This window comes from Acomys minous (genome assembly GCF_964271855.1).
Source record: "Acomys minous genome assembly, chromosome: 4".
NCBI classification, from domain to species: Eukaryota; Metazoa; Chordata; class Mammalia; order Rodentia; family Muridae; genus Acomys; species Acomys minous.
This window is the reverse complement of record NC_140486.1, coordinates 90,881,974-90,954,062: the sequence shown is the minus strand read 5'-3', so window position 1 is coordinate 90,954,062 and position 72,089 is coordinate 90,881,974. Positions and strand designations below refer to the sequence as shown.

At 43.2% G+C, this 72,089-nt stretch overlaps 1 protein-coding gene across 1 annotated transcript; it reads right to left on the bottom strand.

Annotated features, from left to right (window-relative positions):
- Positions 1–53,540: 53,540 nt before the first annotated feature.
- On the bottom strand, positions 53,541–68,146 carry CPO (carboxypeptidase O). The gene is given in 10 exon segments (XM_084779537.1): positions 53,541–53,761; positions 53,763–53,824; positions 54,722–54,799; positions 54,802–54,805; positions 60,106–60,138; positions 60,140–60,246; positions 62,142–62,286; positions 65,064–65,177; positions 67,995–67,999; positions 68,002–68,146. Coding segments are annotated over 10 exon segments (828 nt in total). The 5' UTR covers positions 68,084–68,146; the 3' UTR covers positions 53,541–53,563.
- Positions 68,147–72,089: the final 3,943 nt, after the last annotated feature.

Sequence of the window (72,089 nt, the reverse complement as noted above, 5' to 3'; positions counted from 1 at the left end):
CACTGGAGAAGTTAAGGCAGAGGGTTGAAGATGACACTATGAAGGGCTGAGCAGATAGCTTAGTTGGTCAGGTGTGGGCCGTGCAGCAGCAAGGACTCAGGTCTGAAGTCTTATCAAGCATATACAAATCCCCCGCCTGTTGGTACACATCCTCCTTGCAGTGAGGATGCGGAAACAGAGCAGCCTTGGAGTTTGGGGCTGGCCAGTCTTGCCAAACCAGTGCACCTCAGTCTCGGGGGAAGCAATAGAGGAAGAGAATGGACATTGGCCTTGGGCTTCTACATTCACCCATGTGCACCGTACCACACATGCATGTGCACACACATGGGCACACATACACCATGGAAATTGGGAGGGAAAGGGTAGGAAAAAGAAAGGACGCTATGGGAAAGTGAACCCTAGGGCGAAGAGTTCAAAACTTTGCACACTTGGCAGGTAAATAGCATCAAGTGTATCAACGGGAAGAAAGTGGGGCCACAGACCCAGGCTCCCTCGCTGACAATACGGGGCAGAGGCAGCGAAAGCCTCCTCCAAGTACTTGTTCTAGAGAAACTGTTAGGCAAGCAGTCAAGACTGGGGCTTGGGCCTTTGGCTAGGACACCAGCTGCCAGTGCTGGAAAGCAGGTGGGGACCAGATATAGAAGCACAGTGAGAGAAAGAACAGGTGCATGGGACACGGGAAACCATCCATAGCATTAGATATAAGTTCCACCTTTTGGCTAGGTTAGTGTGGCAAACCCACCAGCGGGCTCATAAGTAGGATGTAGTTATGCTCAAGAAAGAAGGAAACCAAGGCTTAGGGAGCGACATGCCCATCTAGTGCCAGGATCTCCCTCAGCCACTGCTCCAAATAGTTTCTCAGAGCAGAGCCTCTCTGCATCTTTTAAGGACTCTGGTGCCCCAAAACCTGGGCCATGGCTGATCCTGCAAAAGAGATGGAGTAGTTCCAAGTGGTGGGGCAGGAGGGACCCAGGGTGAGGGATTAGGGCAGCTCTAACACTCTGCCCTAGTGTCCCTTGAAGAAGGGCGCCTCAGCTCTTTCTCATAAATAGCAGCTTGTGCTCCCGTCAGGGCCTTTGGTCTGATCTAGTGGAGATCTTGGAATTTTGTCTCAGCCCTCAGTCTTAACCCAGAGCTTTCCCCTGGGGACCTGATAAGTTCTGACACCCGTCTGGAGAGCGCGTGCCTGCTCCAGCACGAGAAACGACCCATCTGCTCGGCAGAGGATTGAGGAGGAGCTCAAGGTAGAAAGAGGAATGGGAGTTGTCTGCCTTCTTCTGTATCACCCCTTCCCGGAAAGATGACACCCATTGGTTGAAGATCTGCTGTGTGCTTCCTGTACGCCACTGCTTCTAACGCTGACGGCTCCGTGGTTTCCTCCTGTTACTGTAGCCAAGTGTTGACAACTCGGCTTAGAACACACAGATTTACTGTCCTACAGTTGTGAGAACTGGGAGGCTACAGCCAAGGAGATGGCAAGGCCACATTCTTTTTAAAGCTCTTGGGGCAGGCCACTTGCATGCCTCTTTCTGGCTGCTTGTGGCTTGCCAGCAATCCTTGACGTGCTGAGGCGTTAGAGTCATTCCTCTAACTTCTATCTTCATGACGTGCGCCTGCATCTCTATGTCATCTTCCACCCATACCTATGGCCTAAATGTTGCTTAGATATTTGCCTGATTTCCCTGTGCCTACTAGCTAAGCCGTCTATCCCTGACCCATATCCACAGACTAATTTCTCCCTCTTATTCTAGATATATGAAAATACGACCTACAGAATGACCTTATCTTATTGTAACTATGTATGTATGTAAAGATTCTATTTCCAAAGCTAGCAGTGGTGGCACACGCCTTTAATCCCAGCACTCAGGAGGCAGAGGCAGGGGGAGTCTCTGAATCTGAGGCCAGTCTGGTTTACAGAGTGAGTTCCAGGACAGCCAGGGCTACACAGAGAAACCCTGTCTCAAAACAAAACAACAAGAAAAGATTCTATCTCTCAATAAGGTCACACTCTGAGGTGCTAGGAGTTTGGACTTTGGGGGGTAGAAGTAGGAATACAACAAACAGTCACTATCCAACAAACACGTTCTCTTCTTCACAGACAAGGAAAACAAGGCTCCAATTCACTGGGCTAGTGAGTGGGAGAGTCCAACCGTCAAAACGAGCCAAACTTAACATTCTGTTCTCTTCCCTTTCCAGTTCCCATCACACACGCTACTTTTTCCACACAGGGAGAAATTTCCTCAGTTTCTTAGATGACAAGTTACCTTTTTAAGAATGCGTGTGTTTGCTTGCTGCATTCGCCATACAGCGACTGGTGCCACTTCCCACTGTGCCTTAAACAAGCCTCCTGTACTTGCCGCTGAGTAAACATGGTGAGAACCCCACACTCTCCAGGGGAGTCCTAGATAAATGTTCTCTGGGCATCTCTAATGGTGAATTTCAGGAGGTCTAGCCTCCTCAGGAAAGGCCTTCATACTGCATGAACGGCAGGTGCCATATGATGTATTTTTACCTCAGGAAGAGTCATTTGCTGTACAAAGAGTTGCACGTGGAGAGATAATTCCATGTTGGCACCTGACACCTCAAAATAAAGTATGTGGCCTGAGGCGGCTCACTTAACCCCTCAACCTCACCATCTGGGTCCTCCAGGAAACGGTGCCCGCTCTCTCAGAGCGTCATGGTCGTGGCCTTTGGAATACCGTAGAAGGGTTTGGCAAGGAGAAATGCCACCCTGACACCAGCTAACTGGAGATAATTGATGTTCATAGAAGAGTGTTCTTCTTAGGGAGTCCAAATTTCTCATGGCTTCTCTCCATTCGTGAGCCCCTGGAACTGGATGGAGGGACCTGGGGGTGTGCCAGAATCACCCCTGCTCTTTTTTTTTTTCAGACAGAATCTGATTCTGCCTGAACATGAGCACTGGGTCAGGGGAGACTTAGAAGTTAACTCGTATCCGTCTTTTGACAGGGAAAGGAATTCCTTATCAACCTACTCTTTGAATCCTTTTCTTTGATAAAATGCAGCACCGATTCTCGGCTTCTCTCCTTTAGTTTTCCTACCCCGTCCAAGTTATTTAATTATATTGTTTTCATTATCCTTTCCTGTCTGGCTTTCAGATATCCATGTAATTATCAGATTAACTCCTGTGTAAAATCCTTGTTTGTGGTTTTCCTTCCAATATGTTCAATATACAGCTAGTGGCAAAGAGCTGACACTAGTACATTAAACAACCCAGAATAGAAGGGATCAGATGTGACTGTCTCCTTGCGCTGTGTTAGGACCCCAGAGTAGAGGGTTAGGGGGTACCTCAAAGGTATGGGACCCTGGGTTAACTCTCTAACACTGGAGAGAGAGAGAGAGAGAGAGAGAGAGAGAGAGAGAGAGAGAGAGAGAGACAGAGACAGAGACAGAGACAGAGACAGAGACAGAGACAGAGACAGAGACAGAGACAGAGACAGAGAGCCCCAAACTGCACAACATTAGATATTGTGTCTGTTGGGTCTCTGCTTGGAAGAGCACCAGCTCACAACATGACCTTTTGTCTTTATTAACAAGCAACATAGTTACAGGTTTAAAATAGAGGAACCTGTAAGGCCATTGCCTATAATGAGTAGGAAAATGACTCGTTACAATTAGCTGAAGTGCCACCTCTGATGCTCTGCCTAAACTTACTACTTGCTGAAGGTTCACGCCCCTCTTAATATCTCTATTACTTTGAAAAGGAGACAGAGAGAGATCTGGGAGCTGTCTGACTTGTGTACGAATGTCTTTAAGCTGCACATTTCCTGGCAATCAGCTATTTGGCCAGAAACATAGTAATGTGATACAGTGTTTAATCCTCACATCATGGCCACTGACTGAGAACAAAGAGGAAACAATTTCACTTACACAAATGCCATTGTTCAATCACTCATCTGCAGCAGGCTTGTTAAAGCCAATAGAATATCCTTGCAGATCGGCACTGCCCTACTGCTGCATATAAATGAACGTCGAGCCAAGAAAAATCTATAAATGGCCTTGTTTTCCTCGATTCCTGTATGCTCGCTGCTGGTGTACTTCTTTGGGAACTTGAAAGCAAAGTTTCTAATCAGGGCACTTTTAAAAAGCTATGGAGAGAATTGTCTGAGGGACACAAGTGTTGTTGTTTGCCAGTGTTCACACCTAGTAGCCATGGGTCATGGAGTGCTGCCATCCCTGAAAGGCTCTGGTTTCTTCTGGTTACCGTCTCAGTAATTCTTCTCTTTGATGTGGCATGGTGTCTGGTGAAAGCAATTTAAAGGAGGCTTATTTTGTCTCATAGTTTTGGAGGTTGGTTCATCACAGTGGGGAGGTGGTAGCAAGAAGTAGCCGTGAACAGTGAGATCTTGAGGCAGCTTGTGACATTGTGGCTAAGAAATGGGTTGACTACAAGTGTCCAAGATTTCCTCCAGTGACTCGCCCACTCCCCAGCAAGGCTCTACCCATGTGACTACCCAAAACATTATTTTGGAGCCATGAGGCTATAGGGGCACTTGACATTAAAACATGTCTCTCGGTTGGTCACTACCATCAGTACCCTCTGGCAGTTCCCTCGATAAGGCTTCACAGATCTTTTCAATTCACCTCCAGTGCGTTTATTTCATTTGCATAGAAAAATGTATACTGTTGTTTTATATGTTTCATAAAATTGTGAAGGCAAAGATATGTGGGACTCATGGCTCAGTGGGTAAGAGCATTTTTCTAGGAAAGCAATACCTGAATTCAAATCCCCAGAGCTCACACAAAACCTGGCATTGGCATGGCTATCCATACCCAGGGCACTGTGGGGAAGAGACAGGGGGTCCTGGAAGGCTGCTGGATAGCTAGAAAGAGTGAGCTTCAGATTCAGTGAAAGATTATCTCAAAAAGGGTGGAGAATGAGGATTCCTAACATTTGCTTTGGCCTACACACACACACACACACACACACACACACACACACACACACACACACACACAGAGAGCACAGAGAGAGAGAGAGAGAGAGAGAGAGAGAGAGAGAGACAGACAGACAGACAGACAGACAGACAGACAGAGACAGAAAGAGACAGAGTGACACAGACAGAGATGAGACAGAGACAGAGGTAGAGAGGGGAAAAAGAGAGCAAGAACTATGTTGGAAATCTCTTTTTTTCTTAAATTTTTATCCACAATCATACTTTTGAGATCTATATATTTTTTCTCAATGAAATTTAGTGTGCTGCTTTTGAGTCTTGCAGACTGTTGCAGTGTGTATATAGCGTTTTAGATTTCCTATGTAGCGCATTGTACACATTCACGACCCTGTGGGTATCTAAGGCTGCCCAGATTTGCTAGTGAATACTTAGATGCTCCTGGTGTTGTGGTACCTTGATAATGTTATAATCATCCTCTTTGAATATGCTTCCTGGTGGATCTGAGAAGTCTCTAGAACATGCTCTCTGGAGAATTACAAGCACATAAGGGTGTATTCATATTTCATTTCACTAATGCTTGGCAGGCTGTTTTCACCAACTTATAATTCACCATCAGAGATCAAGATAAAAAGTTCCCCTTACCTCTGCCAGCAATGTCTGAGTGTTGTCAATTGGGTGGGAGCCTTTTGCAAAAATGGTACCTCATTTTGTAAAACAAAGCAAAACAAACAAACAAAAAACCAGCAACAACAACATCCTGTAATTCTCGGATTACTAATGAGTATGTGTATCCTTTATGTACACGGTAGCTGTTTCAGTTTCCCCATCTGTCAGTTGCTTGTTCATGTCCTTTGCCCATTTTTTATTGTTGTTTGGGTTTCCTGTCCTCTTCTTGCTTGCTTGCAAAGCTCCCTGTGTGATTTAAAGACCAGTTCCACATTGCTTTGCTAAGATCTTTCCCTAATATTCTTCTGGTTTGTCTTTGGATAGGTGGAAGTCTTTTGTCTAGATGTTTCAAACCGCTACTGTTTTATTCAACATTTCCTTAAGTAGTCCTCGTGCAAATCCCTTGTGTGACTTTTCCTCTGCTGGGCTACTTGTATCTCTAGCATCAAAGGAATAAGTTTAGTACATTAAGAAGCGCGGCACAAAGGCAACAGCAACAGCCCGTATTGTTTTGGGAGTCTCTTCTTAGACTGCCTGAAGCAATGTCTACAGTGAGATGCTTCATGCTTGCCGTTGTCTTTCTGTCAGATGGTCTATGGCTCTGGGGAGAACATTGTCATCCCAAGTGCCATAACTTTATTTCATCTATGTCTATATGTATGCCCATATACTTAGATGTGATAGGTATGCTTTTAGGTAAATATAAAATAGTATGTTTCCTTGAGGTTTATCCAAACATTCTTGATGTTATTCATCCCTCCTCGCTCCGCCTCCTCCTGTGCTGACTTCCCTCCCACTTCCAGTTAACTCCCCCTCGCAGTTTCTCTCATTTACTTCTTTATGTCACTAGTATTTTTTTTATTCGCCTAGGGCTCCCTCTTGCTATGGTCCTATTTTCCCTTTCCTGGCTTCTTTGTTTACTCCAGATTGTATACTCACACTGGAAGATTCAGAGCTAGGAACCTCAGATGAGAGAGAACACGTGGTACTTGTCTTTCTGGGTCTGGGTTACCTCACTCAATATAATAGAGGTTGAAGGTAAGTCCTTATTGCTGAAGACATCATGTACTTCAGAACCGGAACCCAGAGCATTTGACCTAGGTCTGACCCAAGAGGCTCCTTCCTGAGGATTGTCTTTCATGATACCAGAAAGTGCTATGCAAGTTCCCAAAGGGAGAAGCTGTCAAAAGAACTACCCAGATATGACGCCTGTGACACACAATAATACCAAGCATGGCAAGGTGCAATAGGGGCGTTCACATCTGGGAAGAAACCAACAGCTGTCTAATTCAGACTTGAGGTCCACTACACATGAAGGGACTCATATCTTAAAATGGAAACCTAGCCAACGACAGAAGGCCAGTGAATTTACAAACCTTACTGGAGCATCTGCAATGACTTCTTTACTAGAATGCCATACTTCCGAACTGCATTCTAAATGCGTATCTTTATGCCCACAGGTAAGTGTAGCTTTCACTCCTCGTCAAAGAAGCTTCTTTTTCCAGCAAACTGAGCATCACGGAAAACCACACTGATTAAGCAGCCATACAGAGGACATACAGAGAATAATGGATTGTGTGTGCCTGGCTCCAATGGATACGTCTAGAACACAACTTCTTGACCTAAGGCTCAGGGAACATTAAAGAAGAGGGGGCTGGAAAGATAGAGCTAGAGGACGGGGAAGTTTGGGGTGAGAATGTGTCCTCAACAAATGACAGGGAAACTACACTCATGATATTGCACTAATATGGCTGCCTTAACAATGACAAATAATAATGATTCAAATAATGACAAAACAAATAAATATGCTAACATGGAAGGTGGAAATCTCAAAAGGTCCCGACCATAGACAAAGAACTACAGGGCAGCCAATGACAACTGAAAGAGGAAGAGTCAGTCTTTCCTGGGGTGAGCCCCCTAATATGTTACACAATAGCAAGTGGTCAGTGCCGAAATCATATACGTATAAGCAACACTAAAAAGACTCAGGCAGGCATATTTATATATTTATGCATATATATGTAGCGATAATAATCAAAGGAAAAAGACATCATAATTTTGAAGGAGTAAGTGGGGACATGGGAAGGATTGGAGGGTGCAAATGGAAAGTGAGAAATAGTGTAATTATATTATAATTAAAAATGTAAAGCATTGAGAAAGGGGGGAAAAAGGTAGCACACACAGCACAAAGCCAGACTAGGTTTCATGACTCTTTATTGCAGAGCTCAACACTCTGACATATTGATCATGTTGCAGTATTACTTAGAGGAGAAACATCATACTGCTACTCACACTGTGGGTTTCACTTATCTTTTTTTAACGTGTTTTTTAAATTTACCTTTATTTTATGTGCATTGGTGTTTTGCCTGCATGCATGTCTATGTGAGAGTGTCAGATCTTGGAGTTACAGACCATTGGGAGATGCCATGTGGGTGCTGGGATTTGAACCTGGGTCTTCTGGAAGAGCAGTCGGTGCCCTTAACCGCTGAGCCATCTCTCCAGCCTCCTCGCTTATCTTTGTTTTAAAAAAGAAATCAAAATCACTATACAATAATGAGTTTCAGCTAAAGAAGGAAAGGTGTTCTTTTCATACTCTTGTTCTCTATAATGAATATGGAAGTGGCTAATTAAAATTATTCACGGTGCCATTCTGACTTTCTGCTTGCATATGGTTCCCTTCTATTTCTACTGTTGTTTGTTATTGTTTTCCTTTTGAATTTAAATGTGAGAGGTTGCTTAATCATACTCCACACTTTATTATTTATTGTCAGTATTTAGTTATATACACCCTTGTAACATTTATGACTGTCTGTGGAGATCTAGTTATATCCCTATGCACACATATGTTATATATCTGTCCTCATGCCATAGTTTTCTGATGGGTAGAAATTCCTCTAGCCCCTTGACTCTGGGCATGGCCACACAACCTGCTCTGGCCAGTGGGACAGTAGCACCCTACCATTAGCATAGTTGGGTCCATCCATTTGAGCGCCTGTAGGCTTCTGGGCTAAGAAGAATGAGGAACATGATACACTCCTGAACCCATCTGTAGCTTGTGACAAAGTCCTCAGTCTAGACCGGGCAACTCCAAGATGGCCTACACATGTGTGAGGAATAGACATTTGGTTTTATAAACCGCTTACAACAGCAATAATTAAGTAATGCTCTTTCATTCCTTCTCTTGCTTTCTTCTTTCTTTCAACTATGCTCCCCACTTTATTTTTTTCTTGGTGTCCCCTTTTCCAGTGGCACTGTCACATTCCTCCAGCCTGGTTAATATGCGTTCTGTCTACCTTTTTAATTGAACAGATTATTGAATATATGAATATTACTCTTTTTCAGATGATTATTATGGTGGTTTGGATATGGAATATTCCCCCCAAAGACTCATGTGTTGAAGGCTTGGTCCCCAGTGTAACAGTGTTTGGAGAGGTTGGATCATGGCTGTTCTAACTTCATCAATAGATTGATCTGTTGATATACTCTTTGCTGAGGGGACCACTGGGAGATGGAGGGAGGTGAGAAGCTAGCTTCCCTGAGGGACATGGGTCACGGAGGGTATGTCCTTCAGAAGTGTAGTCTGTCTTTCCTGCTTTCTCTATTCTTCTCGGCCACTCTGAAGTGAATAGCGTTGCCTCTCCATGCTCTCCCTACCACGACTTCTAGTTCTTCTACAGGCCCTCAACAATGGCGGAAAGCAACTGCAGGCTAAAATCTCTGCCCCACTATCAAGTTATTGATCTCAAGCACTGCGTTGCTGTGACAAAAAGCTAGCCTAGCTGATACAATGATATTGTATTACATATATTCATTTGCAACCTTTTTAAAAATCATGTGTAAATCTAATTATTTTTCCTCTTAAAATTAGCTAAGAACAATTGTATAGCTAAAGAAACCAGTTCTTGGTAAAACATTGGAGAAACAAATTTTGTTTGACTTCTCAGCCTCATCTTCAAAGCAAGAGAGGAGAACCTTGGTCTAGAGGATGCTGAGAGAGAAATATTAATTACAGTCTGAGCTCCATGAATGAATGTGCTTGGCTTTAATTCGTAGCTCTGCCATTTATTGGAACAGCTTAGTCATCTTTGTATTTCCAGGGCCAGCCCAGTTTTTGGTACATAGTTAATTTTCAATAAATGTGTAGTAAATAAAAATTATCTAATGTCTCAAAACCTTAATTTATTTTGCTTAAAGTAAGGATGATAAATTCCAAGCATAATGCTTGGAAGAGTTCATAGTCAATAAATATCAACTGCTTTTCTTCCTTTCCCTTCTTTGGGGGTTTCAGCCACGTGTGACTCAAGCAGATTCCGTGCTGGGCCAGCGTGGGAGCCTGCTTTGACTCGCCGCTTGGATTGCAGTGACCGGAACACAGCAGACAGGATGGTCCTTTCCAGCAGCTGTTCATATGATAATGTCTTGGAGAGTAAATTATGAATGAACCTACATTACAAAATGCAGCCCAGAGTCTGAATCAGGTTAGAAAATACATTAAAGCTTATAAAATATCTAATTTGGAGACAGATTCTGGATCTGGGGAAGGAACTAGCATGGTCTGTTACAGAAATCAAAATTTAGTTCATTCATAATTTCCCAAAGTTTTCTTTCTTTTTTTTTTTAAAGGGGCCACTGAGAGGAAATGTTGATTGGAAATATGACCTTGTCTTCATTTTTGGTGTCAGTTGATAAACATTTCTAATTTTTAAAATGACAGGATTGCCTGGCATGTCCAGCCTGCCATCCAGGGTACAGAACACAAACAAGTAACTTACTGGAGAAGGTTAAACATTGACTCTTTCTTCAAGAGCCTGGGTGACCAACAGAGATTCCATGGCTGTTTATTTTCTCCCCTGGGTGCTTCTTAAAGAAAGACAAAGGAAGAATGGAATCAACGCTGAACTATCTAGTCTCTCGAATCAGCTGGCTGCTCTCCTCAGGCCTTGATCTTAACAATTCTGTTTCTGGGTCATCTTGGCTTCTTTAAAACAGAAGACTAAGAGGAGTCGGCTGCAAGAATCAGGACTGGATTTGACTTAACATATCTAAAGTGAAAAATGTATAAAAGATGGAGGGATGTGTCGTCGGGAGGGAAATAGCGGGGTTGGTGCAGAGCTGTGAAGGAAAAACTAAGAAAAAGAACTCAGGATAATAAAAGAGGTAAATGCCTTAGATTCTTTTTAAAAGAGTTATTATTTATTATGTATAGAGTGTTCTGCCTGTATGTACCCCTGCAGGCCAGAAGAGGGCATCAGATCACATTATAGATGGTTGTGAGCCTCTATGGGGTTGCTGGGAAATTGAACTCAGGAACTCAGTGCTCTTAACCTTTGAGCCATCTCTCCAGCCCCTGGTGTGGAATTTTTCATTTGCTTTATTTGTGTGTGTGAAGATAAATACATAAGGGCCATGACGCAAACCTAAGTACCTAAGGAGTATGACGCAAACCTCCTTCTCTCACGGCTCCCCTGGAAGCAAGCTCCTCTCCAACACACAACAGAGATACTGAGATGTAGGAAGGAGGGAACCATTTTCTCATGAGGTTTAACGTAATTTCTATCCCACCCAGACCAGGGGCAAGAGGTGATTTTTTTCCCCAAACAAATTAACCTTTGCGTTTCTTCGGGGTCAATAATATGTTCTCCTTTTACTGGGGCATTTGAATTATTGATCATCTGGTGTCCTCATTCCCTAGGAGGCAAATTGGAGAAATTAATGTTTTTGAAGTAGTTTAAGAAATCACCTTGTGTATGTCTTTCTACCAATTAGTACCAAAAGTTCTGTTTTCTTAAACTTGACCATTTTGCCACATGAGAGAGTGACCCGAATGACAAGGTACACTTGCTGGGAGCCCTAGAGGCTTTCTAGGAAAGACAGGCTTATAAATGTCACATAGCAAACCAGCTTCAGCATGCTCGTGGACACTCGGAGCACGGCGGCATAGACACAGCACCCAGTAGCAGAGCATCGCATCCTCCTGCAGTTCCTTGTTAGAACCTTTGGAGAGATCCCATTTTCCACCTGGGCAGAGGATCCCATCGGAGTGAGGCAGGCCTTTAAAACTTACTTAAATACCTGGAGTGTTCTGAGGAGGAGATGAGCAAGTTAGCACAGGGGTCTCACAGGAGAACCGTGAAAGCCACCGACGTCATGAGAAGTCAAGTGCGGAAGACTGTGTTGCATTCTTTTCGTTGTTCGTTTTGTTGAGGACAGGGTTGCAGTCTATAGCCCAGGATGGCCTTGGACTGGAGGCAGTCTCTCTCATCAGCTTTCCAAGGACAACCATTACAGGCTTACGTCACCATGCCTGGCTGCTGTGTTGTTATCTTGTTTCTGTTTTGACCAGTGCTAAGGATTGAACCGAGGGCCTCGTGTACACTAGGCCAAGACACGGACCCTGAACTACATTCCTACCCGTTCCTCCCCCACCCCCAATTCTTTAGTAAAACAAACTTTCAGCATCCCCCAACAAAGTGTGTCCACAGTTGTTGAAAATATCTGGTAATGCAGGATGAAAAGTGGGACACTTCAAAACGCTGGGATAAAAATTTCTGTTTCTGTGTTTTGCTCTCTGAGAGCAGATTACACATTTCTTTTTAAAGCCCTAGTTTTCTCATCTATAGAAGGAGGGAAATGTATATTTCAGGCTTTGCGGGGGAAAATGAAATGATGCTGATGTATGCAGAGGCTTGTGAACGTCTCGACACGTCGTGTGAATTTAAGACATTCTAGCTATCAGGAAAGGGAATGAGGGATGGAGAGTAAAGCCTCTGTTGGGGCTGGAGAGATGGCTCAGCGGTTAAGAGCACTGGCTGCTCTTCTGAAGGTTCTGAGTTCAATTCCCAGCAACCACATGGTGGCTCCCAACCATCTATAATGAGATCTGGTGCCCTCTTCTGGCTGGCAGGCCCCCATGCAGGCAGGATGTTGTATACATAATAAATAAATTAAAAAAAAAAAGCCTCTGTTTACCTTTTTTTTTTTAACACCAGGTAGACCACCAGCTTCCTCTTTTTTCCACAGAAAGCAGAGTAGTTCCTTGTTCATCATGCAACCCCAAGCCAGCCCTCCAGCAAAGATGTTTCCTTCTCTGCAAAGCCAAACTCTTTTCATTTCTCTTCCTAGACCCTCATCGTCCCCTGTCCCCCACTCCGTTGTGTACGTAGTCACTTCATAACTTTACTCTGTTGGCTGTCTCATGTTGTATTTCATCCTACACAAGAGAGACACTTTAGGTGATGATGTTTCTCATTCACTGAAGAGGAGGCATTCCTTTTCTCGGGATCACCAATGACTAATAGCCATCACGCTAACTTCAAGTATAGATTATTATTATTATTATTATTATTATTATTATTATTATTATTATTATTATTATTATTGAGCACACAGCACCTTAGCTGTTTGCCCAGCGTGTCCTTGCAAACTGAGGGTCACAACACACACGCACACGTGCACGCGCACGTGCACACGCACACGCACACAAAGTAATTCTCTGCCACAATTCAATAAGACATGGGATCTGCATGATTAAAATGACCTTAGCGTTTGGAATCCTGAAATAATGGCACTCCAAATTAAATTAAAAATGGGTGCAGCGGCTTCCAGTGAATAATTGTTATTACCACGAACCATTCTTCTTGCCTCCCTGCAAAGTCTTTATTGATTCCGTTGCCGCTCGGATGCCGAGGATGTCTACCCTATTGTTGGGGGAGAATTTAAGGCTCTGGTGGAGACTTACAAAATTAATGAATTAATGGGAGAGAGGCAAAGGAGTAAAGAAAGTGAGGACACACACACACACACACACACACACACACACACACACACACACACACACTTCTAAAAGAGGCTGCTGCTGTGATAGACATTTTCTTTGATAAAAGCACAGCAGAATTCTTTGTTCCACATTCTCTTTTTGGGTGGATGTGCTTAGTCAGGATATGAGGCCACTGGCCCTTGGACAACTCCACGTTATTTGCCCCACAGCAATAGTAGTACCATACAGACCATTTTGATAATTAAATTCCCAGAAAACCTGTTCTGAATCACCCAATAATTAACTAAATTTGTATTTGGACACTGCTGCTGCTGCTGAGAATAAAGCAGCATGCAATAAATGCTTTCAGTTTCACCATGGTTTTATTGCCTTCTTGGACCACCAGGGACCTTGTACCTCCCTGGAGGGACACTTTTCAATTTAATTAACCTGTGTTCATTTAACCTAAAGAATAGTAAATAAAAGACAAATACTCCCCTTCCCCCTATTTGTCTCTTATAGAGAATTACTATTACTAATAACAAAATAATTAAAATCCAAAACAAAAGCACATAGCTTGGGGGAGGAGGAGTTTCATCAAGGAGGAAGGGAGAAGGAAGGCCTGAGAGTGGGAAGAGGCCTCGTGCACACTGGACGCGGTGAGCCGCTGCTCTCCTTTGCTTTCAGCGGCAGGCTCAGAGGCCTAGGAGAAGGGAGACCAATGCTACGTGGATAGGATTTCATCAGCCCCAGGAAGGCCCATCCCATGCTCTGTCACCTTCTAACAAGCTCACAAAGCCCTCAGCCAGAACTAGAATCCTTCTTTCTGTTGTTTCACAGAAGGTCTGGACCAGAAAGTCTCCCCAGGCAGGCAAGGAAGGGGACGCTGCCAGCTCCTTAACAAAGAGACACCGTGGACGGATGTCACATCCTTTCCAGAGAGTGGATTTGATGATGAAAATGGAAGGCTTGGGCTCTGAAGAGAGCGAGAAGGGAAACAGAGCCCGGGGATTGTGGTTCCATTCACAGTTTTACCCAGCACTCTTAACTGGTGAAATTCCTCTCTTCATTTTCTGGAACCCAGGTTGCTGATGTAGATGGCATGTTAAGCATTCGGGGTTAATTTGGGCTTTGACACGGTATCTCAAACACTGGAAGAAGACAGGAAGGTTTCCAGATGTGAGAATGAGGATTAGAATTCAGGTCAGCCTGACCACAAACACGCAGGCTCGCTCTCATCCCACCATGACCAGGAGTGTTGGAGTGTGACCCGTGTTTAGGAACGGCCAGTTTCAAAATACAAACTGAGTCACCCATCTGGCATTTTTACTTTGAAATACTTTAAAGGTAGCGGGTCAGAAGAAATGAGCTGATTTTGTGGACGAGATTGGAAAACATGGAGAAATATATAGGAACTAACCCAAGTTTCTCCTACAGATCAGAAGTTAGATTCAGTGGTCTGGATATCTATTATTGTCCAATTTGAACTCCCTTTCTGGGCTCATGTAGGTGCTTTTCTTCACAGAAGAACTCAGCCGCAGCAGTCAGCCGTCACCTGCACTACGTCCCCACCCCAAGCTATGCCCTCATGTAGTCTTTCCCTGGTTAGTGGGCACTTTCTTTCAGCCCCTCACTTAGGACAGTGTTGGAACACAACAGTCCCCAGAGGATCGCTCATCGTCTTGTTGAGTATATCGAGCATGCTATGTCAGAAACCTAGACAGCATGTTTGTGTCTTTCCTCAATGCTGACACTGAAGTTTCTGAACAGTAGGTAGTTCACGACGTACCCTGGTTTTACTGGTGGGAATTTGCCAGAGAGCCCTGTTTTCCTTGAGAGGCCCTGCCTGAGGCAGACACACATGCTCTCGTTTCAGTCTTAGTCATTGGCCTCTCACACAGTGGTGTGTGTGTGTGTGTGTGTGTGTGTGTGTGTGTGTGTGTGTGTGTGTGTGTAAAGAATGCTACACATGGTTAAAGAAGGAGACAGGGGCTTTCAAAGAAGCCTTAGAGGCCAAACATGGAAACAGAAAGAAAAGCTAGGGAGTGTGTGGCATGAGGCAGTGAACCACGGAGAGGGTTACCATGGACGGTCACGTGTTTGAGCAGAGTTCCAGCATGGAGTTCAGCTACAGAAATGAAAGGGAGAGACCTGATTCACACAGACGGTCAGATGGATTAATGGCAAGCCTGGACATGCAAATAAGAAGACAGGCTGACAACAAGCTCCCTGCCTCTTGGTCCTTGATGTACATACTGGGTGGTCAGATACAGGGCAGTAGGGGGTGTCCCCACTGTGGTGTCAGATGTATATCTCTTCCCAGGACTAGGTTGCGGGAAGTGCACCCTTTCCCTGATCTGATATGTCTGGTAAGTTCTCAAGCCTTGTATTGTGGTTTTAGTATGCTTAAGTGCTCTTATAGTCTTACATGTATACAACAGCATGGTCTCTCTGGCTTTCTCTCCCTGCCTGTCTCCCATCCCTTCTTTCTGCCCATCACAGGAACCAGAATCCTGCTTCTCCAAGGCAGGATGTAGACAATAGGACTCTTCTTTTCCCACAGAAAATTAGGGAACCCAGAGAAATTACCATCTTTTTCTTTGTTCAGAGAGCCCTACTCCATACCCAAGAAGAGGGGACACTACACTGAAGGCCATGAAAGAGAGCCCCTGAGGACAGGATTCCTGGATTTCCCTCCCAGCCTGCTACCCTTGCATCATAGTCACTTTGCACACTTGTATTTCCACACATCTGACCATTGAACCTAAGCATAAAATTTGCCAGTTTTCATGGGATCGTTGGATCTTTGTCCCTGAAGGCTCCATTGTCATAAGGCTTTGATTATGTAAGTCTGCTATCTCCTTTTCTTGTTAACCTGTCTTTTTTTATAAAAGTGTCAGTGTGACCCTTGATGTGAGTGATAGTTTGTCAGGCCTTTCTGTCTCTGCAGTAGAAACCCAGAATTACTTTCTTATTTCTCCCCCCCTGGGTCTCCTCTACATAGCTGAGTCTAATCAGCTCTGCTCAGTTGGTGTCTGAGGATTTTTCTCTTCTACCGTTGCTATAATTGCCTAAATGAACAGAACACATTACTTTCCACCCTCCCGTGCTCCCCAGTCATCTTCAAACTGATGTAAGGATAGTTTCCCCAAACCCCAAAGCATTGTACGTAGTGATGCATGAAGCAGGGAGTGAGTGAAAGACAAAACAAACGACCAAATGATCAACAACTTTGAGACAAACTGACTCTCAAGAACAAATATCCAGAGAGCAACAAGGAAGCCAACCAGGAAAAGACAAGCTGTGTGCCCACCTTCACATTTTTTAATACATACCCACAATGGGATCTAAGTCTTAAGTGGGATGCATGGAGAATTTTGTCAAATTGCACACACATGTAGATGGCACCGGAGTCTAGACTGATAGCGTTTCAGTCGTACTGTACATCTCCTTCCGGCCTTTACGTTATGACTGAGGGTCATCAATCCCTTTCTACATTCTTGGTGGGCATCATTCGTGCATCTCCTTTCAATGGAGGCCTGTCTCTTAAATCTATTTTAAAAGTCAGTCATCTTTTAGCTGTGACTTTGTAGAAGGTTTTTTTCTTAAATTACGCATTTGAACTTTGTCAAATAAAATGAATGTGAGTATGTTTTCTGAACTTCGCCTTTCCATTTATTTAATTGTATTTTTTGGAAGAGGAAAATATGAATTTCAGAATTTCCACTTGGAAGTTATTTTTCTGAGTGGTACTTTTGAGTTTCATCTAAAAAATCTTAGCCAGCCCTAAGACTCTGATTCTTTTCTGTTTTCTTCTAGAATCATGTAACTTAAGCCCTGTAATTTGGTTAGAGGCTGTTTTAAAAAAAATTTTTTTTTTAATGTTGAGAGCAAAGTTTACAGTGTTTTGATTTTTTGTGTGTGTGTGGCTGTTCAGCAATATTTGTTTAAAAGATCCCCTTTAATCCCAACACTCAGGAAGCAGAGGCAGGTGGATCTCTGTGAGTTCAAGGCCAGGATGGTTTACAAAGCAAGTCCAGGACAGCCATGGCTACACAGAGAAATCCTGTCCTGGAAAAAAAAATCCTTTCTTTATTAAACTAGAAAAAAAATTAGTTGACAAGATATGTGTCTCTTCCTTGGTTTTATTGTGTGTAGTCCCTCCTCTGTCTGTCCTAATGACAGCTCCGCACTGTTGATTATTGAACCTGTAAAGCAATCTTTGAAAACCAGAAATCCAAGTATCCTAAGTTTCTCAAAATTGTTTTTATCCCAAGACCTTTGAATTTTCTGTCGTTTGATAGGCAGTTGACTTTCACAAAGAAAAGTCAGCTGGGATTCTGACTGATTTTGTGTAGAAATCTGTGGAGAATTATCTTAATAGTAGTGTCTTTTCTCACATGGCATAAACTTGGTGTATTTGTTCAAATCTTTGGAAAAAAATTTATTCATTTTATAATATAATTCTAATTACACTTATTTTGCATTCTTGGTGGGTTTGAACTAGTCACAACTATTTAATTATTTTGTTCTTATTTTCTGCTAGTATATAGAAATATTTATATTGAGAATCTTATACATAATCATGTGCCTATAGGAATAAAATTGCTTTTGATTTTCTTCCTCTCACAGTCTCTGTGCTCATTTTTCTTCCTTATTTTAAGACTTCCAATACAGTTGAAATGTAAGTGGTGCGACCCTGCGTTATTCCGAACACCAGAGCGAAAGCCAGTCACTCACTGCCAATTATTCTAGAAACAGGGGTTTTCTAGGCCTCACTTACGGACACCTGTGTTGCTACAAATGAATGTTGAATTTTAACAAATACTTTCCTACCTCTAACAGCCATATTTATTCTCTCTTTTTTCATAACGTGCTGTTACATTGATTGACTTTCAATAATCCGGGGCTAAACCATGACACAGTTTTTATGTTTCACTGAATTCAACTTGCTAATGTTCTGCTAAGGATTTTTGAGCTATTGACCAGCAATTGCCTTATAACGAAAGTCTTCTGATAGATTTTCATGTCAGAGCCGTGCTGGTGTTTGTGCCCCTTAGCTTCCTTGTCACTGTCATGTTAAATAGGTCTTCATCAGTTTTGGGTTTGTTTACTGTTGCTCCAAGCCAATGATTCTGAAGCTATCTCAAGCCGTCTTAAGTCAAAGTTGGTGTCCCTGTTACCCAGAGCTACCAATATACTAACTCTAAGAATAAACTGATCATTTGCATTTTAAAAAATCATTTATTTTTAAAATTAGCATGCAGGGTATTAAAAATCATTATAGTATCCCCCAACAGTGTGTCTTAGAAATTTTCTTTCTCCCTCTTGTCTTCCCAATTCCCTCCACCCCTACCTCCGGCAGAACCTCCCTTCTACTGTCTGCCCTGCTTTCTTGTCATATGTACCCTTTTTTGCTGCCTCACTTAAATGAGACAACCCAAACTCAGAAAGATAAAAACAGTACACTCCCTCTCGTATATGGATGCTGCTAGTAATACATACATGCATAGCTACAAATGGGTATAAATGTGGACAAAGCCTTAAAGATTAGAAAGGACTAAGTTGTGTTTTAATGGGTTACTATGTGATACCATTAGTTTCCATACATCATCTCAACTTGGAAGACTCCTTTTCCAGAGATAAAAATTATATCCTTTGTTCATCATAAACTATTTAAAATTAATATTTTAATTTTTTCACATAAAATTAGTGAGTGCCATAACAACAGAATTCTGTTTTAACCACATTTTCTGCAGTTGTTTCTATATCTATTATATGTGCCTCGGTAATGAAAGTTAAAAGTTTGTTTCTATTTTCACTGTGTTGCTTACAACAAAGTTAAGAAGTAAAAAGTATATTTTATAATTGATACCATATATAATTTTATATTTTCTCCCTTCTGTCTATAGATATGGATATAGATCTGGGTAGATAACTGCCATTGCATCATTCAGATTGAGAAAAGAATTATTTATCATTCCTTAGAATAGCCATATGTTGAAGTTCCCTCAATTTCATTTGTCTGAAAACATGTATTTCAGCCTCATTTTTTTTAAATGACATTTTCAGAGTGTGGAGACTTAGTGGAAAGCATCATTCAACTTGTTTTGAGCACTTTAAAGATGGCCTCATGTTGCCTTTTTACCCAAGTTGTTTCTGGAGCTAAATACACCATTTTCCCATTTTATATTTCTACATGAGTTTTCTTTCTCTTCTTTCTCTGGCTTTTTAAAAGATTTTTTTTTTCTTATCACTTGTCTCGGTCATTTGCTATGATGTATCTATGTATTTATTTTGATTTGCCCAAAAATTATTCATATTTATGCGCCTACAGTGATATCTTAGACTCATGCATACACTGGTTAGTCGTCCGCCCAAGGTAATTAGCAGATCCATGAACCTCAAAGTTTCATCACTTCTTCATGGTGAATCAATTCAAATTCCTCCCTTCTACTTTGAGCTCTCTAATGTGCTGTTATTAAATTCACATATTGGATCATAAAATACCAGAGTGAGTGCAATCCAGTGCTCAAACAGGGATGCTGCCCACTGGTTGACATCCCTCCCTTGTTTCTGGCAGTCCTGGCTCTGGGCTCAGCTTCTCAGCAAACAGCCTTTTAAAGAACCCACTTATGAACTAGATCACGTGGTGGTGTTTGCCTTTCTTGAGTTTCTCAAGTTTCTTAGACTTATTTATTGACATATTTATCCAAATTGAGGTAGTTTTTGGTATTAACTTTTTGTGCACATTTTTTTTTCTTTCTCATTCTCTTTCCTTTGCTGTTGACTCTCCATTTCCGCATACCTTATGGATGACTCAGTGCCCTCCAGACCATAAATCTCTGCTCATCTTTCTCCTGTTTTCCAGGTTCTTATCTCTTGGACTATCTTTATAAAGTCAATCTCCTACTGTTCTCAGTGTGCTGCTCAGCCTATGTGGTGACAATTTCATTTTTAGTTGCACCTTTCACTTGCAGGATTTCTTTCTTTTTCTTTTCTTTTTTTTTTTTTTTTTACATATTTTAAAATAGATTTTATTAATTTATTCATATTATATCTCAATTGTTATCCCATCCCTTGTATCCTCCCATTCCTCCCTCCCTCCCATTTTCCCCTTACTCCCCTCCCCTATGACTGTGATTTCATTCACTTTTTTTTTTTTTTTTAACAGCTTTCACCTTTCCGCTGATATTTTCCGACAGTGCGGTCATTATGACCATGTTGCCGTTCACGTCTCTGAGCTTATGATAGCTGCTTTCATGGTTGTGTCTCTCTTGTCTAAGCTAATTATCAACTTTGCCCTTTATCCCGAGTCACGTTTCCTTCCTTTTCCCGGTGTCTATTGACTTTCTTTTGCACGGTGGGACCTTGTGAATAATATGGGATGCAGAGACCAGAATTACGTCGTCTTACAAGTGCACTGAATTTCGTTCTGAGAAACGGTTAAGCAACTAGAGATGCTAAGTCCTATCAAGATCATTGACTGATTGGCTGTTGACTGACAGCTAATTGACTTAAGGCAGTGATTTTAGTTTTGCATATTTTAGTTTTGACCTTAATCTTATAGTGTGGCCCTTTTTCTAGGATGAGATTCTCACTCTCTAACTATGGTCCTTTAGGGTGCTCAGATTGATTGTCCAAATACCCTGTGGGTCCTTCCTTCCTTCCTTCCCTCCTTTTTTCTTATCTACTTTAATCTATGTGTACAAGCACCTTACATTTCTTTTTAATTAAAAATGTGTAACATCAACACTCTAAGACTCCACCTACGTAAGTGTGCAGGTGGATGACTTTCCCATGAAAACACACTTGCCTCATCTCCATTCAAGGTAACAAGGCTGTTTGTGACTAGTGTTTCTGGGAACGTTTTCCTGCTGTGTCCCCGGCACTGTCTGTGCCACCACTCCACGGTTTCCATTGGCATACATTACTCTATATACATGGAAATAAGTGCCAGCTGCCACTTGGTCATCTGCTATCTGTGCGTTCTTCCTAGGTGTGCCAAAGCTCCAGCACTTCCCAGCACCACTCAGCCTCCTTCCTGTCCTTTCCACATAGGACCCACCACACCTATGGTTCTCCTGGGCCCTGTTAAATCCTACTGTGAAAAATGGCAGCCTGACCCACTGTAGAACTGATGACCTAAACAGACTTTGGGGCATCGCCTTTTGGAGGTCTTTCATTGCTGACACCCCGCCCAGTGAGTTATAGACACTTTTGCAACTTAGGGCTTTACTCTGGACCCTGTTAGCTGAGCAAGACAACACTTGCATTTGAGACCCCCTTCCTACATCATGGAGGGGGCTCTCACTCATCTAGCTGGGGAGTCCTGTAGTGTTTCCCTCCTCACAGGGACCCGCTCCCTGCCTGCTCACTGCCTGAAAACAGAGGCCGTCTATGTTTTTGGTATGACTATCCTTGACTGTGAAGATAAGCTGGTTCAGTATCGCTTATTCTCTGGAAAGCATACATTTGAAAGCCCTGTGTACCTGCCAGAGGCATTGGATACTGAAGTCTGCCACAGTCTCTCCTTTCCTAATTGCTCCAACATCAATCTTACCTGTGTGTGGGTCCTGAGCTGACTGCCCATGAGACTTGGACTTGGTGGTCTTTCATCTTTTTTTTTCCTACATAGATTTCCACTGATTAAAAAAACTGACTGTTTCAGCTAATGGTCTATACTTTGTATCTCTTTTGTAAACCGGGAAGATATAGTGTAATGGACGTGTGTGGCAATAGTCACTAATTCCTAGGCAGTCCATCTGCTTGGCTTTTGTTGTCTGTCTGGTTCTTGTAGCTACTTGTATCTGTGGCCCCTGTATGTAGGCAAATATTCTCATGCCTAGGTAGCATGCCTGTAATATAAAAATGATTGACATCTTGCTGTTACATTCTCCCCCACTGCCTTATTCTACAACAGAACCCAGTTTCTCCCACGTTCCTTCTGGGGATGCAGGTTTCTCACTGAAGAAAGAGGTAAAGAAACTGAGAGCAGGGCTGGAGAGATGACTCAGCGGTCAAGAGCACTGGCTACTCTTCCAGAGGTCCTGAGTTCAATTCCCAGCAACCACATGGTGGCTCCCAACCATCTATAATGAGATCTGGTGCCCTCTTCTGGCCTGCAGGTGTACATGCAGACAGAGCACTGTATACATAATAATAAATAAATAACCTTTTAAAAAAGTGAAAGAAAGAAAGAAAGATAGAAGGAAAGAGAAAGCGGAGACATGGGTAAGGCTCAGTTCTACTAGTGCCTTCTGCCTCCACGCAGGTGGAAAGTTCTCCAGTAAGTGGTCAGAGGCCAGCCACGCTGTCTGCTGTCATTCTGCTTCCTAGAATAAGATGTGTTTACGCCTTTGAGCCAACACACCTCTCCCTTGCTTAAAAGCTTCTTAGGTATCGCTTTCCTGGAAACTCTATTTGGCTCTGCTCTGGATTTTTATACCCATAGTTTTGCTTGAAAACTCAAAGAAATGGAAAACCATAATTGTTTTGTTTATGTAATAGGGATATTAGCCTTTGTGTTTTGCAATCAAAACTGCCTTTTTTGAGTTTATTGTGCATGCGGACAAATATTTGGGGGGGAATAATGATATCAACTACCATGCTTTGAACATGTGCTATGAAGAAGCCCCCCCCCCTTAAGCATTTTATGTGAACGGAAGTATTCAACTCTGACCATCACCTTATGAAGCAGAATTGCATGTTATCCTCTTGCTACAGATGAAAAAGTGAGGCACACAGGGGTTCAAAACACTGGCCAGGATCAAATGGCAAATAAGCAATGAAGCTGGAATTTCAAATATCTGAACTGAAAAATGCTAAAGCGCTGGCTAGGTTGTGTCCTCTGGATCCCTGGGGCGTAATGAGGAAATAGGCAACATCAAAGTCAGCTATGCTACAGACTGCCCACCCGCTGGCACCCCAGCTTGCAGGATCTAAAAGACGTTCTTACCTGGAGCTGCAGAGCTTATGAGAAAGATCCCCTTAAAGTCTCTCTCTTCTCTCTCTCTCTCTCTCTCTCTCTCTCTCTCTCTCTCTCTCTCTCTCTCCCTCCCTCCCTCCCCCCCCCTCTCTCTCTCAGAGTAGAGTAAAGCATTCAGAATAAGCCACCAAATGTCACACTGGAATGTGCAAAGCACGCGGGAAGTGGGTCTCCATGGCTGTGTTCTTCCTGGCTCTGCAGCTCTCGCTGAGCATCAAGCTCGCATCTGTTAGCCCTAGAAAGCCGGGGCGCACAGAAAACCTTCTTAATGTTCTCTCTGCTCCCCCCCCCAAAAAAAAAGCCATGGAAAGGCTTGGGTGAGAAGACTGGGTAAACCTTGAGAAGTGCTGTCTCTTCTCACTCTAAGGATGAACATTAAGGCTGGAAAGGACCCAAAAGACATTTTTCTTCAGCCCTGTCATCTTATATAGGTAGAACGATGGAAGGGCATAGCTACTACCTGGGTGGCACAGTGACAACCGCACAGTCAGTCTTCAGCCGTACATTCTTCATATGACATGGGGATGCTTTGGCTGGGGAAGACTCGGAAGGTGACCCCCACATGAGCATCTGGGTGCAAAAAAACAGGGTAGAGTGAGGCACGCAGGACGTAGGAGCCGGCAGTGGGGTAGTGGGGATGAGTCAATTGTGAGCCAAAATACCAACCATTAAAATTAGAGCTGACTTTTCCTTCTGTGTCACCCAAACTTTGGTTGACATTTCCAAGCTGTCTTTGGGGACTGGAAGTCAAAGGGGACAAGATCTCACTCTGCTTCGTTGGTTAGTTCTGTAATGACTGGTGGCGGAACGTGGAGAAAATGAAAATATCGGGTTAGCGCTGCATCAGACTTGCTTCCGTAGCATGGCATGAAGCCTAGGGCCGGAGAGGAGTTTATGTACTGTGCCCAACAACAGCAGTGAGGAAAATGGCCAAGCAAAGGTGGATGGACTTCCCAAAGAGTGTAGAGCTTTACGCAGTACAAAGATAAGAGCTAGAACCTGTGTGTGTCTGCCATCAAACCAAGTACGATAGAGCTGAGTTTAGTGGAAATACTAATTTGAGGACAAGTTGTGAGTAGTGGGCAGAGCCGGTTAATTGTATTCATAGGCTCAGTAGCTGTGTGTGTATGGCTGGCCACTTCCCTCAGCTTTAATTTTTCTACCTGAAAAAGAACAACAACAACAACAACAAAATAATAATAATAATAATAATGATAATAATAATAATAATAATAATAATAATAATAATAATAATAATAATAATAATAATAAACTCATGAAATGAGTCCAAAGATTAAATGGCTGATTTCACATTTCACAAAATGATTTGCACATATTAAATGTTTATAAAGTAGATTTTTTCTAATTCCTCATATTAGCAAATATTCAAATTATTCAAGAGAGGCAAAAACAAAAGCCATAAAATTGTGTGATCAACAGAAATTTCTAAGCAAGAGTGCAGTGTGCCTTTGAATCAGGCTTCTTCACGGCATGATTGCCTAGCCCATTTTCAAATGACGTTGCAGATATTCCTCTGGGCATGCCACAGGTATAGGGTGGCTTTTCAAGCTTTCTCAAGCTTCTTTGTTTATCCAGAATTAGAAATCCTTCAGGGAAAGCCTTGTCTCTGCTGCTTTTAGTATGTACATGGGCCTCAAAGAGAAAAGAGTTAACAAGAATTTAAAGATTATCAATGCACCCCTCACTCCCACCCCAGGATATAAACTTTCTGAAATACTTCTATTAGTCCATGCCTTCAGGTTTTGGGAAGGGGAAATAGATAACCATGAGGAAAAAGATAAAGATACAGTTTACAGTTTGCAATCATATGAATGATCATAAGTGAAAAAAATTCAGTGAATTGGAATATCTTGAATTAATTTAACAAGTTCATAATGGGAGAACTTTCTCCCCTTTCCCCACGCCCAGGGTCTCACTACGCAGTTCTAGCTGTCTAGGAGCTTGCTATGTATGTCGGGCTGAACTGGAACGCACAAAAATTCTCCTGCTTCCGGCTCCTGAGTGCTAGGGTTAAAGGTGTGTACCACCATGCCATGCTATGCCTTTTCTGAGAACGCCCCAGCTATTCAAATGGGTAGATTTTTTTGGTATTGCGTTTACAATAGCTAATGGGCCCTGTACAGGTCAGCGATGGGTAGGTGTCCCAATTTGAGTCTCTGCTGGCATATTGGACTTGGGATGACAACCAGTTACTTGGGAATCTTCCTTTGAGAAATGACATAGCGTTAAGGCTACCGTGTGAAAAGAGACTAGGGTGAAGTGAGAGAAAGTTGGTGCCTACAAAGAGGTAGAAACCAATGACCCCCAACCACAGGAAGCCTAGCTGGGACTCTGTGGGTCCTGATTGAGTTTCAGGTCTCTGTTTCCTATCTAAGAGAAAAACATGGCTCCTTCCAACAAATCCTCTTGTTCACACATCTCAGTCTATGTTGCTTATATATATATATAAATAGTTTATATATATATATATATAGTTTTTTTTAATCCCCTTACTGAGATAGTACCTGTAACCACTGAATTAGAGGCTATTGTCCAGCCACTCTTGTTGGAAATATCTGGCTGCAAAGAATGCATTTCAGATGTTGGCAGCACAGGGGCCCAGGGCAACACTAAGCCAGAATACAGTTGTGATGTCTCTGTACTCAAGGTCACCTGGTGTGCAGCTCCAGTTTCCTTTTCACCGATGTGGATTCTGCCTGACTAAATGAGACGCTACTTCACGATGGCTCCACATCCATTTTTCTCCCCACTCCCTGTAGCACCTGCATTGTGGTATTGACTTTTCCGATGGTGTTTATATAAAAATAGAAAGGAAAAAACCTTTTCTACTTCAATAATTTTCCATTTGGGCAAAACTTCTCTTGCCCTGATTTAGGAAATAATCACATTTCTTTCTCTTTTTGTTGAAACCTGCCTCTCCTCTCAGCTTTGTGTCAATGAGGAGATAGGTTTATTTAGCCAGTAATTTCTACTGCAGAAAATCTTGGGCCCAGATTGCCCTGCAAAAGCAATATGTTCTGTTTTATTTTTATATTACATTATATTTATTTTAATTGCATTCTCCATCTGGTCAAAGATGGCATTAGGCACTGTAAATGTAGAAAAGAAACAGAGAGAGAGAGAGAGAGAGAGAGAGAGAGAGAGAGAGAGAGAGACAGACAGACAGACAGACAGACAAACAGACAAACAGACAAACAGACAAACAGACAGAGAGCTAACTATGATAACTGAGATGATTATTTCCAGAAGATCCATCAAGGGGCACAGTAACCTCCATGAGTGGGCGACTCCACAGTTTTCTTACGAAAGAGCTCTGGAAGAATTGTGGGAATGAAGGAGAAGAATTGATTGAATGGCTCCTGGTGTCTTTTGCACAGTCAGGACGGGTTCTAGCATTCACCCCCTTCCTAGGCTAATTCTTAGACTGTGTGTGTGTGTGTGTGTGTGTGTGTGTGTGTGTGTGTGTGTGTGACAGAGAGAGAGAGAGAGAGAGAGAGAGAGAGAGAGAGAGAGAGAGAGAGAGAGAGAGAGAGTCATAAAATGATTCTTAAGCAACTGTTAAGCTATCTTGGGTGCTTTGATTATTTCCAAAGGAGTTCAGAAGGGTATAAATACAGTTTCAACAAAACGTTTTTTAAAATATAAACTATAGAAAGAACACACACACACACACACAGAGAGAGAGAGAGAGAGAGAGAGAGAGAGAGACAGACAGACAGACAGACAGACAGACAGACAGACAGATAGAGACAGAGAGACAGAGACAGAGACAGAGACAGAGGGAGACAGAGAGAGAGGGAGAGGGAGAGCGAGAGCTCATTTTCTTCTCATGGCAAGAGATGTTTCTGCAAAGCCGTGCTGACAATTGTGTCTTCCAAAGGAAGCCAATATGACTGCAGTGGCCAGTGTGCCAGACACCAAATTCTTAAGTCAGATACACCCAGTAGAAGGCAAGGCACAGCCAGGCCAGGGTGCTGTGGGAGCCATTATTATGGATGCTGTGTTGTCTGTTCCTGTTTCAGAATATGAACAAATTACAGGACTCCAGGGGAGGGTTTGCACATGAAAGTTTGCCAAAAACAAGTGGGTGGTGACATTCCCAGACTGAAATCCGTTCCTCCTCCCACTCCCTGTAGTCTATCACTTAGGATAGTTTATGTTTCAAGCAACAAAGCCTTATTTGAAATGGCTACGGCAAATAGTGAAGTTTTTTTTTTCGGTTCACACACAGATGTCTTTGAGCGACTTACGACTTCAGATATGGCTGAAGGCAGAGATCCACCATTTTCCAAGGGGCAACGTGGCTATGAGGGCCTTTTGTCTACTTGAGTTGTCATATCTTTCCTCCAAGGCTGGTCTCAGGCTCGGATTCCAGAAATGGCTTCACAGCTCTGATATCACCAACCCCAGTGAGATGAGAGAGGGGAAGGCAGAGGGAGAGGGGGAGGGAGAATGGGACACGGTCCCAGTCTTTAATAAGACCAAGGAAGCACTTTCCACTAGATGCCCTGGGAGGAGTTTCCCTGCATTTATTGCTCCAAATTGGATTGTGTATTCACTTCAAAGGCAACCCTTATAAGTGTGGAAGCAGGGGCATCTGGAAGTGATAGGACTGAGTCCTGGAGCAGAATGACTTCTGAACTAGGGACTGGAGCTTTCCCCAGCAGGAAATCGAGCATGCTGTTGTCAAGGAAGAAAGAAATGGATAATGGCAGCCAAACCATAGGTCCCCACTGCAAGGTACAGAAGCATGGCAGATACCATCACCTACCCCTGTCTTACGTAGACCTCTCACATCTTCAGCATATTTTACAGAGCAAGGTCAGGACGGATACTGTGGTTTGAATGAAATGGCCTCCACAGACTTTGTGGAGTAGGTGTGGTCTTGTTGGAAGAGGTGTGTCAATGTGGGGGCAGGCTTTGAGGTCTCCTATGTGCAAGATGGACCCAACATGGCTCACAGTCTCCTTCTACTGCCTGCAGACCAGGATGTAGAACTCTCAGCTCCATCTCCAGCACCATGTCTGCCTGCATGCCGGCATGTTTTTCTTCCCTGGGCTTCCTCTCAGCCCTGGCCATAAAACTGGGACACAATATTCCACCCCCTCCCTCCATTCTAAAAACCAATCTGTGATGCAGTTTTTCTCCAGAGCCTCCTGTACCTCGTGCCAACTTGAGGCCACCTAAAACTTTACCTCCTCATTCAGATTTCTCCTTGTTTCCACTTTCTCTCCCTAGACAACTTCCTGAATAAGCATCTTCTCAAACAATCCCCTGCTGATCATCTGCCGTGGCCTCAAGTTTCTACAAACACCCAACTCAAAACAGAGTCCTCCTCCGGGCAGAGCAGAGTAAAACACAAGCTAATAAACAGAGGGAGCAGGCTTTAGGAGCGAGTCACCTTGGTTCAAGGTGGCTTTATGAACCAAAGGGCTATGGAAATTAGCAAGTGCTTGAATTAATGTGGGTTTTCGGTCTTCAGGTCATGACCATTTTCACCAAGGTGATCTAACATAGAGCAGAGGCTGCATGACAAAGGATGCGGGTATCGCAGAGGACTGAGTCCATCTATATACATAGGCTCTTCTCCCTTCATCCCTGTGCCTCTTTCAAGGTGTGTTCTCTGCTTCCTAGGCTTTGGGAGAGGAGAATCCTAAGTCTGGTATTCTTGAACATTATCAATATCCCCCCTTGTCTTCCACTCAGGAGACTAGACTGGACTTCAGCATCCCAACTTTTTGTGCAGAAGAAGGAATTTTGATCGATTCACTTGTGCCACAGAAACTCTGAGCCAATCAACGTTAGGCAAGAAGCAAGCCTTTAGCATTCAGGTAGCACTGCAAAACCACATCCCAAAGACAAAACCTTTTGTTGCTACATAAGAGAGCAGAGGTGGTTTTCCAAAGGCCTTGTGAGTGTTCCACCACAGTAATGAATGCAACAAGCCCAGGGACTATGTGTGAACTCTACCACCCTGAAGGTGGTTGCCACCTCTCCTTTAGCCATCGTGTTTGTTAGTGATGGAGGCAGCATATGGGTCACTTTCTCACACCAACACTTCAAACTGACAGGAGTGACTAATGCGCTAGGGGTCAGAGCAAGGACACTGAAAGACGTTAGTATACTTAGTGCCCTAAGCAATAAGAGAATACGCAATAGGATTAATACAAATTCTTTAACTAGATTAACATTGAATTGGTAATAACAGCTTGAAAGAAACATGACTTGACAGTAGTCAGTTATAAAAACAAAATCTGGGGGATTTCACAAGCTGATTGTTCCATGACTTGGCTCCTAATAAATGTTTTGTTATTCCAGTTGCATTTGTGAGTTTGGTGTCCAGGTCAGAGTAGAAGGTATGGAGTCTGTTGTGGTTTTTTTTCAGTGTTCTGCACTTGTCAAGCCATAGGTAAGTTCAACTACAGAAGCAGTAACTTAAAGGCCATGGGTATGAATGTCTGTTCATGTCATATCTGCTTGTTGCTAGACAATGCTGAAAGATTAAAAAACTACAGACCATGGTTGGGTGTGTTGCCAAGAAATACATTTTTAAAAAATAAAATTAAAAGTGTCTAATGGGAGACTTCTAGAAGCCACAGAGTAGCTGTGTTCTGATATTTGGTAAGTTGTCATGTGAGAGAAGGAATGGGAGTGGCCTTTGCTGCTTAAGGGAGTGAACACTACCTACCAGCTATAGAAGAAAGAGAGACAGAGACAGAGCGCTCCTAGAACTAAGCTGAAAGCCTCCACCGCACTGGCTAGTTTTCACAGTGCTAAAAGGAGCTATGTGGGTTGCTGAGGAAGGAAAAACAACAAGGCCTTTCTCACCCAGCTGTGGACCCTGTGACCTACAACACTGGTGGATCTAGCCTGCGTCCCTGATGCAGCAGGGGCATGGCTGTTTTGATGTAACCAGCCAGCTTATGATTAGCTTTTAGACCTGCTCCACACAAAGACTAGCTACTTGGTGTTATAAACCTTACAGAAGCCTATGGATGGGGATGTCACACTGAAATGAATCTGCTGTCAAAGTGTCTGGTACATATTTCGGTTTACACCTTTAGACCTGCACTTCTCTCCGCTTTGTCCAGAGATGCTTCTACCTACAGCGAGTGACAATTAATACAAAAACTTATCAAAATGGTGAGGAAGAAAACTACTGCTGAGTTCTTAGCCATAAAGGGCACATCTATACCACCCCTTGAAAATCCATGAAACATCATGAAAAAAAAAGCGATGGAAAAATTGTAAAAGCTTTAGGGTGGGGAGAAGTGCTGTGAGACGCTGTCTTCTGGATATGGCAGGGCTGGGGCACTGATGAACATTCAGTAGCTGTGGCTACCTGCACACAAAAATAAGACAGGAGAGTATGGGAACGGACACTGGGGACAAGAGTAGGGTTTGTAGGACTGGGAGCTATTGAGAGGGGGTGGAAGGTGTGAATGTGCTCACAATACATTATAAACATGTATGAAAACTTTTGAAACTTGCTTGAAAAGAAAGTACAACTGGGAGAGAAAGAAAGGAAAAGAAAAAAGAAAGAAAGAGAGAAAGAAATAGATCAGGGAGGCCATGTGTAATAGAATAGACTTGCTCCCTAAGAAATTGGCCTACAGTCTCTGGAAGGGCCAGGAGCACACAAAATATTAGCAACAAAACTAAGTACCATGGGCTGACCATAATAACCTACAGTTTGGGCTCCATGGTAAGGGATGTGCATTCAGTATTTTAAATCCTCGCTGCAATCTTGCAGGACTGGAAATGAATTATTAGCCCTGTTTTACAAAGAGGGTTCCGATGTCTGAGGATGATCTCCTTCTGTATACGTTGAAGCAGCTGAGTTTGAACATGTGCCTGTAACCCAGGAGGAGTAGAGCTAAAGAAATTCTTGCCTTAAAGTGAGATTGGCTTAGATAATTATGAAGAGTCGCTGCTATATAGATTCTATTCATTTGCTGAGTCTCAAGTTCCTGGCCAGAGAAGTCCATGAACTTTGGAGGCTTTGCCAAACAAAGCGCACCAGAATTCTAGGTAGGACACTTTGTCGGGGAGGCTAAAGGAATAGCACACGAGCTATGCCTCTTCTAATGTCAGAACAAAAGAAAGTCGCTGTGTTAGCTGTGTCAGCAAGGCTCAGCGAGCTTAGACTGAGAGATGAGGAATATCCAAATTGGTGTGGCTTAGCTCAACGACTCAAGCAGGCTTGGCCAAGGAGTTGTTCTACCTCACACAGGGACCCTTGCTGACAGAGGGCTCTTCCCCTCATGTGATGGCCGTAGAAAGGTAGAGTTAACTGACCCTTTCTAGCTGGGCTGAGGAACATCTTGCCCACACAGCCAGCTTCGCTCACACAGGTGAGAAGCAGGTCAGCTCGCTAGACTCTCCAGCAGAATGTCATGCAGATTTGGGATCCACTAACACCTTCCGGTTCAGGATTTTGACAGCAGTACATCATCAGGGTTGATGTTTGAGTTGTAAGTTTGACTGCTTATCAAGGATTCCCAGAAGCAGCCAGTTTTGTTGGCACACTCGTGTAATCTCAATATAACGGGGATTGAGGTAGAGAGGAGAGTTGTGAGTTCGAGGCAATCTTGGGCTACCTAGTGAGACTTCTTTCAAAGAAAATTGAAGGAAATTGTGGGATCCATTCTCCTAAACTTGAGGAGATCAATAGATTTGGTGTCATCATATCAACTTTCCAGAAGATAAGTCAAGTTAGTGAGCTTTCTGCTTGTGGGAGGGAGTATCTTAGCTACAGTTCTAAGAATGGAGGGGGCTCTGGGTTCCCTCATTGTTTTATGTGATGTTCGCAGTGTGCATGTGTATGTACGCATGTATTCATGTGTCTGAGGGTTGTATGTCTATGTGTGTATGTCTGTGTGTCTATGTTTGTCTAAGCACTCTGTGTGTGTGCATGTGTCTGAGTACTGTGTGTACATGTATTTGTATCTGTGTATGTCTGAATATTATATGTGGGTGCATATATGTATGTATGAGCCCTTCTGTGTGTGTCTGAAATCTGTGTGGCTGTGTATACATGCATGTGTGTCTATGTGTGAACAAGCACACCCTCTCTCTGTGTATAAGTACTGTGTGTATATGTATTTGTGTTTGAGCACTCTGTGTGTGAGTGCTACATGTGTGTGCATATACATATGTGTGTCTGAGTGCTGTGTGTCTGTGTGTATACTTGTGTCTGATCACTCTGTGTGTAGATATTGTGAAGTGTGAATATACCTCTGTGTATACATGAATGTGTGTCTATGTGTGTCTGAGAACTCTGTGTGGAGGAGGATGTATCTATCTGTGTGTCTGTGCCTGTGTAAAAAGGCATGTGTATCCATGTCTGAGCACTCTGTATGTATGTGTCTATGCCTGTGTGTAAATGTGTATGTGTATATGTTTGATTACTATGTGTCTTAGTGCTTTGTATGTGTTTGTATGTACATGTACATTTGTCTATGTATGTCCGAGCACTCTGTGTCTGAGTGTATACATGTGCATGTGTGCATGTGTGAGTGCTTGTGTATGTGTGTGTGTGTGTGGTGAATTTTGGATTCTCCACACCCATTTTTCCTTTCTAGCAGCAGCCTGATTTCTGTGCTGAGATTACTTCTTCCCAATGGAATGTCTTCTCAGGTGTCCTGACTACAAGCTACACAAGCTACAGGGCCATTGACTCTTTTAATGGAGACCGTACCACCCAGGTACCACCAAGCATACGACTCCAGTGGAATCAATTCCTCCTTTTCCAGATTTTTACCCTCAGAATAGTCACTGCAAGGGCAAAAGAAATGATGAGAGTCTTTCATTGCCAATTCAGTTTTTGTTTCCTGTATGTGCTAAGCCCCATAATTCCATTCTTCCTTCAGTAGTGAAAGAATGAAGCCCCCTATTCTGTGACTACCTCGTTGGCTTCTTCTGCCTGTGAGCTAATAGCCCAAGTATATGATATTTCCCTGCACTTTGCCCCACTGCTAAAGTACTAAGGTTTGGGACAAGATGAATTCAAATGCTACCTACCCATTGTCCTGTGCTCTTACGCTTAGAAAGCAACACGGAAATGCTTTCTACAGATCTGGAAGTGAATACAGTACACAGATTACCAAGAGGAGTAGGGAGGCCAAGGGGGGTGACACACTTGATCTAAAAGTATCCTAGCATCCCTCCACCAGTCTTCCTGGGCTGTTCTGTAACACTGAACTCCTTCTCATTACCCAAGCATTAAGAAGCTTTAGCCCTGCTTGCCTGCTGAAGCTCTGTTATCTGGGATTCCCACACTCAAGGCTTCTCTCTGTCATGGAGAGGAGGGACATTGTCACATGTACTAATCAACTTTGAATGAGATGCTTTTCATGTTTGTGCCCTTTCTGGACAATGGGGACACCATTTTCCATGAATAATTTGCATCCTCCTGGCACCTCCTCAATCTTCTTGGCTGATATTTATGAGTTTAAATATAGCTAATGACATCACATGCCTGCCAGATGGTCAATAGGAACTACCTGGGATGGTTGAGCATCGGGCACATGTTTGGTTTCTTGAGTTAGAACTCAAATATGAAGCCATTTTTTGGGGGAAATAATTTAATTGCAAGGGGATTTATAAGCCTTATAAGAGGTAGACAGAAGCAGTCAAAACAGATAAATAAACCAAGAAATCACTGGAGGTGGACCATGCATCCTTCTTACTGGGATGAGTATCTCTGCCACATCAGGGCAGGTTCTTGTCCCACTGCTCTTCCCAAGTATTGTTTAGGACTCCTGTCCGTACCATGTAGGTTGAAGACATACTTTCCTTGGTGACTTGTCATCTATTTACTCACCTGGCTCATGGGGCCTTGTTACCACTCCGCAATGTCCACGGATGTCCCCAAACATTTTCTTCTATAGTTTGTATCGCATCCCTCCCAATCATTATTCTTTTAAATGCTCCGGTTACTCTGTGTCATGTGCTACTGAAAGGCATCTTCCTGTCCCACCTGCTTCCTGTGGCAGCTCCCTACCTGACTGGGAATGTTTCCAGGCCCCCTTAGGTGATTGTTGATAGGCTTTTCTGAGCTGCCACCAACCTTATTCTACAGCCATGGTACATACTCAGTAAACTGTTTCTCGTGCTCTGTAAACTGAGTGCTCCTTCCTACTTACCCAGAATGCATTCTGATCTCCGCTAAGAAAGACTGGCCTCTTGGTGGAAGAGTGTTGAAGGAACAACACCCAGCCCTCCAAACAAATTCTCTTCTTTTAATTGGATGCTAATTTGCTTTGATTTCTAACTTTATATCTGCCTGGCGGGTATGGCAGCCTACTTGCAATCCTAACATTTGAAATGTGGAGCTGGCCTCTCTGGAGCTGGCTAATTAGCCAAACTAACCATATAGGGGAGCTGCAGCTCAACTGAGAGACCCTGCCTCAGTGAATAAGGTGGAGCATTTGAAGAAGACTCCCAACATCAACCTTGGCTCTCTACATGGACCCATATATACATACATGTGTGACTACACACATGCCAGTGTGCATACAGAACAAAACAATAGCTGGCAATGAAAAGGTAGGTGTATTTCAAGGGCTATGGAAACAGCATACAAATGTGTATTTTGTGCATTGTAAGTTGGATTATTTTTAGAACTGGACATAGATGTGCTGTAGGGAAAGTTTTCCAGAAGACCTCTTCAAAGAACACAGAACAAGGTTCCAAGGAAAGACAGAAGGCAGCTAGAACAATTCAGTCTTGGGATGCATTTTATGACAGGGAAAGGCTAAGCTCTCTCTCTCTCTCTCTCTCTCTCTCTCTCTCTCTCTCTCTCTCTCTCTCCTTATTTTATTTATTCACTTTATGTCTAGATCATAGACCCTCCCTCCTCTCCTCCAGGCCCCACCCTCCCTCCCTTCCTTTCCTCCTATCTCTCCCCCATCCCCCCCCCACTCTCATCAAGTCACATCAAGACTGAGCACACCCTCTTCCCTTGTGGCCTGGCGAGGCAGCCCTACCAGGGGAAGGTGATAGAAAAGCAGGCGACAAAGTCCATGTCAGAGACCGTCCCCTCTCCCCTTTCTAGGGGACCCAAATGATGGCCAAGCTACCCATGGGCTACATATGTATAAGGGACCTAGGTCCAGGTCATGCGTGGTCCTTGTTTGGCGTTCAGCTCTTTTCCTTTAAATATCAATTTACTGTGCAGATTTCCCAAGCAATTCACCTAACTGACCTTATTGCTCTCTCTTTTATATCAGGGTCTCTGACAAGGTTCAAAGAGCTATAAGCAAACACACACACACACACACACACACACACACACACACACACACACTTGAAAAGAGGAAGCCAACCTCCCATGCTGTGAGCGCATCCAGGACGCTAAGTGCAGACACTGAAGGGTAACCCCAGTGCCCCTTGCTCTGATCCTATTGGGCTCACTTCATTCTTATCATTGCACGGGTGAAACCCGGAACCTCCACCAATAGATCAAAGCTGGGAAAAGTCTTCTCCTACCGTCCTCGGTCTGCTCTCCCTGGATTGCTCCTCAGACATCACCAACAGCCATTAGGATTCACAGGGTCAGGCTGCCTCACAGGCAAAGCTCTTTCTCCTCTCGTCCCTCCCCCTCCCTCCTCTCAGAGGGAGACAGGTTCACCATGCCCTTCACCCCCCGGACAAGGAGACATTACTTTTAAAAAGGAAGGAAGACTGGTCTCTAAATTAGGGTAATGAAATACGTCTTGTAAACCTAGAATTAAGATGAAGACAACACAAGACTCCTTTAGTTTTCTTTTATTGGTCTTCAGAGGTGAACCTGGCAGCCGTCGTAAATATGTATCAGGGTAGCCCCTGGCTTTTCAATATTGAAACTCCACTCACGATAAAGCCAAGTGTCCCTGATTTGTCCGCCCCAGCCCCCTCTCATTTTTGCCTTGTGTTCCCCCATGCTTCTATCCCCCTACCCTGGTTACAGTGACTTTGAAACTGGTAAGGCGCATTCCGAGGTGACACCCACAGCCGTGTGGCCTGGAATGCATTATAATGCTATGTCTCAATTACAGTATTCTATGGGGTGAGACAGAACGCAGGCACAGCCTGCCTTGGAGCGCACTGCCACCTCCTGGAAGTCACCTGCGTCATGCCTCCTCGAATACCACCCAACCAGAACGCAGGGACTCAGATATGGCCTCCTGTCTTTAGAAGCAGAGGTCTGGGTGCACAGAGCCACCTTCCCCAGTGCCCGTTCTAACAGGAACACAGCAATCCCTGAAGGAGATAAAAAGGTGTTGCATTGCCATCTTAATTAAAAATAAGTAACTAGGCCGGGGAGGCCACTGGTGTGGAGAGCTGCTCTCGTTAGGCTTCCCTTCTGCTCCCGAGGCGGGTACCAGACTGTAATGAGTAGCTGGCACCAGCAGGATTCTACCCTTGGGATCTCTGGAAGAGGCGCCAACCTTATTTACACCAGGAAGGACTGGGCAGAGACCACAGGCCAGAAGCTGTACGCACCGACAGAGAGTACGGCAGCGGAGACAGCCCTGAGTCTGTTGGTCCGTGGAGTCCACCCTATGGGCGTGTTGGGATGACCTACGTTCTGAAAGCACTGATGAAGAGCAGCCAAAGTTTCTGTTTGAAATCACAGTGTCGCAAGCCCCATTTTTGTATCTGAAGAAGAGTTTTAAGAATTACAGAGGGAGGTGGGCGTGGTGGCACACGCCTTTAATCCCAGCACCTGAGAGGCAGAGGCAGATGGGATCTCTGTGAGTTTGAGGACAGCCAAGTCTACAAAACAAGTCCAGGACAGCCAGGACTACAAGAGAAACCCTGTCTCGAAAAAACTAAACAAACAAAGAATTATAGAGGGGCCAGGCAGTGGTGGTGCACCAGCACTTGGGAAGCAGAGGCAGGTGGGTCTCCGTGAGTTTGAGGCCAGCCTGGTCTATAAAGCGAGTCCAGGACAGCCAAGGCTACACAGAGGAAATCCTATCTTGAAAAACCAAAAAGAAAAAGAAAAAGAAAAAAGAATTATAGAGGGGTAGAAGCTAGTATTGGTGCAAAAGAATGAACACATTTGAGAAAGACTTAGACCGGTCAGCATGAAAAACAATGTGGTGACAGATTTCTATACCAACAGCTTTCCTCGGAAATAGCAACAGCAAAAGTGATTACTTACAGAAAGACAAAATATTCTCATTAACTGAATTAAACTCAACTAATTAGACAAATTGCTTAAATTCAGCTAGTGTCCCTTTGACTCATTAGCTTCTGACTTTTGGAAGGAAGGTTATAGATCCTTTGAAAAAATATATAAATCTGAAAATCATTCTTGTTCTAGAGAAAGACGTTCACGTTCCTCCCCCACCCCCAATTACTTAAAAAGATGGGCTGGTGAGATGGCTCAGCAGGTAAAAGTGTTTGCTGCCAAGCCTGATGTTCTGAAAGTTTAATCCTTGGAATCCAGGTATCAGAAGAGAATCAGCTCCCACAGGCTGTCCCTCTGGCCTCCACATATGTGCTGTGACATGTGTGTCATCCACATGCTCGTCCCCCAAATAAATAAATCAGTGCAAAAGGTCTGTGGCACCACACTGCAATCTCACCCAAACATTTCATTAAAGATGCCTTTTGCAGCCATCATTCTTGGCAAGCCTGGGTTTAACTGTGCGATCTCAATGGCAGAGGGAGGAAGAGGCCAGGGGAATATTTGCAAGTGAGGAGTTCTGCTTTTGGCAGCACCCAAGAGCGGCCCGGGGTATTTCAGTGACTCTTCCCTGCCTCACATTAAAGCAGTTACACTTTCATCCTTTACAAACCCTGGACTTTGTCAGAGGGGTGCATCTGAAAAGCTCTGATAACACCTGGCTTCCGCCTGGCTCCAGACAAACAAAGCAAAATCAGAGCCCTGCCGAGGCACCTGTTTGGATGTGTCCTTTGTCTCCACCTCTGGAAAGAAAGCTTTTTGGGAACATAGCCTTCCTCCCTCATGGCAAGAGGATCAGACGCAGCCTATTCTGACAGGAAACTCTAGGAATGATAAAAAAAAAATGTGAGCTGAACCGCAAGGACTACATTAAAGTAGCAGAAAAATGCAGGCACTGGGGATTTAGTCAAGGCTTGAACCTGTTTCTTTCGGACCCAGGTTCCTAACAAATGTCTTTTCTCACTTTGGGGTCTTTGCATCTTTATCATCAATTCCTGGAAGGAAGCCTTTTGTCTTCTCAGGCTAATCTGTTAAGAGAGGCCACAGGGTCTCACAGATATTTCCTGGGTTGATCTCCTGAAAATGCAGCAGTCTCCCCAGCTTTCTTTCTTCCTCAGCCACTTCAGAGTGTCCGTGACACTAACTGATTCTCTCTACCTGAACATGATGAAAATGACAGTCTCAAATTCATGTGGGTATTTTACACACACACATACACACACACACACACACACACACACACACACACACACACACACACACTCTCCCCATTGCATCTTCTGAGATGTTGATACTGACACACACTAAATGACTTAAGATTCATTGCCACTTTTCAGTCACAACTGGAGAGATGGGTCTTGTTATAATATCGTGTTAGGCTTTAGGTAGGAACGATGCTCTCCTGAAAAACTCCTCAATACTGTGCTCAAGAGGAGCAGCAGGGACGCAGCATCACCCTCAGAAGGCAGAAGACACACGGAAGGGAATGGGATGGCATTTCAAAGTGACCTTTGAGGATAAATGGATTTGCAGAGAAATAAAGGCAAATGGAGAAGCAGTGGGTAACCGAACACACTAGAAACCTTTGCCTGCCAGGAGATGGATAATCTATTTTCTATTTTAGGAAGCTAAAAGACAGTTTAGTTAGTGATTGGTGCAGCATTTTGCACCTGTAACTTTGGACCTCGACCCTGTGCAAGATTGCTGGTGTCTGCCAACTATAATTTCACCCGATGGTGACCTGTGTCAAGACTAACCTCCAAAGGTCATCCTCCAGCAAGAAGGTGGTGAAGATTTGAAGGCATCATTCTGAAAAAGAGATGAGTAACTCCGGGCTGTCAAATGCCTTCTGCCTGGATTATAACTCTCTTTGGCTCTGACTCATTAGAATAACTTCAGTGATCCCACTTACTGTGTCTTGGTTCTCTCTATCGGAAAGAGCACTTACTTAAGAAGCCGTGGATAACCCACTTTTGCTTTATACTGGAAGTGCATACATGATACAGAGATCCCTGCTTAATAAGAGAAATGGAGAGCTGGCTCACAGAATTCCAGAGATAAACAGGGAAAGTCCAGTAGAGGCAAAAGAGGTTCTTATAGGAGAGAGACATTTGTCTCTTTCTCATGACATCTGTGAAGGATAAATCTGAATGTGACTGCAGAGGCTGAGCTGGCAGCAAGGATGTGGAGGACCACTGTGATATTTGCGGGGATCCATTCATCTGCATTCGGCTATCTTCCCATATGTCACACATCCTTCCATTCCACGTGACTTTCTTGAAGGGCAAAGTCCTTTTTAGTGATAACTTATGGATTCCAGGATGAACAGAGCACTGAGAGATTAGGAGTTAAAGGAGGGAATATTGGTAATATCTGGTTGCTGAAAATCATGTCATTCACAACAAGGTATACCACCATAGGGGAAGATGGCGGCTCTCTCAGTGTCCCGAGATGGCTTTCTTTTTCTTCTTCTTCTTTTTTAAAATGTTTCATTTTTAATTTATTTTTTATTATCTTGGGATTTTGCCTGCATGTATGTCTGGATGAGGGTGTTGAATCCCCTGGTACTGGAATCACAGACAGTTGTGAGCTGCCATGTGGGTGCTTGGATTTGAACCCAGGTCCTCTGGGTCCATGCTCTTAACCTCTGAGCCATCTCTCCAGCCCCCTCTCTTTATTCTTAAATAAGTGTGAGAATTCCCTTCCTGTACTGCACCTTCCCTACAAAAGCCAGGATAGAAGAAGACTAAAACTCCTAGTTTTAATGGCCAATGTTAATTACGTCTTTGTTCTGGAACTAGAGAGGTGGTCCAGAGTGTTTCAATAGCTCTGCTTTGAAACACCAGCATCACTGAATGTACTTTACAAAACTAGGAGATGGGGTCAGCAGGTGAAGGTGCTTGCTAAGCCTGATGACATGCGTTTGGTACCTCTGGACCCACTTGGTAGAAGAAGAGCACCGCAAGTTATCCCCTGCATGTCACATGCCTATGCATGCTCGCATAGTTTACAAATGTTAATTGGTTTAATCTCCCCCAGTGCTGTTTAAGGCCAAAAAAAATTCACTTCAGAATTTTGCTCTTTACATTTCTTGAAAGCATCCCCCATGTACATGAAACTTGAGCACGGTCCATGGGACAGGTACTTGAAGAACTTGTGTCAGTGTCCACTATGAGCAGAGGAGTCTGCCTCTCCTTCAGGGGACTCTGATTCTGGTTTTGGATATATGCCCAGCTCACACTGAAAACCAAATTAGTTTTTTTCCTTTGAGAAAATGTGATACTCTGAATCTGAAGGTGTGGGTTCTGAGGCTGTGGAAAGCCCTGTTCTTCTCCTGTTGAATTTTGATTGGCCAGTATATTCTTACTCTTCTTCCAATAAGAACACCCTGATACCATTTACTGTCTCCATCTGTGGGGTCAGGGGCTATGAGTGAGCATGTGACAAAGACCAGGACAGTTGCATATTCCAGCTTTGTTATTAAACCCCAGAAGACAATGCAGTTCATCTTTGAGGACTACATTAGAACAGTAAAAAAGAGACCCACCTTTCTCCCTGGGCCATACTGACTATGAGATCATGGCCTACAGTTGCTGAAGAAGTGATTGCCTTGTGTCTACAAAGAAAGAGCATGCTTAGATAAATCCTTCAGGAGAAAAAGCCATTACAAAATTAAATGTAGGAACGTGCTAAACCCTTATAAGAGCTCTAGAATCTATAGATCTTTCTGTTCTGGAACTCTCTCTAAGTTTATTTTAGTTAAATAACCCAAGCCCATTCTTCTTTTTCTGTTTAAACCAAGTTGTTTAGGGTTTCATCTCATTATTTAAAAAAAACTTCTACCCAGTTACATTTGTGGGTCCACAGAAGAAGGGACGTCTCTCAATGCGGAACTGAAGAACTCAGTTCCTCTAAGAACAAGGATGTGAAGATTTTTGCTGCTTGCCTTTATTAGAAGCAAAGAGCCAGAGACAACCAGGTTCTCCTGGATTGACCTCTAAATCCTTGGGTAGAAGGAGGCTTATTCCAGGCTCATCTTCTCCTCTGATGCTCTATGGACAATCCCTGGACTCGCAAGTCTCCCCTTCCTGCTTACCTCAGGTTAGTTGACATTATTAAAAAGAATTAAGCCACATTAAGCAAAGAGCCCATGGCTATTAACAGAATCCCAAACTACAGGTTCTTTCCCCGACCCTCAAGACAGGGTTTCTCTGTATAACAGCTCTAGCTGTCCTGGACTCTCTTTGTAGACCAGGCTTGCCTCAGACTCACAGAAATCCACCTGCCTCTGCCTCCAGAGCGCTGGGATTAAAAGGCCATCGTGGCCATTTGTTCCACTTAGATAACTCTTGGATACGTGATCTCCCTCTGTTCCATGGTCAACTTGTCTGGTACTGCACTTTGAGAAAAGCTGATGACTTCTCTCGGCTGTTAAAGACTACCAACAGCTCCTCAATTGGGGTGAACTTTGTGCTGGACTCCCCCTTCCATGCTGGGACTTGGTCTGGCTTTGCCATACATATATCCTGTGCATGTTGCCACAATCACAGTGAGTCTTTTTTTTTTTTAATTCTTAAATTTTTTACTTTTTATAATTTATTCACATTACATCCCAATTGTTACCCCCTCGCTTGTATCTTCTTGTTCCCACCCTCCCTCCCTCCCTCCTTCCCTCCCTCCCTCTTCTGACTTATTCCCCTCTGACCTAGACCTCTGATGGGATGAGGGAGGCTCCTCCCCCACCATCTGACCACAGCCTATCAGGTCTCATCGGGATTTTAACACAACCAGGAAACGCCTTCTCTCCCTCCCTTCTACACCCAGCTCACTGAGGTGGTCGACAGCTCTTCTCAGATCCTTGCATATGGCCCTCAGTATTTACCATTATGTTATTTCCTTTTCTTGGGCTAGAGTCTAAGATAAGAGACTTTTCTTCTTGTATTTTATCTCTTTTTACTCAACAAATACATAAATAATAAATAGATAGATGTTCCCTCGCACACCTAGTGGCAGCTTTATCATAGTTATGAGCCAGTTTCTCCAGTTCCAACATTGCATTCCCAGGGAATTTATATTGGCCTTATCTGGGAACTTGCTGGAAATATAGAATCTCAGACCCCCTCTGCTGAATCAGAGTTTTGAAATGGAGTGGTTTGCTTGTTTTATTTATTTTTATTTTTTTTTGAACAAACCTTCCAGGTGACTCTGATGCCTGCTAGTGTGGAAATGCATTGACCTAACTTCTTGCTTCTTGATGCATATGAGTCTAGATACCACCCCCATCAGCATGCTTTAGGAGCTTGTCAAACACAAAATCCTAGACTTCATCCCTGACCTATTGATGTAGCCAAATAGGTGTTTTAACAAGTTTTCCAGGTTATATATGTACTCTGAACACCACAGGGGTTATCTAAATTGTCAAGAGCACCAAATCACCTAGGTTTCTCCTCCTCCTCCTCCTCCTCCTCCTCCTCCTCCTCCTCCTCCATTTCTCCTTCCTCTGTGTTTTTCTGTGTAGCTTGGGCTGTCCTGGACTCTTAGTAGACCAGGCTGGCCTTGAACTCACAGAGATCCCCCTGTCTCTGCCTCCCTGGGTGTTTGCTGTTGTTGTTGTTGTTGTTATGCTGTGTTTTGTTTTATTAGAAACTAACAGTTAAAACTCCAACACACTGTTTGCTAAGACCATTGCTGTCAGTCCACATACTACACAGTGAGTGAGGGCGGCATCTCCAGGACTGCAGAAAACCCTCGGTGAAGTGGATCACTCCAGACTCTCTCGCCAAATCAGACAGGGCAGGTGTGTTCTCTCACATATATGCTATGCTTCAAGGTTTAAAAAAAAAATCAAATAAGAATTCTCTACTAAACAAGCCTTTTAAGTAACAGCCTTAGAGAAAATAGTCAACCTTTACAGTGATAGACTTGCAAACCTAATTATAAAGTAAATGTCATAGGGTAAATTAGCGTGGGTGCAAGAGGAAGCTGGTGGTGGTGTAGCTAGTAGGTTTTTTTTTTTTTTAGATTTTTTTTTGCCAAGTCTCCATATTGAATAAAATTTGAAAAATGAAGTTGAAATGAAAGTTACTTATGACTTTGACACCTGATTTCTAAAGGAAATGCTGGGTCTCAATTGGCACTTCAGCTGGATAATTCTGTGCTTCTTACAGCCCGCCTCAAGCCGAATGGCTCCTCGTGTTTACAAACTGCTCTCCTTCTGGCTTCCATGCATTTATAAGTCAAGTTTAAGCATTTGACTATTTTTTGCAGGCAGAGATTTCTCGGTCCTATAGCATCACCGGTTTCCTTATAACACCCACCCCTCTTTCTTCGCCTCTCCATTTCCAGATGGATGCCACAGTCATTTGTTTTCAATAATGCTTCTGGTTCTCTCTCTTGGTTTTTATTTTTATGACCATCAGTTCAACTTATATCTTACTCAGTTTATGTGTACAGAGTCTAACATTTAACTTTTGGGACTCCCTTTTCCCTTACAACTATTTGACTTCAGTTTTTCTTTCCAGGCTAATTGCTACCATACATCACACACACACACACACACACACACACACACACACACACACACACACACGTCACATTTGTTGGTATTCTCCAGAGCCTATAGGGATATGTAGATTCCTACCTAGTGTTCAGGGCATGTAGCTACCTGATCCCAATGTATTTTTCTACTTCACCTTCTCAACAGTCGGTCTCTTCCTGGTCAGCTGGGTTGTTGTGGAGTTAAACCCATGAATTGAATATGCAATAATGCAGTATTCATTGCCTCTCTTGTGTTTCTGTAGTCATTTTTATTTGTACTATTCATTTTGTTGTTGTTGTTGTATTGGTTATTTTGGATCTAGATTTTTCAAATAGCCTTTTTTGTTTTTTGTTTTTGTTTTTAAATACAAAAGGTTGATTTCCAGATAAAATGGCAGATTAGAAGCTGTGTCTCTGAAATTTGGTAAATAAAAAAATGCTAGAATGCAAAAATAGTAAGTCCTATTCTAATTAGAGAACTGGCTAACAAAAAGATGAGCAAGTTGCTAATTTCTCAACAAGGAAACAGCAAGGCCTAACCACATCATACTGGTTCCTCATCACACCTGCCACCAGGGAAGGGCTCTTGTTAGTGGCACCTTGAGAACTAGAGGATCTGGGCTGAGGCAACGCAACCAGAAGCTGGACACAGTGCTCATGAAGAGAAGGCTGCAGTTAAAGCAGGCTTTGCAGACAGAAGTTGAAAGCAAGGCCTATTCAGGACAAAAGGCAGCCCCTTCCCTTGCCATTGCCTGGGCAAGCTCCACAGGGTGAGGAAAGCCTGGGTCACAGCTCACGACACAGTTCTGACAGAGGTAACAAAGGCAAACACACCTGAGTTGGTCTTCAAGAGCCCCGCAGAGCCTCAGCCATAGAAACTCTTGCACGTGCAAAGACTAATTCCCCAAAGACCAGAGAGAAAGCTGCAGTTTTGTTCTAAGCAGGGAAACTCAGACTGAGGAATTCAGGAAAACTACGGTCCTTGGTCATTTGTGTTTCTGAGGCTAGCAGCCCTCACCCCACTTGTGGAGATGAACATAAAACACAACCAGAAGGAAATAGTGTCATCTCATCAAGAAAGAAATACTGAAGTCACAGCACCCCCTATTTCATTTGATTGCTTACTTTAATTTTTAAACCAAAAGCATACTTTATTTTTAACTAGCTAAACCTAACAAGTTATCTCTTAAATGTGTGGAGGTGAAGATCAAGATAACACTAAAAAAAAAAAAAAAAAAAAAAAAAAAAAAAGACATTAATTCAAACCCAGCACTTCTAAAAACAAACAAGTAATAGAAACACTACACACCAAAAAAGCAGAAAGGCTGTCTCCTCGTGAGAGGAACAGATGAATGAAGGAGAAATAGGAAGGAATCCATCATGTTCAACACAGAAAACCAGCAAATTCATACTAGGAGGGGGAGGAAGAAAATGACTAATAATCCAACCAATCAGAACACTACTAACAAACCACACAAAAATACTGAAGCCCTTTCAATACCAACCTCAAATGCAAATAGCCTGAACTCACCAATTAAAGGTATAAACTGAATGACTAGATGCAAAACTACACGATCTCACTACCTGTTGTGTCCAAGAAACATGTCTTACTAAACAAAGACGTTCAAAAATGGAGGCAAAGGATAGAAATCAAGCTGCCGAGGAAACAAAAGCCATAAACAACGTAAGGTAGAGACTCTCCAGGTGGCGGTGGCAACCTCCTTTAATACCCACACCCAGGGGGCAGAGACATGTGGTTCTCTGATTTTGAGACCAGGCTGGTCTACAGAGCAAGTTTCAGATCAGAACTACACAGAGAAACTCAGTCTCAGAGAGAGAAGGGGAGGGCGGGAGGGGAAGGGAGGGGGAGGAAGAGAGGGAGGGAAGGGAAGAGGGGGAGAGAGAGGGGGAGGGAGGAGAGACAGACAGAGAGACAGAGACAGAGCTTCTCATACTTGGTAAAGTGATTTTCTAATGAAAACTAGTCAGAAGAAACAAAAATCACCGTTATATATTAGTAAAAAGAGCAATTCACCAAGAAATGTGACAGTTGTAAATATATGAGTGCAGAATACTGGTGCTTCGGGGTTCTTTCTGGATACTACTGGGTTAGTCTTTTTTGGGGATCTTGTGATCTGGGCACAGCAAAAGGGCTCCCCATAAACACAAGTTTGGGGTCAGAGGGATTCATTACTAGATACTATCAAATTCTTCGTAAACTGTTCTGAAGAAGAAAAGAAACATTACTGTTTTAGTTAGGGTTTTATTGCTGTGATGAAACGTCATGACCAAAAAGCAAGTTGGGGAGGAAGATGGTTACTTGGCTTACATTTCCATATCACTGCTCACCAGTGGAGGAAGTCAGGGCAGGAACCTGGAGACAGGAGCTGGGGCAGAGACCAAAAAGGGATGCTGCTTCCTGAATTGCTCTTCAGCTTTCTTACAGAACCCAGAACTACTAGCCTAAGGTTAGCACCACCCATAAAGGTGTGGACCTACTCCATCAATCACTAATTAAGACAATGCCCTATAGGTTTGCCTATAGCCTGATCTTAATAGAGGCATTTTCTCAACTAAAGCTCCCTTCTAATTGATGATTCTAGCTTGGGTCAAGTTGACATAAAGCTAACCAATACAATGACCAGTGTCATTCTATGAAGCCAGAAAAAAAAAAAGAAAGAAAGAAAAGAAAAAGAAATAAGAGCACATCCCATCCTCTAAATAAACAGATACAAAAGACACTATAGAATGATTTCCCTGATACATATAAATGCAAGAATTATCAACAAAATATTATCAAAATAAATGTAAAAACACATAAAAGATGATACATTGTGACCAATTTGATTTCATATTAAATAAAAAGTTGGCATAAATCAATGTAATATCATGCCTTGAATAGACGTAATGACAGAAACCATATGAGCATCTCAATAGACATAAAAGACAATTGAAAAAAATTTAATGTGCCTTCATGATTAAAATCCTGAAGAAATTAGAAATAGAGAAACATATCTCCACATAATAAAGGATACGTATGACAAACCTGTACTCAAAAGTATACTCAATGGAGTAAAATTCAAAACATCCCCACTAAGATTGGGAGCAAGACAAGGTGTTCACACTTCATTCAACATACAGATGGAAGTTGTAGCTAGAACAGTAAGATAAGAAAAGGAATAGAAACAGAAATGGGAGTCACCAATATAGCTCTGTTTGGAGATGATAGGATTCAATATATTAAAGACTTTACCAGAAAAATCCCTAGAGCTGTTAAATGCATTTAGAGCAGTGGCAGGAGACACAATAAACGTATAAAATAAGTAGCTTCTCTGTATTCCAGGGGCAAGCATATTAAGAAAGAAATCAGCAGCACAGTTTCATTCCCAATACCTTCAAAAAAAAAGTTTCTTGGATAAGACTTACCCAAGGCCATGAAAGCCCTCTACGATGAAAATAGTAAAGCATTAAAGAAAGAGACTGGGGTAGATTCTAGATGGATAGTAGAAGGGCTTCTGAATACTCATGGATCAGAAGATCTAATCTTACAAAAATGGCCATCTTTACAAGACAATATACAGAGTCAGCCTAGTCCCAATCAAAATGTCAAAGAAACAGGGGGAAAAAAGCCTCTCAGAATTAATGTGGAAACGCAAAGACACCACCAAGTCAAAGCAATGCCGAACAAAGAAAATTCTGTCAGATCTATTAAAATATCTGATTTCAAGTTATGCTCAGAGCCATAGTTATTTAAACAGAGCAGCACTGACACAAAGACAGATAGGTAAATAAATGGATTAGAGTAGAGGACCCAGGTCCAGACGAAACTCCACACAGCCATAGTCACCTGGTTGCTGACAAAGAAGCCAAAACTACACACTGGAAAAAAGATGGTGTCATTAGGAAGCGGTGCTCAGAAAGCTGGATATCTGCCTATGGCGGGGTGAAATTATATCCTTATCTCTCACTCTGCCCCAAAACCAGCTGCAAATGAATCAAAGACCCCGACCTAAGACCTGAAATGCTAGAGGAAAACGTAGTCGAGTAGTACATATCAAGATATAATAAGCATTGGTACAGACTTTCTGAGGAGGACTCCAGTCAGGAGAAAATATAATCAACAATTGACAGATGGGACCTTATGAAATTAAAAGTCTTCTTTGTTACAAAGCAAAGGGTTTATTCAGTGAAGAGGCCACCTGCATAACTGGAGAAAATCTTCAAGAGCTACACATTTGGCAGAGGATTAATAGGGAGCATACACAGAAAATTAAAAGAGTAACAACCACCAACGTAAAAAAGAAAAAGAAAACAATGGGCTACAATACTAGAAAGAGGTCTCAAAAGACCAAAGTAGAAATGGCTGGAAAAAAAAATTAAAGTGCTCAACATCACTTAGGCAAATTAAAACTACTTTGGGATTCCATTTTCCTCATTGTCAGAATGGTTATCATCAGGAAAACAAAGGACAACAAATGCTGGTGAGGCTGTAAGAAAAAGGGGACCCTTATTTACTGTTGGTGGGAGTCCAAACCAGTGGAACCACTGTGGCAATCAATGTAGGGGTTTCTTAAAAAGGAAAAGTAGAATTTCCATAGGACCCATCTGTAACACTCCTTGGCATATACCCCGAAGAATCTGTACCACTGGAGATATTTGCATATCCATGTTCACTGATGCTCTACTCACAGTAGCCAGGAAATGGAACCTGCCTAGATATCACCAACCAATAAATTGATAATGATTGTGATATATATATTTACCCAGGTGTAATCCCTGCAAATACAATATCAACCTTCCAAGCAAATGCACCCACTGGTGCAATAGTGGTGTTACTATTAGGGGCTTAACCAACCACTCTATGTGACTGAATTTGAGGCTCACTTCATGGGAGAGAACTCATGCCTCATATTGTAAACCTGGTCAAAAGCCTATAATTAGAGAGGTAGTATACCCTAAGGTCCATGGACTAATGATGTTGGTCTTAGATTATAGTGTGTTAAATTTTTCATTTGTAAATGGTAATGTGTTTGGTGTTTGTGTCCATAGATTAGGGTTGTTCTTTGTCAGAAAAGTTTTGTTTCCCTCCCTGCCCCCACCCCCACCCCAGAAGGCATGGTTAATGCAAACACTAATAAGTGGTCACTGTGCCGAGAATAAGTCACTATTTTTTTTTTAAAAATATGTATTTATTTATTATTTATAGAGTATCATGCTCACATGTGTGCCTGCACGCCAGAAGAGGGCACCAGATCTCATTATAGATGGTTGTGAGCCACCATGTGGTTGCTGGGAATTGAACTCAGGACCTTTGGATGAACAGACAGTGCTCTTATTCTCCGAGCCATCTCTCCAGCCTGGATAAGTCACCACTGAGTGTTCAGCTCTGAATGGTACATCTATGTCACTCCTTTCAAGTTCCAGTGAACAATGTGGAAGAGGCAACAGAAAACATGTCAGAGCTGGAGGACGGAGAAGAAGAGTGCTGCAAATGATGGCTTTTAGACATGCCACAAAACAGTAGTTACTTGCACAAGACTGGGCCTATCCACACTTAACCGTGGTTAGAGGAAGGGCTCTTGATGTCCACTGAGGGGCTACTGCTGGCCACTGGTTATTGGAAGAAGAAGGTGTCACTTTCTTCAGTGGTGCTAACTGCTCAGAAGTTGGGCATGCGCCCCTAAATAAGCCCCGCCCCACAGCCATGCTTATGGAAGCAAGCATAATAAAGCTCAGTAGGTCATTAAAGAAACAAGTTTAAGGAAAAAAAAAACCATGAAAGTAAGAGGGAACTTGTTGAGGATGAAAGAGGACAATTAGGGGGTGAAAAATAGAATAATGAAAGAAAGATGAAAACCAAAACGTTCTGGTGGGGGTGGCTACTCTATGGGGGAAAGAAACATGTTGACAAGATGGAGTTAAACACATCCGTCACTAAAGATTCATTTATTTACACCGTTTTAAGTGATTTACTCCTTAGAAATAAAATTCCCTCTTCAGAATATTAAGAAAGTACTGCACAATCTCAATTACAGGAGAGTAGGAAACTGTTTATGCAGCAATTAGTTTCGCATAGAGCTTTATCACATACCAACTACTGCAGACGTTGACTAATCCATAGATGCGAGCCTTTCTTCCTGACAGTTTGGTGGGAAGAAATGGAAACAGGAAATGCAGCATGGTCAAACGTCCTAGGGAAAAAAAGAAAGAAAGAAAAGGCATAAAGGAAATTGTTTTATTAGCATGGACATATTAAGTTGAACTGTATAAAATTAACAAGGCTCCAGCTTTTAAAACCTTTGAAAACAGCAATTTCCTGTGCTTCAACCTGATACAGGAAGCCTCTTGGGAGACAGCCCTTTAATGACCTCTTTTTCTTTGACATCCTGCCGATGATGCTAAGGATGCTGGAAGGACCATTTCTTACCAGGTCAGTTGTCTGTCTGCGGCAAGCAAGCAACCTAGCCATTAGTGTGGTGAGGAGATGTCTCTTTGTGGAAGGAGCTCAGGCTTGCTGGCTGCTTGGACCCAAGCTCAGTGTATCTCTCTCCTACAGCAAATCTCTCTGCACACGGTACTGGACTTTCTTCCCTTTGAGACTTGGGGGTGGAGGGCATGGATATAAATATGCTGCTGTTTGTGTTCATTCATGTGCTGTGAGGAAAAAAAAATGGTCTCGACTTTGACCCAGGAAATATTATGGCCTCTAATACCCATGAAAATAACAAAATAATTTCTTAACCTTAAAGTAGGGTAAAAATCAAATCCCAGCGTCAAAAAATAACATAGTACAGGATATACTCAAGATTATAGATACAGGCATTGCATTGTTGTATAGATCTCGCAAGTGATGACCATTTTAGACCAGGGGTCTGAAAAAAAAGTCTTTCCTCTTTAGGAAAAGCCACTTGTCATCTTTCCAACCTTATATTCGGGTCCTTTCACAGGAAGTGAAAGCTTCAGGGAGAAGCAAAAAAACAGCTCATGGCTCCCAGGCTTCCCTCTTGAGTTTCATATCAATTTTCTAGGCAAGGGGCCCTATGCTTTGCAGGCATCCGAATCATTTTATTTTTAAAAGCTCTGAAACTAACACACTGACTACATGAACAGCAGTGACCCAAGGTCATAAACATGGCTGCCGGCTTGCTTTTTGAATGTGGCATTGAGTGGGTCCTTGTCAGCTTTCTTCTTTTCTAGGGTGACCATTGATGAAAACGAAGGGCTTTCCTCCCCCTGACCAACAATGCTGCACTTGTGGAGTTGGCATTTTTATGTAAATCTCTGCTCCTTGATTCATTAAACTCCATTGCCCCTGACATTTCCTTTCTGACCCTTATCGGCCACACACTAGGAAAACATGGAGAAGTAAAGAGGACAAAGAAGGGCAATAAAAGGGTTACAACCAGGAAGTGTGTTGTCACTATGGCCAACAAGGAAATTTAGAAACGGGTGACTAAACACTAGGGACACCCTGTCAGCCTGTCACAGCTGCATTTGTCCAAAGCCTGTCAGCTGCTTAGCACCATTTCAAGGTGTCACATGGAGATACATAGGAAATGACAGTGCTGGAGGCTGCTCGAAGAGCACTCGAAATTTAATAGGCGAGATAGTGCCGTTAAGTGCCTAGACAGCCACAAACATCCGGGCTGGCCCTGCTTAGCTCTCTACTCTGTTTCTTAGAGCACTTGGAATATTTAGTTTATTTCTTTGTGTTCTTGATATATGGCTTCCACTAAGCTGGGATTTGCCATGGATGAAACAGTGTGTCCGTTCCAATTACTCATCGTGGGCTCTTTGGGATTTCACTCACTGTAACAGAAAATCCAAATATATATGTGGACTATGTCTATGCACTATTGTGAACTCCTAGCCACTCAAAACATACTTAGAAGATAATGATAGTAATAATAATAATAATAATAATAAATACAGAAAATTAAATATTTAAAGCTAGCAGCAAGTTTATAGAAAAATTATATGACCTGTTTTCTCAGTGCCGCTACTAACCCATGAATAAAAAGGATCAAATAGGCAAGCAAATTTCTAAAGTACTTAGATGGTTCAAAACTAAAACTGGACCCAAGGAAATTATTTGTACTTCCTTTCCTTAGTCAATATTGGGATCATAAATTCAAAATAGTAAGTAGAACGCAGAACCTTGTCCCCTGGCTTCCGGTTGGATTTCAAGCATGGTGAGACTCTGCTGTCCACACACGAGATGATAACAATCAGGCTGGACCGTGTCCCTGGAGAGCTTTCTCATCTCCAGAGCTAAACAGTGACGCTCAAGGTTGTGACATGCACTGAGCAGAGTCGTTTCAGTGACTCCCCCATCTTCCGTGCTTTACACTGTGCTCTGGGCCACCCTCTGCCAACAGTGTCTTGGCTAGGCTTCTGTTACTGTGATAAAACACGTGCCCAGAAGCAACTTTGGGTGCAAAAGGTTTATTTCGCTTGTGTTTCCACAGCTTATATTTCCACATCATAGTTTATCACTGAAGGAAGTCAGAGCAGGAGCTCAGGGCAGGAACCTGGAGGCAGAAACTGGAGCAGAGACCATGGAGGAGAGCTGCTTATAGGCTTGGTTCCCCTGGCTTGCTCAGTTTGCTTTCTTTCTTTCTTTCTTTCTTTCTCTTTCTTTCTTTCTTTTTAAACATTGTGGTTTTTTAAACATTTCTTTATTTATTTTATGTATATGGGCACACTGTCTTCATGCACACCAGAAAAGGGCACCAGATCTTATTATAGATGGTTGTAAGTCACCATGTGGTCTCTGGGAATTGAATTCGGGACCTTTGGAAGAACAGCCAGTGCTCTTAACCTCCGAGCCATCTCTCTAGCAATTTGTTTTCTTATACATCCGAGTCCACCTACCTGACCTAGAGCAGCATTCCTACAGTGAGCTGAGCTCTCCCACCTTAACTATTATTCAAGAAAATGCCCTACAGACTTGTCTATAAATTGTACAGAGGCATTTTATCTATTAAGATTTCATCTTTCCTGATGATCCCGCCTTGTGCTAGGTTGACATAAAAACTAGCCAGCACAAATGGGATGTTAATAAATGTGATGTAGGCAGAGATTTGCCTAGTGCCCGTAGGCTGGGACATGATCCCTTCCTGTACCTCACGCCAAACCTGCTAGGGAGCACAAATCTAGCCCCTCATCCTAGTCCATCCTGAGCCTGGTCAACCAGCTGCCTACCACTCTGCTTAGATGCATCAGCAGAATCTTCTCGTTGGTGTACAGGTGCACGCACCACTGAACTTTAGCAGGGTTTAGTTTATAGCTTTGTAGTTGTAATAGCTAAGTAATACAATAGTCTCATAGAGCGATAAAAATTAATTACCAGCAAAACAAATGTTTAAAATGCTAGCACGACTCTTTATTAGAATATAGAGTATTTTTTTTTTCAGTACCATGGTTTGGCTTCTGTACAATGCACACCTTCACCCCAAACACATCCCCGTCACTGGGGCTATGCAGGCCAGGGAAGGGTGCACTTAGAGGAGAGGTGTGACGAAGTACAGCGTGGTCAGTGGCAAGATTGTGTCGCCTCTCTTGGCACTGTTGGTGGGCCAGTAATCCTCACACGCATCATCAAGGAGTGAAAGCGTGGCTTCCATGCTCTCCTCACCTGTGGGTTGCATTGGAGCTTCAGGCAGTCCAAGCCCATGGGTACCACTGTCCCTTAGCTCGAAATGTGTAGGAGAAGGGGATCCCAGTGTCTTGAGGCCAGTCTTGTGAGGACCCCGGCACAGCACCTGTAAATGAAAACAGCATGGTAAATGTAGAAATTAGACTTTGAAAGCCGGGAGTTCCACAGCCGTGCCAGAGAATAAAGGCGTCTCTGAAAATGAAGGAGCTATTCCTGATTAGGAACCCTTCTGGCTCAACTGGGCAAACAGTCCCCATGGAGCCTGTGTTTTACTTGGCCCCTGGCTCTTCCTTGTGCCTGGAACACAGCAGAGACTTGCTTAAAGTTTCTCAGTTGGTAAAAAAATAATAATAATAAAATAAAATAAATAATTTAAAAAATGGGACAGCATCAAATTTGCAAGGCAAGAATGAATGGACCGATTCTCACAAAGGAATTAAAAGAAAAAACAAAACAGACAAATGAATCTCGGGAAAATTCTGATATTAGCTAGATGGGCCCCAGGAGCTACGGGCAGGGATGGGAGTTGGTTGGGGTTAGGGTTGGGGCCGTGCTCTAGACTTGGGGAAGCCCTGTATGTTCCTTCAGTGAACTCTGTCTTTTGACTGCTTCCCCAGTCTTTCCTTGACCTGCTTTGCTGGCAGGTGGATCCTCTGGGACTGTCATCAACTGGCTGAGGCTTAAAGGACAATACCCTTCCTGTAAACTCCTGTGCCTTCTGACTTGCCAGCTCTTTTAAACTCAAGCCAGGGAAAATTCTGATTTGAGCCAGTGTATCATTGTTTTTCCTTTGTACTTATACCTTATCCCTGGAGAGCACAATACTGAATCACAGAGACTTTCTTTTATCCTTGGTCATTTTGATTCATACAGCTCTCTGTGGGTCCCAGGAACTCCTGCTCTTCAGCCCATCTCACCATTTAAATTTCATTGATTTCTTCTGTGCCTTAGAGACCATTAAAGAAGTGTGTGTGTGTGTGTGTGTGTGTGTGTGTCCTCTTATATAAAATATCTGCACTCGATCCAACTCTATAATTGGTTCCATGCTTTGCTTTCAATGCATTTGCCGCCTTCTGTCCACTTGAATCTGTAGGTGGGAAATGCCGAGAGAGCTGTTGTTAAAAATGAATCTAACAATCCAAGGATTTTATATTTTGTACAGCTCCATCCCCGAGGTTTTAGACTATCTCTCTATGCCCTCCTATTGGGCGTTTATGTTTGGTAGCCTGTTGGTACTCCACACTAACATACCCACATTTCTTTTCATTATGTCTTCCACCAATGAATCTGCTCTGACTTTACTATTTCTAGTCTTGCATGCTACTACAACACATGTGTAAAATTCTGTAGATTTCCTTAGCTTCTTTTTTTTTTTTCCCCCTCAAAGTCACCAATGTGGATTTCCATTTCTGTTACTCCATGTCACACCCATTACCCCAGAACTGGTTGGTTGCATCTTCTATTATGTTTCTTGTCTTCCCACCAATCTCTCTCCTAGTTGATCCCACATGGCTTCCAGATGCACACATCTATGGTCATGATCCTGCTGGGAAGCTTCCAGTACCTCCTCGTTGCCCACTGAATTAAACACAGACTGCCTCGCCTAGGTTTTGGGATCCTCTACAATGCGTCCCTAATCCATCTTTCCAGTGATGTGTCCTAGGCACTTGCCCAACATCGTAGCCAAACTCAAGCTCCCTCACTGCCCCTTAGGTTCTCTCTCTTTTCTCAGGACGGCCCCTCTACCTAGAATCCCTACCAATAAGAAAATCCCAACCCCGAGGGACTTTCTCCACGTGTACCTTCCCGACCTCCTGAGTGGATTCTCTTTCTTCCTGTGTTGTCTCTTTCACGTCTCTCTGTTGATAGCCTCCTATGGTTTCACCCTCTTGTTTTTTTGTTTTTTGGTTTTTTGGTTTTTTTTTTTACAGATACTTGGGACATCCCTCTACTTCCATGTGTCCCGATTCTACAGGAAGTCTCGCAGAACTAGATGATCTGTTGAGGCTCGCGCTTCATGTCTGCAGATTATTTCCTGAGATCAGTCACTATTGAAGCTCAACACCTACCAGGCTTCTGCTAAGTGCGGTACTTGCTGACCTCGTAATAAATCTTTCAAAATAAGTCTGTTGACAGACCCTCTAAGAATTTCTGATTCCAGACATCTCAACACGATGGCCTATCTATCCTCCAGATGCTACGTCACACGGCTTCTGCTTAGATTCTACACAGATACCCCCTTGTCACTTCTGCCAGCACTATGATGTTCAGTAGCATTGGTCCCAGGCAGGCAGGCTGCACTTCGAGGTGCATGAGGTCCCCTGACTCTCTCAGCTACTAATGGCCTAGTTCTAGATCCCCTTCTCCTTTCCTTTTCTGTAATTCACGGGTGAGTGCTAAAATGTGACAGAGCGGTGCTTGGGTAGAGGTGGGAGGAGCCCAGAGAAAGTCCAAAGGCAGCACGTACCAAGTGGTACCGACGCGCGCACGCATACGCACGCATGCGCTTGAACACCTCTGCAAGCTGCTTCTGTCCCCCTCACTGCCAGGAAGTCTGTCTCTACTCACTCGGCTATTCTTTCTCTTTTCATCCAAACAATTCCGAGTCCGTCTCAGTTCCGGGGATTGTGTGGCCCAGAACAGAGAAAGGAGGTGGAGAAAGCTGAAGAAATGTAAAGGATAAAGCAGTTGCCTCACTCACACTGGAAGGAGGACACTGCAAGAGGAAGGGATCAGGGTGGAAAAACAGAGGAGAGGAAAGGGGTCAGGGAAGGGTTAGCCAAAACTAAGGATACTTGAAAATGCCTTATGGAAACCTACTATTTGGTGAACTTATTTTTAAATATGGCCGTAGGCCGTATTTTTCATCCAAATGATTCCTTAATTTTTTTTCGAAGCTCACCCGAAACAACTGTTTTATGACCGGCCTTTGCTTATTTTATTCTCTGTAGCTCATTTTCTTCAAAGCTTAGCAGTGGGATAGAAAACTCTTTTTCCCTTCTTTGTTGATAAAAGAGCGATGAGGAAGTAGAACAAAACGGAATTGTGATTCTCAACTTGTAGATAGATTTGGTCTTTTCTGAGAAAATGAAATAGAAATTCCATAGATTTCTTTTTGCTGTTTTGTTTAAAATATTTTTGGCGAGGGCATAGGGTCTCACTGCGTAGCTCTGACTGGTCTGGAATTTGCGTTGTAAACCAAGCTAGCCTTGGCCTCACAGAAGTCCACTTGCCTCTGTCTCCTACCAGGCCAAGCCCTCCTGAGAGTCACTTCATCTCAGGGTAGACTTCCCGAGTAAATGGTCCTCCTGAACTGTACTGCAGGGCCATACAGAGTTGCTGTCTGTGTCTATCTTTTCTACTTAAAGGTGCTTCCTAGTGAAAATGATTAAAACAAACAAACAAACAAACCTTTCCAGAGAGTCACGATACGTTGCTAGAGCCCTCTAGCCTGCTCAGCATCTCCCTCACTGGCCTGTGAGACACGTTTACAGACTGATGTGTAGATGCTTTGACTAAAGGTTCTGACGTGTACAGAAGAAACGACTTGAGATGGGGTACAGAGGCTAACACAAAAAGAGTTCAAATGTAAATAGTTCTAGCATGAAAACCATTAAAATTCTGATAGGTGTTCTAAATAAAGAGCAGTTTAGAAACTGGATACACATATACATGGAAAATATACATATATCTCTATGTTCCTGTTTCTCCTACATGGCAACTACCATGTTGTCCCTCATGCAGTATATTTACCATGGCTCCAAAAAAGCTCTGGCTTTGTAGATATGGGGCTTCTGTAAACAGTTCTAGAGATGGAAACCTCCTTGGAGCAAGGGGCTTGGTTCAGTGCAGTCATGCACAGTGCTATAGCTTCTCCCTAGGAACTGAAAACACTGCCATCCATGAGGTTGACACACAGTGCGAAACCTTTATCCTTCCCACTGAAGTCTGAAGACGACGCTTGTGCTGAGTCCTCAGCACCCGAGACAGCAGAAGACACAGAAACATTTACTGGTTCCCATGCATGGAACCAAGGACTTACCAATATCTTCATCTTACAAGTATTTCCAGTAGGTCCTACGCTACAGATCCAAGTCTCTCCCTGTGGCTGCAGGGCTTGAACAAGAGAGGCAATCAGCAGCAATGGATGCTCTGACTTTTGAATACAGATCACATAATACCTGTTGCTGAACCCAAAGGAATGATACTTCCATGAAGAAATATAGAGGTATTATATAGTAATATGGTGCCTTCCCATGAGGAGCTTTCTGTTGGTGAAAGTCGCCTTTCCACTGAAGATCTACAATCTCTCTGGAGATTCATCTGGCTCTGTTAACAGTTCTCCCAAAGAGAACACAAATCTATAGTGACTATCACAGACTGGGAAATGAGCCTAGCTCTGTGCTTCATAACTAATACCTGTATTTCTGCAAATGTCTCTATCAAATGGAAAAGTGCCAGGGATTCTGAGTGAGGGTGAAATAGAACATGCTTCACGGCAGATCTAAATTGATTAATTTGACTTCAAAAAGTCAAAACCCTTTCTAAGCAGAGAGGGGCTTTGTGAGGATGACACAAGTGCTTCAAGCAAGCAGAGGACCAACCCAGACTGGTTGGTCTCCACCATGTTCTCCCTCTAGGGATTCTGGGAATGTTGCTGGCCCAAGTTCTCTTTATATATTCCCAAAATGTGCTCATTATGTCATTACAGGAGTCAAAAGAGCTAATGGCTTTTAGATCCATTTGTAAGTTGTAGTAACTCAAGCTAATTTTAGTTGCCTCTACATATTGCAAAATGATCACATAGTATAAGTTTTCATAGGTGTGAAGGGAAAAAGTGGCTTCAAAGAAGGCATTTGGGCATTGCAGGATGCTTCTGACTTCTGAGGAAGGTTCCATTCAGCCAAAGTCTTTAGTGGGTTGTCTTTTGGCTCCTGCCTGTACTTGATGCTCATGCTCCAGTGTAAAGGGGACAGAGGCATACAATAGCCAAGAGGTCACCTGGCCACTGGGACATCAGTGACAGGGTGAGGCTCGCTCTCATTCTCACCCTATCATCTACACCCAATGAGGAGCTGCTTTTAAAAAAAATCAAAATCTTAAAAAAAAATAATAACAAGCATTGGCAAAATTATGGGGAAGTGTGGGCTTGCCAACTATAGGTAGATATTTTAAATGTACAGCTAAAATGGAAATCAGTAGATTGAATTCAAATAACCAAAAGGAGGATTACCACATAAGCCAAAAGTTATACTTCTAGATATGTCCAAAAAAAGTGAAAGTGGAGTCATCTGCACAGCCGCATTCTTAGCTGCATTACTAACAATTCATGAAAGGTAGAATAAATCCAAACGTGGTATGTACTTACAGTGGAATATTACTTGCTCTTTAAAAGGAAAGAAATGCTGTCTGGAGAGACAGTTTGGCCATTAAAGGCTGGGGCTCACAACCAGAAGGACAAGAAAGGAAACTGTGACATATTTTACAGGAGATGCACTGAGGGTGTTATGCTGTATTGGGTAAACCAGGCATAAAAAGACAAATCCTTTATTACTCCATTGCTGTGAGGTATCTAGACTACCCATAGGTACAGAAAGAAAACTGGTGTTTGCTACACATGCTGGGTATAGAGGACAATAGGGAGATGTCACATGATGGGTACCAGGTATACCCAGTGAATCAGTTCTGGGGGTTGGTTCACAACCATGAACACCCTAAATTATACACTTAAAAATGGTTGCCGTTGTATGTTTATGCTAAAGGGCAAAGGGCTCAGTCCTTTACAGCAAGTCTGCCCACCAGAGCTTGGGCAAGTACAGCTTCAGAGAAGGACCTGGCAAAAAATCCAAAGCACAAGCTCCCTGCCCTGGCTTGTATTTCCCTGGCACTTCCTCTTACAAATATTCCTTGGGCAAATGCTGCAAGAAAAGTCTAGAAGAAAACAGCACTAACGCTGAGCAGAAAAGAGAGCAGATATTATTTAGCTGTGTTATTTTAGACGTGCCATATTCCACTAACAGCTGGCAAGTTTTTAAAGAACAGTTCAAAAGCCGTAGTAGCTCGACGGAGCTTGCAGAGAACACAGAGAAAGGGGAGCACATTCCTGCCGAGTATTAACATAATCATCTCATTTATATTATAACCGAACACCTAAGACGGCTCCCCATTTGACACTTCATGAAACAGGTAGTTAATTAACGTAGGCAAAGCAGCATTTAACCCAGAGTGCTCCTGGCAGGCATCTGGCGAGGTACAAAACGCAGGAAGAAGAAAATAAGGAAGGTGGGGGTAGGGGCAAGTAGAGCCAGAATCTCTTGGAAATGGAAATTAGAGAAAGGCAGTGGCCCTGTGGAGGTTTGTCCAGAGGCCTTGGCACTGTGGACTCACTAGTTCTTCCCAGTGACTTGGTTTATTTTTGGTGCAAGCCATATGGTGTGAGAATAAGCTGCCCATGAGAGTGCATGGTCAGGAAGCACAGGGTGTCTTTTCTCTTGCTTTCTATTGGTTCTATCCTGCGGAATGTTAAGTCTCAGTGGTTCATGGATATGCCGATACCTGGAAAATACAGGAGGTCACAGAAACACTTCGTGATCTCAGTTTATAAATGAGCCAGATGAGACTTGACAGCCTAGGACCATATAGTAGGGGAGGAGGTCCCCCTCGGTCATAGACCTAGGGGAGGGGAATAGGGTGAAAGCAGGAGGGAGGGAAGAACGGGAGGATACAAGTGATGGGATAATAATTGAGTTGTAATCTGAATAAACTAATAAAAAAAGCGATTCACTTGAAAAAAAATTAAATGAGCCAGGGTCAGTAGTAAACCTTGCTCATGGTACTCAGGCTTGTCCTTGGCTGTCAAGTCAGTCTTGTAAGTTAGTCAACTGCATAGTCACTAAGGTCGCCACGCGACGAGGAAAACATGAGGGCTGGCTTGCAGGTCTAGTCTCAAACGCGCAAACTCCGTCCCTTTGTGGCTCAGAAGGGAAAATGCAAGAAGGAATGGCAGGGTGGCAATCTTTTCTGAAACCCATGCTGAACCAGGGGCCTTCAGGGGTGTGTGGGGGGGGGGGGGACTGGGAATCAAATATCAGATTCCTAAGGCAGATTCTCACAGATTTGTCTGCCAAGTCTCCACTTCCTGTCTTTCTTATTGGCTTGTGTCCCAACAGAGCTACTTTGCAAGGACCCAGGCAGTCTGCTCAAGTTAATAATAACAAAGTCCCCTACATGCTGGGTCAGTGCCCTTCTTATGTGCCACCACATTTAACACACATAATGGACTTTGGATATGGTAGGGTTATGTGATCAATGTTTTAAATAAGAAAGGAAAAAACCCAGAAAAATAAAGCATCTTTTTCAAGACCAGCAAGCTATGGAGACTGCATCATAACCCTTGCCACATGGTGAATGGCAGTGTTCTTACCCACCCCTTTGTGTTTCTAATGCTTTGAGCACATCAAGATTTGGAAACACAGAAATGCCTGAAGGAGAAGAAAATGTTTACTCTGCTTGCTGTCTGCCTTCTGCTATAAAATAATAATAATAATAATAATAATAATAATAATAATAATAATAATAATAATAATAAATACCCAAAGACAGCATTCTGATTTTAATCTTCTTGATGGTGAGCTATATGTTTTAAAACCAAGTGATAATTTAAAGTATATTCTGACTATTTGTGCTGGCTGGTTTTAGGTCAACTTGACACAAGTTAAAATCATCTGACGGGAAGGAACCTCAGTTAAGCAAAGGCCTCCATAAGATTGGGCTATGGGCCAGCCTGTAGAGTATTTTCTTAATTAGTCATTGATGGGGAGGGCCTCGTTCATGGTGGGTGGTCCCATCCCTGGGCTGGTTGTCCTAGGATCTATAAGGAAGCAAGCTGACTAGCCTGGTCTACAAAGTGAGTCCAGGACAGCCAGGACTATAAGAGAAACCCTGTCTCAAAGAACAACAACAAAACAAAACAAAAACAAACAAACAAAAAAACAAAAGAAAAGAAAGCAGGCTGAGCAGGCCATGGGGAGCAAGCGTGTAAGCAGCACCCCTCCATGGCCTCTGCATCAATTCCTGCCTCCAGGTTCCTGCCCTGCTTGAGTTCGTGTCCTGACTCCTTCCATGATGAACAATGATGTGAAAGTGTAAGCCAAATAACCCCTTTCCTCCCTAGCTTGCTTGTTGGCCATGGTGTTTCATCGCAGCAATAGAAACTCTAATGAAGACAGTAATCTACATCTGTTTCTGTCCTGGTTTGACCAGTCCCATTTGAAGAGAGTTCTGCACTTGAGCACTGTACAGATGATACCGCCTCTTTAAAGTAAAAAAGATAGCCAGAAAAAAAAAAAAAAAGACAGCCAGACTGCCCAAGAAGCTGTATGGGTTTTTTTTTTCCCCCAATATAGTTATGTTTAGTAAGTTACCGTGCCTTTCGGCCCTTGGTTGTTGGTAAGTATAGCTGCTGAACAAGCACTTACTACACCAGGTGACAATGAAATTCCAACTGAGAGCTGTTCCAAAGCGTGTGCCGCTATGATGGGGAGAGCAGGGCTTCCTCCAGAGGGAATCCTAAAACCGAGGAGCTGTGGGGTGTTGACACACAGAGGCTTCATAAATCAGTGTCAATAATGACAGGTGGCCCTTGAACATAGAAAACAGTTTCTAGAATTATCTAGAGGGGAAAAATTACATTTATCATTGTAAGACTTGTGCATATGTGAAATTTAGTTTTGTGGAGAGGCCAGCCACACCCAATGTTAGGAACATCAGAACAGACCAAAGTGTACAGATTTGTAAGCCTTCCGACTGAGGGCTAGTTTGGCCTTTCATGACTGAGCAGATGAGCTGGGTCTTATGGCCACCATCTTACTCACAACAGCTTTGGTTACGGTTTAGGATTGAGTTATAGAAGATACAGGGCAAACAGCTTAACAAATGGAAAAGGCCATTCCGGATGTTCAGAGATGATTTTTGTTTTGGTTGTTGTGGTTTCCTTGTTTTTGTTTGTTTGTTTGGACATTGTTGTCAGAAGACTGCTGAGTGGAAACGGGGATACAGACAAGGGTTACCAGGGAAACTTATGAGGCCTCCATTCATTCACAGGACCAGAACGGTTGTTCTAGAGAAGAGACCCTAGGAGAGAGCTTTGGGGAGGGACGGAAGAAGGGGAGGGGTACTTTCTAGTAAGGGAGGACTCTGGCAAGGGATGGAAGAGAGGAAGAAGGGTGCTCTCTGGAAGGGGCTCTCATTGTTGACTGATGTTCCTTATAAACGTTCGGGAGAAAGCTTTTTTCTATTTACCACATTAAGCCTGGGACATTTAACCTTCTGAATGATCACATTGAAAGCCACAGGATAGTTTAGTATTTAGACATCATTTGTTCTCCTTCATGTATCTAGAACTGATCTGAGGTAGATGTGGGTCAGTGTGCATGATATATATCAATATAATACTAATCAAACAATAAGCAAATCATCAACACTAAGAGGATGGGAGAAGGAAAGAAGTATGTTCACATGGAGTGTAGGCTCAATTTTCTTAACCAATATATTTTACTAACAACTTAGTGACCGAGCATACGTCACTTATATCCCGACTAACCAAAACAATAGGAAATGAGGATTAATGGACACAATAACAAAACCTTAAGGATGTCAGTTCCGAGGAACGATTCTCCGGGCGTGAGCTGCAGGATTTCTTCTGCTGGAACCCAGGGTAACCAGAACCCAGAACCTCAGCAGGAGCTGGAGCCCTGAAGCCTTCCCTTGAGCGGTTCTCTCTAGGAGCGTCTTGAAGTGCAGTGATGAACAGCCAAATCTATCCCAAGTCTCCAAAAAGCCCCGCCTCCGGTTCTGGCTCATTTATATAGCTCCTCCCAGAGTCTGTTCACAGGATCTTTTCAGCTAGCAACAATTAAGCTTCTGCACGAGGTGGTTGCTCTTCTAGTGAATTAACCTCACCTGTTCTCTCATGAGACTGTTCTGATCCCACACTTGGAAACCTAAAAAACAGGTTTATCTCTCCTTCAATGGAGAACTGGGAAGATGGAAAACCATAGACGAGACCCAGGCGAGGCCCCAGCTCTAAAGAGGCGCGAGGCTTCCACATCCTAAAACTGACTTCGATGAAAAACTATCAAACCGGGCTTCTTACTTTACGTGGCTAGAAAAAATTTTCCTAGCTAGAATGGCTGACATCAGAAGAGTGAGCTGGGTAGAGCCTCATTCAGTACATGAACATAACCCTGGCACACATGCGGTGCGCACACTGTTGTCCAGATGCAGGTATAACGTCTGTGTTCAGGCCTGGACCCACCTAGAAGTCTAGTTCCGTAAGGATCTTGCTGGTCCTGGCATGGTCTTTGTAGTTCTATAGGAGCTGGAAATGCAAAGGGAAACATCTGGGATGACTCTATTGAGAAATCTTTCTCTTCTAATTTTCTGTAAATTTCAATTTAATTATAAGAGCTGGATGCCACCACAGTTCCAGACACCGCCAGGTCCTCCTTAACTGCCATAGTCCTTTATAGTAGTGGCTCTCAAGTGTGATTGCAAATAGTATCATCTGACAGATCCGTTAACGCACTGGTCTGGGTGTGCTGTTTCACCTGGAATCCCTGCTCTCTGGAGACAGGACAAGGCAAAAAGACCCCAACTTCATGGGCTACATAACGAGTTTCAGACGAGCCTGGGCTAAGGCGTGAGTCTTTGTCTCAAAACAACAACAAAACCCTGACTGCACAGCTGTGTCTGATCTCCTCTCCTGCCCCCATTGGAAGTTTATAATTCACCAGGTGTGAGATGGAGCTAATTTGTATTCCTCCCAGTTGGCATTTCTTCTGTTGACCTCAAGAATGACGCTTCCTGTGTTACTTTTTATATTTGTGTTTCCAAAAAGACTAACAGAAATGTATTATTTTTAAAGTTGGCTTACTCCCTAAAGGGAAGAGGAGAGGGCATATATGAAAACTCATCACTTCAAGTGTTTTCCCCAAGAGAGATCTCTTGACCCACACAGCAGGCAAATGGGCTGTCGTTTCTAAGCTCCCATAAAAGATTTTCCCAATAGTATTTGACAAGACTTAATGTCATCTCTGACTTCCAATATGGATCTTCTACATTTACGTAGGTTTATCGTCCAATAAAAATGATTTTTGGATGCAGTAGAATGAAATCAGGACACTCCGGGTTTGGCAAGGCTCCTCACTAATTCCATTTCGCTTGAAGTGAGGGGCTAATTCGGTACAGCTACAGCTAACGGGAGAGAACTACACTTCTAAAGAGCCCAGAAGTGATAGGTGCTCAACAGCATAGTTTAGCATTATGAGGTAACTAAAGACACTTACCTCTTTCACAAACCATTGGCAAAAAGCAGCACATGGATCCCGACATGAATCTCCAACATGAATCCCACAGTCCATCCAAATGGTCTTCTCGGGATTGTTGGATGGTTGGCTGATCTCAAAGGGACATTCAGGCTCCATAACCAAATGATCACTATTATAAGCCACCATGCAAAGCCACCAGGTTTCTATTCCTTACAGTTCCCTTCCTTCCTTCCTTCCATCTGGGGGTCATGGATGGTGGCAAGGATGCTGGTGGAGACAGGTGTTGGGGGGGGGATGAGCCAATGTATTTTGATGCTAATTACAGAGTGCTGTCTCTGTGACCAACCTTTTACTTAATAAAAAGCTATCCCACCTGGACAGGACAAAGGAGATAGGTGGGGCTAGGAGAGAGAGGAATTCTAGAAAGAAAAAAAAAAAAAGACTACCAAGAGGAAAAAGGAGAGAGACCCAAAGTGAAGAGAGGAAGGCTGCCATGGGTTAGATGGAGGAAAAGCACATGGCCAGCATGGATGGCCAGATAAAAAACATGAACAAGTGCATGGGATTATAGATGAAAGGCAGCTTGATAGAGGTTATTGGAAGCAGATGGCATGGGATTGAGACAGGGATCCCATGCCTGAGGCCCTACTGTGGAAAGTAGTTTAGAGGATTGATATCTGCCCTGCCCCAGGTTAACTAAGGCTATTTTAAAATATAACAAGTGTCTGTGTTTTGATTGATTGCTAGCTGGGCCTACAGAATATACAGATAATTTTTTAAAACAATAGACAGGGACCAATGTGTGTTCCTTTCTTCTGTTACCTTGTCCTCCTGTCCATTGCCTTGGTGACTGTTCTCAGGCCTGGGCACCGATTCCTCAGCACAACCATCCAAAGAATCACTCCCCCCCACCCCCACGCTAAATTAATCCTATGGTTGCAAATAAAAGCAAAGTATACGGTGGCTCTTAAACTTTATTGCGCACAGACTCATCTGACAGACCTGTTTCAGCACTGTTGCTGGGTGTGGTGTCACATGCCTCAAATCCCAGCACTCTGGAGAAAGATAGAGGCAAAGAGGCGTCAAGTTCAAGTCAACTGCCCCACCAGCTGAAAGCGCACATACGTCCTGTGCATTAACAGGCTTTATACATAGCTCACCCAGAAGCTCAGCGAAGCGTATCAGCTGAGATGTTCAAGAATCAAACTATTTTTAAATGAGTCAAATCTTCACGTAAACTTCCTGAAACTGAATAGATCAAAGTCCACACCCCAGTACCGTGCTTGTTAAATTCTCCAGTTACCCCTCCACCCATAGACATCCGGGCCTTCTTCTTTCGCTGTCCATTTGTTATTCCTGAACATCAAGTCAGCAGCTCTCCAGGATGAGCTCTGCTTTCTTCCCACAGGCAGATGGGGATCACCCTGACAGCTGTGGGCTCTCTCTGGTGGAGGAGGGACTCTCAACAGTTCCAGGCTGTCACAGCATAGGGCACAGTGCACACTCTTACACAATGCTATCAGTGTCACCTGCAAGTGGTTGGCAAAAGAAGCTTGCATGGACAACAGAATTATCAAGGTTAGGCAGGTTAGAACACAGGTGTCTGGGCACTAGGCATGCCTCCAAGAGTCTCTGCTATCAGAGACACAATGAGACCTGGGAATGTGTGCTTGTAATACGTTCTCGGATGCTGCTGATGGTGGGGAACTAAGGATCTCTCTTTTAAGACCACTGTTTTCTCAGGTATAGTTGCACAGGCCTATATTCTGAACTGTTCATGAGAATCTATCTCACGTAAAAAAAATAACGAAAAGATATGGGGATGTTGCTCAGTGGTAGACAGCTTGCTTAGTGTGTATGGGATTGTTCCTCAGTTTCCTGTGTGACAGAAAAGGGGGGAGGGAAGAAGAGGAGGAGAGAGAGTAGAAAGACCCCTGTTATAGTGCAGTCTTCAACCGTGGCCATGTGTTGGATGACCTCGGAGTGTTCAAAGCCTGTGCTGTCCTGTCTTAGAACAATCAGGCCACCATCTCTCTGGGAGGGATGAAGACAGCGGGTTAATTGGCCGTACCCCACAGTCAGGATAGAAACTCTCTGACCCAGACCTGAAAGCTTAGAGATTCTGGCCCTGTGGAAGAGTGACAGACCCCAGACACTTTTTTAAAACCACATGACATGCAAAAGGGTAGGAGAACTGGGCCTTAACTCCCTCTTTGGTTATGCAATTGCCTGGTTATGTGACCTTGACCTTGCATAAGTCACCTTACCTCTCCTATGAGTTTGTTTCCTCCATGGTAAAGTGAAAAAAATAATAAGTGAAGGTTTTATGTGTTTTAAAAACATTTTTAGGAGGCGGTGGGGGGGTATGTGTTCTCTTTTTAAAATAAAACATTTGAACTAACAAGATGGCTCTGCCAGAAAGACACTTGCCCCCAACTCTGACAACCGGAGTTTGAGCTCCAGAATTGACATAGTGGAAGAGGAGAAGCCGCTTCTACACATCATTCTCTGACCCCACATATAAGAAGGAAGGGGAGGAGAGAGGAGAGGAAGGAGGGGAGGAGGGAGGGGAGGAGGGAGGGAAGGAGAGAGGGGAAGGGAGGAGGGAAAAAAAGAAGAGAAGAGAGGCAAAAAGAAAAGAAAAGAAGGGAAGAAAAACGACCACCACCAACAACAACAGAGAGCAGAAGAGATGAAAGTGAGCCTCGGCTAATGAGTCTGTATCGGGGCGATCCACTCATGGGTTTTCCTACGTTTGGGTCCTGTCTTGCCTCAGAACCCCAGCTTTGTAAAGAAGGCATACCCAATAGCCCAGTTAAGGGTGGAAAAGGCAAAGACTTGTACACTGCATTTTGCACTCTTCCTGCAGTTCTGACAGAGCCTCCGGGTACTGTGAAGTCTGATGGGTCAGGTTCTGCCAGTCAGGTCAGGCTCAGCCTGTGCACTCACCTTCAGTAGTCCGTGGGCTGGGTCTCAGAGGTCATTCCCAGGAAATGCTGTGTCAGCACTTCTACATACTTCTCGCTGACCCGGCTCATCCACGGACAGATCGAAAACAACCTGAAGGACCGTGCTGTCACTAGGCGGATTGCTCGATTGCCTCCAATTGAGATCACTGATGTTTCACTAAGACACTGAACTCTGCTCTCGACTGCAAAGGCCATGAGACAGCCAAAACAGAAAACTAAAGTCATGATTTATTACCTCCCCTCTTTTAGTTCCTTTCAAGACTGCCTGGGCCACCGATTCTTAGGACACCCACATCTGACTTATAGAAGTACGTTTTTGAGAATGAACATTTTTTTTAAATAATCTATCAGTGACACTTCAGAGACTGCGTACTGTGCCCGTCCTTCACACAGACGGCAGAATTAGCCCTTGTGTGCCAACAACAAGGACAGTGATTTTAGGCCAGGCTAGTTTTGTGGGATCTTCTTTCCTCCTTAGGCGCCTAAGAGTTCTGGTTGGACGTTCTTTGTGTCCTAGATGCTCATCTGGCTTGGTCCCTAGTATAGCAACACGGGGGGGGGGGGGGGGAACTACAGAGCCTTGAAGAAGTGTGTGTGGTGGCGGTAGCAGTGGTGGTGCCTTAGGTCATTTGAATCCCTGCGTCACAGAGGGAATAATGGTGTCCGGGAGTGACGATTCTTGAGACTGAACTGTGGTGAGGTTGTGAGCCTGAGCACTGCAGTTCCCTTTAGCTTCCTGATTGGTGATGCCAATCCACCATGAGGTGATACAGTTGAGGTGGGTGGCCCTCCCCAAAGACTAACACATACTGTTTGGACTTTCAGCTTTCTAAACTGTGAGTTAATTAAACTCCCTTTCTTTATAAAGTTCACCTGCTTTGGGCATTTCATTACAGTAGAATGAAAAGTAGACTTTCACACCAATAGCATCCTTCGTTAATATTGTAAGATTTGACAACACCCATGGATGCCCTTCCCAGAATCTGCTTCCTGAAGCTTCTAAGCCAGGCCCATGGTAATAATTTTGATTAAACTTAATAGGCCTGAATAGATGCTGATTTAATTATAGATCACATATATTTAGCTTGGAAGGAATCTTATACTGTGGCCAATAAATCTATAACTGGGCCTCCATAAGAGGAAATGCAGTGAAAAATGAAGACCTATGGAGGTAGCCATCGGTCTTAGCACTCAAGACGCCTAAATTTCTATATAGTTGACATTGGACAATCCAGAATTACAGGAAATAATAGTTAACTAAAGAAAACAAATTATTTTTTAAATTTGAATCTTATATGACATGCAGACTATGGAGAAAGATTGCTAATACATTAATCAATACTTAATGAAAGGCAGTTTCAATTCGGTCCACTACAAAAGAATAGTATTTAATGACACAGGTAATAAACATCTGTGGTGGGCAGAGTAGGACGCAGATAGCTTAAATCTCAGTAAAGCTATGAATAACAGCAAATGGAAGTGGCAGGTATATAAACTTTACTGCCTATCAGTGATAATGCAGCCATCTTTATTTATTATCATCACAGTGCCTTAAGGTAAGCACTGTTATTCCAGTTTCACAGAGGAAGAAACCAAGAATTAAAGAGGTTAAATGTCCTTATCAAGGTCACATGGCCAGCAAGTATACAAGCCAGGTGTGGTCCTGTCATGGAAACCAGATGTCTTTATTACTCTTACTGTTACTATGATACATACATACATACATACATACATACATACATACATTCATACATACAGAGAGAGACACAAAACTCTGACAAAAGCAAATTTATGGGAGAAAGGACTTATTTTGGTTCACAGTTTGAAGTACATTCTACCATGGTAACAGAAAAGTAGCCTGCTACACTATGTCCAAAAAAGAGAGTGACCGGCTTGTGCTCAGCTAGCTTCCTGTTTCTTGTAGTCCAGGAGCCAAACCTGGTAACTTCCTTTAGGGTGGACCCCCTCCACCTCAATAAACCCAGTCAAGACAGCTGTCCCAGGCATACCCAGAGGCTGACCCAATCTAAATTACCTCTCACAGGTGTGCCGGAGGCCATCCTTCTGGGTGGTTCTGGATCCCATGGAGTTGATAACACTAACCACCACACCAGGTCATCGGGTTTTCATGGCTTACAGCATCTCATTATGAGCCATAGAGCTGACAGTTCATTGCGGTGATGTTTACAGAGGAAAGTGTGAATTCGTTTTTTAGGTTCGGAAAAGTTTTTCTGGAAAAATAATGCTGCATCTTCAAATGCAGAGAATATAAATTGGTAAAGCCTGTTTGGAAGGCAATTTGCATGCTTAAATACAACTTTTGGATGTGTGCATCTTTTAATCCATCGACTCTAGTTTTAGACGTTTATACCTTTTTTTAAAAAAGTTGTGTGTGGCACCACATAGACATACACACAGAAGCTAATTTTTCGCTATCTACTTTTGGAAGCCACAAAGCATCTTCAGAGAATTACAAATACTTCTGTGCAGAAGGCTTTTCCTTCAAAGAACTACTGTGGAGCCCCCTCCTCCCACCGCCACCCCCACCCTCACCCCTACCATCCAGCATGAAAAAGCTGTATTTTCAGCTAAGCAGAACTCGCTGAGAAACCTTCTCTCCTTATGTCTCACACTCCCACAGGAACCTGCCCTATGCTGCTCAAATCTGCTAAGGACATGGCGAACCCCAAGAAGTGTTAATTATGGTTCACATTCACACCAGGCTCACAGGGCTGCTCCCTTTCTCTTTCCTTTGCCTTACTAATTTCTCTTTTTGTTTCATTTTACCAGGTTTTGTAGTTTCCACGCTGGTGCTAATGGTGGAAAAGGAGATGTTTGGGAATTCCTTCAATTTAGCATACAGGCAAATCCTCACCTCACAGTTTGAGCCAATCTGGTTTGGGGAATATTAATATTCACAGTAAGCCGTCCCCGATATAACCTAAAGCAGGCTGTGACCTCCAGCAACACCATCCTGCATGCCGTGTGTCCTCCCCCACCTCCCCCAAGGGATGGTATCTGTCATAGGAATAGGCCTCATGGCTTCTCTGTGGACTGACAACCTCTTGTCTGTGCCATGCTGAGGATCTGGAATGGAAAGAAAAGACATAAAATAGTGAAAACATGAGGACTTCCTGAAGAATAGAAGGTTGATTTAAAAGATTGCAGAGGGGCTGGACAGATGGCTATATGGTTAGAAGCTTTTAATTCTCTTACAAAAGACCAGAGTTCAGTTGCCTACACTCATGTCAGATAGCTCAGAATTGCCTTGTAACTCCGCTGTTGGGCAACTGACACCCTCTTATGGCATCAGTGAGAACTTAGGCCTGTGTGCATGTGCACGCACATACACACACACACACACACACATACACACACAAAATTTAGAAATAAATAAATTGTCAAAGGTCACAGAAGGCAGTGCATACAGGATTTGAAGTCCCAAAGCCACTGTTGAAGTAATAACTTTGTGATCTACCTGCTGTCACACCTTGGGAAACTCTTCAGCCATTGGGAGACACAATTTTCTTTGTCTACAGAGTGAGGACGATCGTGTCAAGCTTTCAGGAAGGCTAGAACAACTCACTAAGGCATTGGAGATAAAAAGTGCTTGTGAGTTTGTAAAAGATGTAATAACTAAGATTTACTGAGCTGAAACTTTTTATGAGACAGACACTATTCTAAGTAATTTAAACCTCATTTACACCTCTCTAAAATATTGAGATAGCTTTCTCTTTATCTCTATTTCAGAGATGAAGAAACCAGATCACAGGGAAAGTGGTACTGGACCCCAACCCAGGCAAGCTGTCTGAAGAACCTCCAATATTAGCCACCATGTAAATGCACGGTAAGAACTAATCCCTATGGAGCAGTTACAGCCAATGACCACACACTGGGACAGCATCACCAAAGCCATGTAGGATTCACTCCCAGTGTTGTGTACTCTATAGGATTTGACAGACAATTGCTATTACATATAAACCAGTCTAGTATCATACAGAACAATGTTAGTGTCCTAACCATTCTCTGGGTTCTGCTCATCCATCCCTTTCATTTTTCAAACCCTTGCTAATTA